The sequence below is a fragment of the Chaetodon auriga genome, chromosome 8 (assembly GCF_051107435.1).
Source record: "Chaetodon auriga isolate fChaAug3 chromosome 8, fChaAug3.hap1, whole genome shotgun sequence".
NCBI classification, from domain to species: domain Eukaryota; kingdom Metazoa; phylum Chordata; class Actinopteri; order Chaetodontiformes; family Chaetodontidae; genus Chaetodon; species Chaetodon auriga.
In genome coordinates this window covers 27,417,600-27,485,394 of record NC_135081.1, presented here as the reverse complement: position 1 = coordinate 27,485,394, position 67,795 = coordinate 27,417,600, and the positions used below count along the sequence as shown (strand labels likewise).

General features: G+C 43.8%; 8 protein-coding genes, 1 long non-coding RNA gene and 2 other non-coding genes across 12 annotated transcripts; 4 read left to right on the top strand and 7 right to left on the bottom strand.

Annotated features, from left to right (window-relative positions):
• The first annotated feature begins 1,704 nt into the window (after positions 1 to 1,704).
• LOC143325289 (uncharacterized) lies at positions 1,705 to 7,480 on the top strand. Its single transcript, XR_013077513.1, has 3 exons — positions 1,705 to 2,259; positions 3,857 to 4,121; positions 6,649 to 7,480. It is a non-coding gene; the product is annotated as an uncharacterized LOC143325289 (long non-coding RNA).
• Positions 3,424 to 8,490, bottom strand: wdr73 (WD repeat domain 73). The gene is made up of 8 exons (XM_076738264.1): positions 8,389 to 8,490; positions 7,635 to 7,702; positions 7,010 to 7,095; positions 6,829 to 6,917; positions 6,685 to 6,752; positions 5,564 to 5,728; positions 4,469 to 4,843; positions 3,424 to 4,109 (listed from the first exon to the last, which is right to left on the bottom strand). Exons 1-8 carry the CDS (start codon positions 8,454 to 8,456, stop codon positions 3,853 to 3,855), a joined length of 1,176 nt encoding a protein of 391 aa, XP_076594379.1. The 5' UTR covers positions 8,457 to 8,490; the 3' UTR covers positions 3,424 to 3,852.
• A 2,193-nt stretch (positions 8,491 to 10,683) lies between these two features.
• Positions 10,684 to 17,374, bottom strand: cfap418 (cilia and flagella associated protein 418). The gene is made up of 6 exons (XM_076736575.1): positions 17,156 to 17,374; positions 16,256 to 16,358; positions 15,313 to 15,377; positions 15,018 to 15,083; positions 14,739 to 14,834; positions 10,684 to 11,833 (listed from the first exon to the last, which is right to left on the bottom strand). The coding sequence occupies exons 1-6, from the start codon at positions 17,299 to 17,301 to the stop codon at positions 11,674 to 11,676; spliced, it is 636 nt and encodes a 211-aa protein (XP_076592690.1). The 5' UTR covers positions 17,302 to 17,374; the 3' UTR covers positions 10,684 to 11,673.
• Positions 17,375 to 18,283: 909 nt separating this feature from the next.
• On the bottom strand, positions 18,284 to 18,365 carry trnas-aga (transfer RNA serine (anticodon AGA)). The gene has a single exon. It is a non-coding gene; the product is annotated as a tRNA-Ser (tRNA).
• A 965-nt stretch (positions 18,366 to 19,330) lies between these two features.
• Positions 19,331 to 21,774, top strand: LOC143324239 (tripartite motif-containing protein 16-like). The gene has a single exon (XM_076736571.1). It carries the CDS (start codon positions 19,462 to 19,464, stop codon positions 21,133 to 21,135), a length of 1,674 nt encoding a protein of 557 aa, XP_076592686.1. The 5' UTR covers positions 19,331 to 19,461; the 3' UTR covers positions 21,136 to 21,774.
• Positions 21,775 to 24,592: 2,818 nt separating this feature from the next.
• cd83 (CD83 molecule) lies at positions 24,593 to 29,609 on the bottom strand. Its single transcript, XM_076736574.1, has 5 exons — positions 29,526 to 29,609; positions 29,234 to 29,370; positions 28,010 to 28,238; positions 27,258 to 27,361; positions 24,593 to 27,051 (listed from the first exon to the last, which is right to left on the bottom strand). The coding sequence occupies exons 1-5, from the start codon at positions 29,566 to 29,568 to the stop codon at positions 26,887 to 26,889; spliced, it is 678 nt and encodes a 225-aa protein (XP_076592689.1). The 5' UTR covers positions 29,569 to 29,609; the 3' UTR covers positions 24,593 to 26,886.
• A 104-nt stretch (positions 29,610 to 29,713) lies between these two features.
• Positions 29,714 to 37,469, top strand: LOC143324245 (uncharacterized). The gene is made up of 5 exons (XM_076736579.1): positions 29,714 to 29,856; positions 31,107 to 31,225; positions 32,404 to 32,523; positions 33,406 to 33,496; positions 33,899 to 37,469. The coding sequence occupies exons 1-5, from the start codon at positions 29,802 to 29,804 to the stop codon at positions 33,952 to 33,954; spliced, it is 441 nt and encodes a 146-aa protein (XP_076592694.1). The 5' UTR covers positions 29,714 to 29,801; the 3' UTR covers positions 33,955 to 37,469.
• Positions 37,470 to 38,366: 897 nt separating this feature from the next.
• LOC143324238 (uncharacterized) lies at positions 38,367 to 56,872 on the bottom strand. 2 transcript variants are annotated; one of them, XM_076736569.1, is made up of 26 exons: positions 56,727 to 56,872; positions 54,363 to 54,444; positions 53,837 to 53,902; positions 53,502 to 53,668; positions 52,555 to 52,698; positions 52,162 to 52,215; positions 51,988 to 52,041; positions 51,606 to 51,659; positions 51,290 to 51,343; positions 50,914 to 50,967; positions 49,376 to 49,429; positions 48,952 to 49,005; positions 48,780 to 48,833; positions 48,479 to 48,523; positions 46,395 to 46,448; positions 46,262 to 46,315; positions 45,340 to 45,393; positions 42,782 to 42,853; positions 42,416 to 42,451; positions 41,515 to 41,559; positions 41,374 to 41,406; positions 40,873 to 41,019; positions 40,226 to 40,402; positions 39,479 to 39,569; positions 39,150 to 39,227; positions 38,367 to 39,063 (listed from the first exon to the last, which is right to left on the bottom strand). In XM_076736569.1, exons 1-26 carry the CDS (start codon positions 56,745 to 56,747, stop codon positions 38,858 to 38,860), a joined length of 2,004 nt encoding a protein of 667 aa, XP_076592684.1. In that variant the 5' UTR covers positions 56,748 to 56,872; the 3' UTR covers positions 38,367 to 38,857. The 2 variants fall into 2 exon arrangements, with proteins under 2 accessions (XP_076592684.1, XP_076592685.1); XM_076736570.1 differs by lacking the exons at positions 53,837 to 53,902; positions 54,363 to 54,444; positions 56,727 to 56,872 and having other exon boundaries at positions 51,316 to 51,343; positions 53,502 to 53,637.
• Positions 53,967 to 54,038, top strand: trnap-cgg (transfer RNA proline (anticodon CGG)). Its single transcript has one exon. It is a non-coding gene; the product is annotated as a tRNA-Pro (tRNA).
• Positions 56,873 to 58,331: 1,459 nt separating the features above from the next.
• snrnp48 (small nuclear ribonucleoprotein 48 (U11/U12)) lies at positions 58,332 to 63,497 on the bottom strand. Its single transcript, XM_076736572.1, has 9 exons — positions 63,216 to 63,497; positions 62,102 to 62,215; positions 61,819 to 61,879; positions 61,274 to 61,354; positions 59,798 to 59,980; positions 59,383 to 59,504; positions 59,051 to 59,154; positions 58,788 to 58,910; positions 58,332 to 58,571 (listed from the first exon to the last, which is right to left on the bottom strand). The coding sequence occupies exons 1-9, from the start codon at positions 63,360 to 63,362 to the stop codon at positions 58,490 to 58,492; spliced, it is 1,017 nt and encodes a 338-aa protein (XP_076592687.1). The 5' UTR covers positions 63,363 to 63,497; the 3' UTR covers positions 58,332 to 58,489.
• A 140-nt stretch (positions 63,498 to 63,637) lies between these two features.
• On the bottom strand, positions 63,638 to 66,589 carry LOC143324243 (uncharacterized). Its single transcript, XM_076736576.1, has 4 exons — positions 66,345 to 66,589; positions 64,361 to 64,660; positions 63,986 to 64,055; positions 63,638 to 63,837 (listed from the first exon to the last, which is right to left on the bottom strand). Exons 1-4 carry the CDS (start codon positions 66,514 to 66,516, stop codon positions 63,765 to 63,767), a joined length of 615 nt encoding a protein of 204 aa, XP_076592691.1. The 5' UTR covers positions 66,517 to 66,589; the 3' UTR covers positions 63,638 to 63,764.
• Positions 66,590 to 67,795: the final 1,206 nt, after the last annotated feature.

The window sequence follows — 67,795 nt, the reverse complement described above, 5'->3', positions numbered from 1 at the left end:
CATGAAACTTGTCTGATGTTTGGTTTGTGCTCTCCGCTTGACCACAGATCATTTCCAAATGTGGTGTTTTTGCTTGATAAAAGACAAACACATGTTATTAAGACTGTCGGCTCTTCACTGCAGACTGTGAAGGACAACTGAAATCATCCTTCGCTGCTGCCGTTCATCTCCGTATCTCCATCCTCTGACACCTCAGCGCTCACTGATTCTTCACTGGAGGCTGAGACAGACATTGATGTCGTTATCTTAAGAGAACAGATAGAGATGCAGAGGAAAACTCCCAGCATGCCTTTGCTCCAGTGGCTTTGAAACTGTGATGAGAGCAGGTGAAAGCCGACACTGGCAGAGCGACAGAAACACTGCAGTTTCCTCACAGGTCGAAATCTTGGAAAGGAAACATCAGCAGTCTCCTTGTCTTTGTGTCTGAAGGGAGTGTCTCCGCTGCATGGAGACATGGCAGCAGTGTGGACACAAAGAGGACAGTCTGATATGGACTCAGGTTCCAGTTCAGAGACGCAAACTGCAGAAGCTGATATTTGGCACTGAGGGGTGAAGTCGAGGCTTCGTGGTCGCAGCAATCTGTGATTTTAGCAGCAGTGTGTGTGAACGAAGGCTGTTTGCTCAGCTGGGACAGAGATCTGAACAACAAAGTGAAGGAAAAGCAGCTCATTCACCAGGCAGAGCTGCTCTTTGTCATTATGTGGTGATGCTGGACTTCACAGGGAGTCTGATGACGCCTTCAAGAGGCTGATGGGAACGCCATTAGCTTTGCAGTTATTTAGTTATGAACCATAGCATCAAGTCAAAAGTCTGACCTGATGATGATGTGAGAGGTTTGTGAAAGCTTTTACAGTTCATCCTGAGAGGAACATGAATGTCAACCTGATGGTGGCGCTAGAGGAGAAGTCAGCAGGATCTGAGCACCATGAGTGAAATTATAGTCAAAAAGGTGAATTATGAGTTCAGAATATGATTTCTTGAATGCGTCACGTTTTCTACCCTTTACTACCTGAAGTGCATCAATCATTAATCAATCCTGGACCTCCCATAGCTGCATGTGAAGTAACAAAAGAAAACAAGCTTTTTTTGTTTATTTCTTCCAGGTAAGCAGTGTTGTTAAAGAAGTCCTCTTTCAAAGCAAACACACTGAAAAACTGAACTCTAACCGCTTCAGCCACATTCAGAAGAAACTGAAACACAGTGTTTTTGTTGTCAAATCCAGAGAAAGAAAAACATTAAAACACATGAAGACAGAGCTGCTTTTGGGATTTTCACGTTTGATCAGGTGTCTGACAAGAAGGCAGGTTTGAGTCAGACGGACTGAACACCAGCCACGAAAGGACGCTTTTATTTTGAAAGAGTAGTGACAGAAAACACAGAGGATCCTTAAAATGAGAGCACCATGGATGGTTGTTTGCCGTCTGTCCCCCTTCAGGAGAAGGTCCTTGAGCCAGTTTTCTGCTTTGTGTACGCTGTGAATTGTCTTTTAAGGAGAGCAGTGAAGCTTTCACTGACCTCGGTTCAGACAAAGAATTCACAGAGTAGAAACACTCAAGGAGAGCGTTCAGGCTTTGCAGCAGCTCACACACGGTGAGCTGAATGCAAGGAAAACGGCATCTTCAGAATATAGAAAGAAATCAGAAGACGGTCAGAGGTCAAAGTCGCAGTGCTGTTACTTAACAAGAACTGTTGTAATGGGCGAAACCTCAAGGAGGAAGAAAGTAAGTTTTTTTTTTTTTTCCAGGGAAAGCTTCAGAAAGTGCAGCTGAATGCAGTCTGATGGCGTTTTGATCATTAAGTTTGTGTTCGTGTTCGTCCGGTCAGTGTCTGGAGGCTGAAAGAGGCCACGAAGTCACGAATGGTCAGGATGCCACTAAATCCTTCACACTGGTCCTTTGTCTGTTCTGTACGCGCCGAAGTGATGTCTTCAGTGAAATGCTTCGGATTTGTTGCCTAAAAATGACGGTTGAATGGAAATGCTGTTGAAAGCTTGTGGTTTAATGGCAGGTCAGTGTTGTAACACTGACTTGACTTTTCATGGCTTTTTCCTGATAATAAGTAGCAGCGGCGAACGAGGTTTTTCCTGAACTGTAAAGATTCACGGGGCTTTCTTTTCCTTCCTTACTGTGACGATGCTGTGACTGCAGAGTGACTCCAGGACCGTTACATCCCTGCTGGGGGGCGACAGGTGAACAAAGCACCGGAAAACGTTCCACCAGAGGCGGCTGCAGGGGTGGAGGAAGTACTCAGATCTTTTATGTAAGTACAAGTATCAATACCACAATATAAAAATACATTAATGGAAAAAACCTTCATTTGAAATCCTCCTTGAGTAAAAGTACAGTATTCTCAGCAGTGTATGCAGTTTCAGGTAGAAGTATTCATAATACTGTCGCATAAGCAGCATCTCAGAACTTTTGGAGCCAGTAGTCGCAGCTCTTTAACTACTTCACACAGTTTAGTCCAGTGGTTCCCAACCTCGGAGCCGGGCCCTTCGGACGGTCACCAGGGAAATCTGAAGATTAGTGACTAATATGGTAGAAAAGAAGAAAAACAGAGTTTTGACCCACAATCATTAAAAACACGTATGTTCAGGGTGGAAATGTCTCATTTTACACAAACTGGCTGACAGTGAACGTGAATTAGAGACCTCTGACCTATAACCACAGAGAGACGTTAGCCTCTGATCGAAGTGAACAGTGACGTTCTTGATAAATCAATGTCTACGTTTACTGACTAATGTGCAACACTCCAAATGTTCATGTCTGTTTTGTTTCTTGATCACACGCTCAAATTGTCCGATTTGTTCAAATTAGTCATCTGTGCCACTAAATTTAATAGGTTGTTTGCAGTCATGTGACATTAAATCCAGATGGAGGGCAGGAAGTGAAAACTGCAGTGGATGAGGTGAAGGAGAGTTTTTACTGTGCTCGTTAAGATGAAATTATGAGAGAAATGAACAAACAGAAAATCAGATCGTAAGTTTTGCTGCTATTGCTGTTGAAGTTTACGTTAAGGTTGTTAGCTAGATTAACCACCAGCAAAGGACGGTGAAACGCCACTAAAGACGTCGCAAATCAAGACAGGGTTCGTTATTCGTGTTCAGCTGTCGTATGTGAAGCTGTTAACGCTGATTTACGAGGTAGTCGTGTCTCGTAGTTGTTACTTTAAATCTATCACCACAGATTTAAAACTATAGCTAATGTTACATCATTTCCACCGTTAGCCGACTCGGCTCCTCCCGACCGGTTAACGTTTTTCACCCTTATGAACTTTTGGTTCTTGATAAAAGCTCCTCGTGGTTTCTTGGTTTTGAGTGTTTGTTAAAGTGCTTCCTGTGCAGAAAATCACTTCCTGCCCTCCATCTGCAGCTCACTTGTTTTGTGAACACACCCCGAGAAACCAAACCAGCAGCCAGAAAACCACGTTTGGAACGTTTTATTTCTGTGAACTAAAACATGTGACAGTCATGATTAAATCTCCTAAAAACACCTCAGACCTGAACCTGAACTGTCGTCCATATTCACACCAACAAGTAAGAACTGGCTGCAGGCTGTTAGCGCTGCATCGTGGTCCCGCACAGATGTTGGATGTGTTCAGGATTTGGATTTTGAAGTTCCCCCCATTCCAAACCCATTTCTTCACTTCTGTCCATCATCCACCCATGCAGCCACTTTGGGTGGAGATATTTGTCCTGGAGAAGAAGTAGAAATCTCAGTCGTCTCAGCACGTGGTCTAAAATGTGGCCTGAGTCACTGCAAAGTCTCAAATTTGACCAGTGACCAGTGGACTTTGCTGAACCACATTCAGTCCACTGAGCCGAACATCAGAGGTAACGCCATCCTCCTGTCCTCAGGTGAACTGGACCGTCGGACTGTAAGCAGCTGGTTGGTCGACCCAGTCCCACAGGTGGACGGAGCCGTCTGAAGCGGCGGACAGCAGTGTCCGCGGCCGCTCGGGATGCCAGACGTGGGAGGTGGTGAAAAGGGGGACGCCATCATCGGACTGCGATGAAACCACGTGGCCGCGATGGTCGAACAGCGGGCGAGTTTCCTGCAGCTCCGCCGTCCAGATGGAGGTGTTGTAGATCTGCACCGCTCCACTGAAGCCTGCAGAGCGAGGTGAGAAACAAATCTGTTAGTTCTTCATCTTTAAGCTCTGGAAGGGAAACTCCAGTTCATCACTGGCCATCGTTTCATGAGTCAGGGTGTGACCCGCCCACGCCGGGTGGAGCTGTGATCCTGCAAGAGGACAAATGTCTGAGACTCCCCACCAGTCAGTCAGAACTGAAGAAGCCTTTTGGATAAGAGTCTAAACGTCTTCTAGAACCACAAAACAAGTCCAGCTGCCTTTGGACGCACTTAGAGAAACCAAGACCTGGACGAATGAGAGTCCCTGTGGGGAGCAGAACATCTGCACACAGTGAGGCGATGGATGCCACTCTAACGTCATATTAAACTAAACTAACCTGACACGGCGATACAGTCCCGCAGCGCCGGAGCCCACGACACTCTGACATCATCCAGGTTGCAGCGAGCCGATTGGACGTCCAGCTGAGCCCGACACACGGCTCCTCCGGGGTTCCTCAGGTCCGAAATCACCGACTGTCCTGACGAGGAGAGTCTGACGATCCTGCAGCCGGGCGGATCCGAACAGGACGGACCTGCGGAGGCGTCTGTCCACCAGAGGACAGACTCACCTGAAGACGCGGGTGGAGGTGAAAGCTGAGGAGCGGCGGACGTCCGAGTGTCGGCGATGTAAACGTTCCCATTACAGCAGCTGGCGAGGACGACCGTTTCACTCACAAAATGCAGAGAACTGAGAGGATCTGCTGAGTCCGTCTCTGCCGGGACAAACAGAAGACATCACGTCATAAATGTCCAACTGTAGGACGTGTTGCTAACAGATCCCTCTGAATCCAACACACCTGTAACATGAAGGTCGGGCTGCAGCGAACGATCTTCATTATCGATTAATCTGCTGATTATTTCATTGATTGATCGTTCAGTCTGTCAACTGAAGGTTTCTTCTTCATGTGTCTTGTTTAGTTCCACCAAAAATATTCTGTGTCAAAGATATTTCACAAAGAAAAGCAGCAAAGCTTCTCACGCGACAGGCTGGAATCTGAATGTTTGGCACATGAAAAATAACAAACGATTCATCAATAATCAGTTCTTTTTCCGCCCATAAACTCGTCGACTCGATATCATGTGACACGTGTGTCACGAGTTGAACTTCAAAGAGTTCAATTTGTTCTACTCTTCCTCCTCTGCACCTCCTCTGCACCTCCTCCACCTGCTTCCTGCTCAGCTCCGTCTACAACCTGTTTGCATTACATGTATGAATTTACTGCATTACTGCACAAGCTGTTTACAGCACAGTACCACAGTAGTACCACAGTATTACTTTTAATTCAGACTTGATTTGTGTATTTCAGCTGCCGCTTTAACGTCTGATACTTCAGTAAAGTCAGCCCACTGCTACAGACATGATGAGCACCGAGGAGCTTCCCACAAAAACAAAAACATGTTCTAGAAGCGTACTTCCACATGATCTGAGTTACCGAGCTTGAACAGGGGCTGTCCTGAGGTCAGCTGACTCAGCCGGACGTCGTCGCTCTGAGCTCCGTGAAGAACTTGAGGCTGAGACGAGAGTCGAGCCGCGATCCTGCTGCCTCTCTGTGACACGCTCCTCCCGCCCTCCACGCTTCCTGTTCTTCTGATCACATCTGTCATTGGACGATGAGACACGGCAGACAACCAATCGCGTTGTGAGAAAACACACCAAACATGGTGGTTTGCAGTCACGTTAAATTCAGATGGAGGGTAGGAAGTGAAAACTGGGATGACTGTTTGGTTTTTTTTTAAGCTGCGTAGTTTTTACTGTCCTGTGGATTAACCGTGCGACAGCTGAATGACGATGTTTACGTTAGGGTTGTTTGTGAAGTTAACCAATCACGCTATCGATTGTCTCTAAACAAGACAGAGTACGTTATTTACGTTCAGCTGTCTGATGTGAAACTGTTAACGCTGATTTAACAAGTGTTGGTCGTGTTGTTCGTAGCTGTTCCTTTAAATCTATCAGATTTAAGACAACAGCTAACGTTACACCATTTCCACCGTTAGCACACTCCAAGACACTTCTAAAACTGCGTTCTAGTGTTCGTGTTAGTGTGTGTTATAGAGCTCCCTGTGCAGAAAATCACTTCCTGCCCTCCATCTGCAGTTCACACCACAACAAACGGGTGACTGCAAACAACCTGTTTTAGAATTTACTTCAGTTACAACACGAAAGAAAAAGAAGATTTTGTCACTTTCACTAAATCAGTCACTCTTTCTGAAATCCTTTTCATTATTTTGTCCTAAAAGAACGAGTTTGGCCTCAGCACACAAACACGGGAGCTCGTTAAACTCACTGTGTTACTCGCAGTGTAATTCATTACATGTATGTTTTGTTGTTTCAAAATATAGAAAATGGACAAAAGACAACACCACAAACAAATCCCTGCTGCTCTGAACAACACACAGAGCACAAAGTCAATTAGTTTAAACGCCATTTGTTTTCTTATGTGACCATTATTACATAAAGCACTACGTTTATTTGACTGGAAACTATGAGACTTAACTGAGAGACTGAGTTTGTTTTCAGGTGATGTGAGAAATGAGCATCTGGCCTCAAACTCACCGCCGTCGTCTCCTCCGAGGTCCCACACCTGAAGGTCTGAGCTCAGGCCGTCATTGGTGACGACACACCTGCCGGAAAAACAGCTGTCTGAAACCAACGACGTTCAGTTCACACTGATTTTAAAGAAATGTTTCGGAGACTCACCTCGTTCCTGGGACGTGTCTGAGGCAGCGAACAGGACCGTCTGTGAAGCCCCCGTGGACCACTCTGAAGTCCCGTTCTGCGCAGAGACCCTGAACACAGCACACACACAAACACTGTAGCGGAGACTAAAAGTGACGTTTGGATGTTGTGTTTTGTTTTCAGCTGCTTTGGTGTTTGTTACCTTGTTTTCACCGGCAAAGAGTTTCGGAGGCAAACGCAGCTCCAGAATTTCATTTTTAGACGAGCTGTCTCCTGCGACGCACACGGCTGTGAACAGATGAAGAAGAGCTGGAACATAAAACCTGGTTCATATCTGCCTGGAGGTTCAGGTTTTGTTGAGCCAGCTCAGGCAGAGAAAGTCTGACTGTGAATCTGCCCAAAGACGAGTCTGTTGGGGGTCTGCATCTTCCTAAATCTGTCTTATTTGTGTTGTTTGAGATCATAAATAAGTTGTAAGTCATGATTTGTCTTCTTTGCTCCATCCACTATATAAATGATCAAATAACAGATTTGCAGTCTGACTAATGTGGAAAATACAAACCTGTTTCAAAAACCATCTGGACTCTGTGTGAAACGTGTTGCTGCATCAGATTCACAATAAGCAGATATTTACAGAAATCAGTGAAGCTGACGAGGAAAAACATGAAAGATATTGACTTTGAGCTGATTTCAGGTCAGTTCATGTCAGAGAGGATCAGCACATTATCACATTTCCTTTTATCACAGCGTCACAACTTGTTTAGAATCAGGGTTTGATATTTACAGATATGGTGTGATGATTATTATAATGAAACATATCGACTCACTCCTCCCTGATGTCCACTCGATGACCTGGGTGGGACTTTCCAGCTGATACACATAAAGATCTTTGTACCTGAAGAAAGAAGCCAGCCAGGTGTTAATGACTGAACACAGACACACTCCAGGAATGTTTCGGTAAAATAAACCGTAAACGCTGCAGCAGGGAAGCCTGACAGCTGAGCCTCAGACAGCCACGTGCTGATAAGTAAATCTGTAGGTAGGATTTTTTTTTTTTTTTTTTTCTTCAAACCATTTTTACTTTAACACCAGCTTCCCTTCAAAAATATGAATATTTAATATTCCCTAGGACAAGGCTGAACATGGGTGCCTTAATTTTACAATATGACTTTATGTTTTTACTCAATAGAGTCCACTGTTCAATTCGGCTCGGACGTCGTTGACCAAGGTTACATTTCTGAGACAGAATTCACATCCTGCTGCAATAGAGTTGCGTTGTATGCAGCAAAGAGAAACCAGTGGAGTCAAGTAAAAATCACTTCTTATAATGATTGCTGAGCGAATTACGTGCAGTAAGTGCAAGCCGAATTTAAAAATGGCTGAATCAGATGCAGGAAAAGTCTTGTGATTTTATATAAAAGCAATGCAAACCGACGGGTTATTAAGTGGAAATAAAACTAGTGGACGTTTAAGCGGAGATCCGTTTGTAAAGCTAACTGTTAGCGCTGCGGAATGAGTGAAGCTGCTAGCTAGCTGCTAACATAAACCTTCAACGTTTAAACAAAAGCGAACATTTCTCACGTTTTCAGGGACTCTATGAACCAATCATCCAAAATATCTTCAAACTCTGTTTCTTCCATGTCTGCCATCACCTCACGTCACTTGTTGTGACTTTACGTCCTTATTTCTTCTTCTTGAGGTCTTTTTGAGTCTTTCGACGAATGACGTAGTTGCACCGCCCCCTGCTGGACAGACGGTCCCACTGGTTTCCGGTCAGGATCAGCGGACACACGGATCTCACAGGGACCACAGAGTAGAAATACTCTGTACTATTAGTACTTGTAGTAACGTAAAACTACTTCAGAATGATGATGATGATGATGATGATGATGTATTTACTTATTACTAATATTGCTGGATCATAATTATGGACACCTTAATATGTAAGCGTCAGCTGGTAAAGGTGGAGCGAAGGGAAACGTGACTCGTCTGCTTCACCTGACGCTGATTTTCTCAGCGTGATGAAATGAAGGGAATGACACCTGTGAAGGATCACAGCTCCTCCTCTTCCTCCCGGACACAAAGGTCGACTCTTCATCCTTTCCACCATGTGCACAGCTCCATCACTCCGGCTGTTGTTTTCCTCCTCCTCCTCCTCCTCCTCCTCCTCCTCCTCCTCCTCAGGCCTGTCGTTCTGCTCTCCCTGCTGTCTGACAGCACAGACTGAGTCATGTCTGTCCTCTCCGTCCATCACTCTTCCTCTCACAGACGCTCTGAGCTGTGCTTCAGATTTAGAAACTGACGCTCCGTTAAAACACTGATGAACATGATGATGTACATCATCCTCTCTGAAGGACCTTTGTACACAACAAACACTTTAATACTTTGCTGCTTTAACTTCAGTGAATGCAGGACTTTTACTCCTAACAGAGTATTTTTACAGTGTTAATGATACTTTTACTCAACAGCCGTACGTACTTCCTCAGCTGATAAAGGTGGGACTAATCTGAACTGTTTTAAATGCTGCCGGGTAGTTTAAGATATATTAATACTTCATAATGTATTATCAGGGTTTATATTTTGAATTAATAATCTCACTCTGCAAAGTAATGCAGTATAAAGTAGTAGTATTTGTATTATACTACATTACGTTCTCAGGTATTTCTAATTAGACATATGATGAAGATTATGATAATATGGGTAATATTTTGAGTAACAGTGAGTTTTTGTGATGTTTTGTTTTTGTGATGGAGATCATTTCTTCATCAGTCCCTGCCTTTGGTTTGAAGTCTGGACAGGTTTCACGGTGACAGTCACGTGCTCTGACGCAGCGATCGGCAGGTAAAAATGAAACCTGCCATCATTCAGGGTCATTAAAGGCCGTTCAACACGTCATCAGATGATTCGGGACCACTCGACCCTGCAGCGCGAAGAGTGTTTGAGAGCCGCCGTCGCTGCTGAGCTCATCTCATCAGAGATCTGACGTCATAGCAGGAAACCTGTCAGGGGCCACGCGGGCCATTTCTGCCAAAGAGCGCGAGGACGCCGTTCATGAGAGCTGCAGGTCTTCGATCAGGATCCATCCGGACGTGTAAACACTGAGTCTCTGCACGCTGCTGCTGTCGACACTGAGGACTTTCTGATAAATAAGACACTTCATTACTTTTCCAAAAGCCCAAACTACAACAGATTCACTCCTCCTGACCGATGAATCCCTCCGCGCGGGACTTTCTCTTCACGCCACGTTTGATGTGCGTCATAAAGACTGAGACGTCACGCAGGTGGATCAGTCGTGGCTCACGCGGTGATTCCAGCAGAAGTGAGCAGGTGATGCTCAGCGCTGCTCATATCAAACCAAATGAGGCTGCTGCAACCAAATTCAGCGGATTTTAAACACAAGAGCTCAACTTTTCAGTGCGAAGAGGAAGAAAATGATCGTTCTGCTTTTCAAAGCTGAAATATTCTCTTTAAAGCTGCAGCCACAGGTGGCATCAAAGTACACTGAAAAAGTAAAAGTACTCATCATGCAGACTGACTCACTTCAGATTTCTGTGTATTATATCACTGGATTATAATCTGACAGATTACTGTAGCGTCAGCTGGTGAAGGTGAAGCTCAGTATTTATACACTGCTGTGTATCCTAATCTAGAATAAATATATTTCTTGATAATATTTTGGATTAATAATCTAATAATTCTGATTATTCTGACTCACACTCTCAAACACTACACTACAGCACCAAATGGGGATTCATCCGCCGCTGAAAATAGTCCCAGACAGACGCTCTGTTTCCTCCTGTTGGCCTGTTTCACCTGCAGGGAGCAGCTGTAAACACCTGTGAGGTGTTTTCAAAGGAACAAAGAGGCTGCTGGTTTGAGTCTGCACTCGGGATTTATTGACAACAACAGAAATATAACACCAGGCGTCTCCTTCAGAATTTAGATTTAGGAAAGTTTTACATCCTGTGAACAAAGAAAAACGACTCGACGACCGGCGCTTCACCTCAAACCTTCACGTCTCTGCGGCGCTAAGAGGAAAACGAGTTCATGTGGTCAGTTCGCTGTCAAAGCAGCTAAATAATAAAAAGGTTTGTATGAGCTGATGAGAAAACGATCGACGGCGGAGATTTAAAATGTTTGTTTCAGGTCACGTCTCATCATTGACGCTGCTTTATTAATCAACGTCCTCGCGGCGTCTTTCCGCCTCTTGCTTTGGTTTCTTCACTTTGGTTCACTGGCAGCTGAGCAGGCCTCTCCTCAGCCTCCTTTTCCGAGCACATCGGAGAATCTAGGATGGCCACTCAAATGCAGCAGGTGCTCTCTAAAGCCGCTGTTTGGTTTGTCTCCTCTGGGCCACCGTAGAACATGGCGGCGGGACACGGCGGGACATTCTGAGGTAATGAAGACACAACAATTCTAGTGATGAAATGAAAACAGACTCCATGGGTTCACCTTCGTCTGATGTCCAGTCCGTGTGTCCTCGTCTTCTGATTGGTCTCCCTCAGTCGTGGTTGGAGCATGAAGGCCTGATTCACGCAGTCTTCTCTGGACTTCTGAGGCTGGAAGCTGAAATGAACTTGTCCTCTGCAGCTGAGGGACGTCCTGGCAATGCTTCGTAGATTCATTCCAGATCAAACGTGTATATTCGTTTAACACACCACTCTGATAATTTCGGGGTCTTGTGAGGCTGAAAAGTGATCCGTAAACACGCTCATTAAACCTACGCCCACCTGAACCCCTTTCACTGCAGCTGTGAGGACGAACCTCTCTGACAGGCTGCTGAAGCGATGGACGGAGACAGACAGATGAACGGACAGCAGAGGGTTCTGAGTGTTTGAGCAGCGCCCTGCAGCCGAGACGCCGTCGTCAGCTCCGGTGTCTCCCGCAGACCCATCTGAGCTGAGGCTGCTCTCCGAGGTCGGCGGGCTCTGAGGTGGAGAACCAGCTGCACTGGCAGGCGTACGCCCGACGCCCGCTCCTCCTCCTCAGCTTGGCTCTGAGCTTCTGGCGGTCCGGCATGTTGTTTCTACAGACACAGAAAGCTCCAATCAGCAGCTGCCTTTCACTAACCGGCCACTTCATTAGGTACACCGCAGTCTAATGTGATCCAACACATCGGCAGTCAACATGAAGCAAAGCACAACCTCAATAATAAACATGTAGTTAGACTAATACTGATCGTTATTAACTGTGTGAAGGCGGAGCTGCTGTACTGGATCCCATCAGACTGACTGAGTGACGGCGCGTCCATCAGCCTCAGCTGTGCTCTGATACTGATCATTCATTCGAACAAGGTAATGTTTTAAAATTAAATTAAATGGTCAGTTTGACTGAATGAGCTGCTGCTGAGCTCTGGATTCATCCACAGAGACGACTTTCATCTCTAGTAAATTAAACATAAAGGAGTCAGAGGAGGTCGGGGGCTGTTTGACTGTTTGTGCTTTCTGCTTTCTATAAACCCAACTTTCATAATGAATATGGGGAAAAAGCCTTTCTTGAGCACCAAACAACCACAATTTAATTAATGTCATTGCACCGACATCATCAACAATAATAAGAGCAATTAGAAATTCATTTGTAATTTCTTTTACGAGATCAAAAAGCACTTTCATCACACGAAAACACCTGAGCTTTTATTGACATTAGCGCCCTCCTTTCAGCCTCTTAATGAAAAAAATAACATACAATAATAAAAGAAAGGTGTGGGAGGCCTCGGTAACGGATGTTCAGAACAGACTGAAACCAAAAGAAGCCGTTTGCTTCGGGAGGAACGCTGAGAGGCTGTGACGGGAATATTAAATATCATATTCTTTAAGGAACACACGACGGACAAACGGCTCAATCAACGAGCAAAAACAGACAAAGTCGGTTAAAAGAAGTCAAACGTGAACCTTCAGTCAGACGTTTCAGAGAAAAACGGGACGTTCACACGTTAAAACAACGTTTAGATCCAGAACAGATGTGCAGGTCTGGAGTCTGGAGGCCGCAGCAGCATCTCGCAGCTGGTTGGTCAAAACTCAGAGGCTTCGTTCACAATGTGAAGGACAAACTCATCATCATGAGTGTTCCTGATTGTCCCTGAACGCCACTTCACACCACAACCAAGTCGCACTCTGGAGAGGGTCAACGGTTTGTAAAACGTGTTTTCAGCTGACTGACGCGGTTTTTAACACGATTACAGCCTCAGAAAGACTCTTACAAACTGCTTCCTGCACACAAATGTGACTTTTCAACATTTTCTTTTCTGTCTTTGTATTTTTCTTGATCTGGTGAACGTTGGCGCCACATTACGCCTCGCGGCCTCCGGCTCCAGCTGCATTACGTTCGATATGCCAGCATGTCTGCGATCGCTGTTTTAAAGGGGAACTCCACACATCACAGTGTGTTTACAGCTGATGGGAGTGCGACTGATTATGTGAACGAAGTGGTACGAAGCCTTTGGGGAGCTGTGTGAAGGCTGATAAATGGAGGATTTAGAAAGACCACGTCTCTGCTGCAGGCTACGTTAGCCGCTGCTAGCACAACACACCCAAATCCCTGCTGTGTGTCACGTGAAACCGGTCTTTAAATGAGACAAACGTGAAGAAACTTTCCTGGAACATTCAGCGAACCTTTCAAGAACGTTCTGAACACTCCGCCTGGTTTGCAAAGCTAATTTCTCACATTTGCTAAACTGGATGCAGACATGAAGCTGGGTGTTGTTTGGTTTCAGCAACTGGCCTAAAAATCCTGTCGACGGTCTGAAAAGGTGCGTTTTCTTGAATTCTAGTATTGATACCAAAACTCAGGTGTTGTGTTGGCACCTGGATCAAGATATCAAACACAAAATAAACTCAGAGTATTCTGCTTCCTTTGCCTTTGAGAGAAAAACAGATAAATAAGCAGCTCTGATCACGCTGACGACTTCATTGACGCCTTTCAGTTTGTTTACTGCACTTCCTGTTTTCTGGCTCCTCCACGCTGCACACACTGATACATTCTGTCCTGGAATAAACAGGAGAAGAAGAGCTGGGTCGTCTCCAGCAGCAGCGACAAACATCACAGCTGACACAGACGACAGGAAGGTTGGAGATAATGAGGAGTCAGTATTAATATGTGAGCAGATCAGCAGTCGGCTGCACAGCTCCTGGAGCGATTAAGGTGCTTCAGAGCTTCAGAGTGCAGAACAGAGCGTCAACATGGCTGCACATCTAAACAGTAGACTGTAAACATACATATTTACACCTCCTCGCTCGTTCAGATGCAACGTTTCACGTAACAGAAGAATTCAGAGGTTCAGGAGGTGCACTTCACAGCTCAACACTGCCACCTTCTGACCAACCTGAACAACCTAAAACCAACCTCCTCTGACAAACCTCACACACTGACTTCACTACAGGAAGAGAACGATGATTCTGGCACTGAGTCGCACCTTGATGTGGTGCGACAGGTTGTAAAAGGCTGCTACAGGTGCGTTCTGCACACTTTCTGCACCTTCTGTTCAGTGATCCAGATAGAGAAGGCCACATCAGACAGACTCATCGTGAAGCAGAGGAGGTCACACGTCGAGCTCAGAGGACGTTCAGACTGAAAACAGCTCTGCGTTCAAGCAGCTCCGCCATGCTGGAGGGGGCGTGTTGTTCCAGGTGTGAGTGAGACGATGGAATACGCTGCACGGCGGTTTATAGTGACAGTGTAAGTCCACATTTTACAGCTGGAAATTTTCTAAGCAGCAGTTCATCTGACAGCGACGAGGAGTTTCAGGCACACTCTGCTTCGTTTTGACTTGATCCGTCAAAACGGTCGATAACTGACTGAGGAGCACTTTTTCTACATGTGCAATAACAAAGAAGTAAGAACGTAACGACCTGATGAAGATGAAGGCGTAGTTAGGAAGTGACGGTGAAGTCTACGGTGAGGAGTTTCTGTGCAGTATTTGTCTGCAGACTCACCTGAGGAACAGGTAGTCACAGGACAAGTCCCACTCACAGTCATCAAACATCAGCACCCGGAAGTCACAGGACGTACATCGCAGCTGGTCACATGACCTGTTGATACAGTATTATTATATACAGAAGTGTATTCGAAAGGAAAAAAAAAACATTTCAGCAGTCGTATTTATTCATCAGTGTGACGTGAAAACAGCGAAAGAGACTCAAACCAATGTTAACTTCATCTTTACAAACCAACAACATGACAGACGCTGAAGGCACAGAAGTATTTTTTCACACCTCTTGGATGTCGCTGTTCCGACGCCATTAGTGACAGAGCTCCCACCAACGAAAACAGGGCAGCACCTGAATGCACCACAAACAGAGCAGATCATCATATGAACAGTATGTTAACTTAATTCCCACTTTCACCCATTGGAGCCTCTTTTATTTACTTGTCAGGTTTCTCCAGTCGGACCATCAGTCACAGGTTTTTGCTAAATGAACACATGAGTGCGTCTCCTCCCTGTTCTTACTCCCTGCACTCATTACTCCCACCTGTGTGTGTTTTTCATTGACAGTGAACTCCTCTTACTTTCTCCCTCCGGCCTGAGGGGACAGCTTCTTGTCCACTTGTGCTCCTTTAGGACACTGTTCAGCCTGAGATGAGAACAGAGAGCAGTCACTTCATTAACATCTGAACGAAACCGTCTTAAGTGAATTCAGGTGTCTGTCTGTGCTTTGAATTTGTTTTTCAAATACAGGTGTTTGGTAGAGACTCCAGAGGTGAGAAGTAATGTGCTCCTGTGCTGAATGTACTCTCAGCGCACTGGGATGGCAGAACTAGTTTCTCTGCAGAATTAGATTTTACATGCTGAATCCTCTGGAGCTGGAAACCTCCAGCTGTGCTATGAAGGTGGTTTGCCATTCATGGGGCCCACTTATGTTAATCCTGTGCAGGTGACACAATACAGATGTGCTGCAACGCTCAGGAAACAACAGGGAAGAAGACGGCATGATGGGAAACTTGAATGTGAATGATGCTGGATATAAACATCTCTAACCTGACAGACACAGACAAAGTGTTTTGGGGAGTAAGACTGAATGCAAATCAAAATTTTGTTTGTTTACCAGAAAACTCCACAGTGCACCTTTAATAAACAACGCTGGAGTTCAAACAAGTAACAGTATTGTATATTAGGAGTAGTTGTACCAAGTACAATGTTAAAATACTATCATTATTATGACTGCAGGTCAGGGCTTCTGGCAGTAAAGATAAAGAGGCTGCTCTATGTGAGTTTAGTGTTTCCAGTTTTTCAGTCGCTTCTCCAGCAGCAGCATCCAAACCAAATGTGCAACAAGTGAGATGTTTCTCTTCTTTTTTGAATACACTCAGGGAAGGTGCACGTCACAGGTGTAACAGGTGCACCTATGTATGTACACAGGTGTCCTGACACCCTGACCTTTCAGTGAGAAAGACCATTTGTGGATGAAAAGCTGTCACGTCCATGTAGAAAGACTGCGAACGCCAAGTTCACCTTCAGCTGAGGGGAATCGCTGTAGTCTTCCTCCAGTAATTCCTCCAGAAGGGCGTCGATGTCCTCAGTGACGCTGCTCATCGGCTGGTCAGGGCTTCTGGTGCTAAATCAGAGGAAAGACAATTACAGACTAGTGTCTTTTTGCCGTAGAAACTGTGCAGCCAGATAGTGACGAACATCAATTCAAGCTTCTGCCAGCAAACCGAGGAGTTGTTTACATTCACCCCTTTAAACTTTACACAAACTGCATATTTTATAAGCTGATTCCAGGACTTTTACACTCAATCTTTGCTTTTAGCTTAACAAATGAATTAGGGATTCAATATTTTTACACCACTTCAGCTCTTGTAGTTTGGAGAAGGCAGCATTTCGAGCCATGTGTAGGGAATTAAATGTGAAAAAATGGGAATAAGGAAACATTTATAGGAAACTATTTTGGTGCCTATTTAAGTTTTTTGAGGGGTGCGTTGGTGGACTTGTTCTGACCTCAGTATTTCTTTATACCTACACAAGATATAACCGAGAGGCTACTGTACTGTGTTAAATGATCAGTATATCACCACGATGTAAATACTGTACAATACCTCTGACAGATAGGAGGCATTTATAATACAGTAAAATGAGTACAAACGAGTGTTTTCCTTACAGTGACAGCAATCAAGATATCCAGAAGTAACCCAGACAGCTACTTTCAGAGTTCATGTCACTGGAGCTGCTGGTGTCTTAAACACAAGCTAACCTTACTGACTTCACTTCGCTTATAAGACAATTAGCTGCCATTTAACGGCCAGAACATTCAGCTCATAGACTTTATCAACAGAGACGCTTTGAAGCCACTTAACACACCCCTCTGTTACACGTTAGCTTATAGCATTAGCTAGCCGCCTTAGCACTGTTGACCTGTGTTTTCTCTGTCCTGCATCGTCTTTCCGGCACTTTCCAGCCTCGCTCGAGCTCACGCGAGCTGCGGAGGCGAGTGACACGTTTCTACAAAACTTCTTCTCGACTTCATCGAGCAGTTCGTCCAGGTCATCATCATCATCCATGTTCAGGTCGGCTCTTCTGTCTACCCTGCTAGCTTTAGCGACCCCAGCTAACTCACACGACCGCCGCCCGCGCGCTCACAGCGTTCTTCGTTGCTAAGTAACAGCGGTACAGAGCGACACCGCCTTCAAAATAAATGTCAAACATATTATGGAGCCCCGACAAATTTGACTTTTAGTTAAAAGTCTGAATTAATGTGTATTGATGTGCTGATCCTAATACAAAAGTAGCTAAATCGGAAAATAAGGTAGTTGAACTCAACCAGTGGTGGGAAGCACTGTACAAAAGAACAGATTTGAGGTGTACTTTACTTGAGTATTTCTGCTACTTGTACTCCACTGCAGCTCAGAGGCAAATTTAAGTTTTATTCCACTATTATTTGATAGCTTCAGTTTCCAAATTCAACATGTAATCAAAAAATAAATTCTATCATTATATCAATTGAACTTTCCCAGGAAGAAATTCACAAGCTGTCTGAAATATCATTTATATTAAACATATATTAAGTGAAATTAACCTCACCTTCACCAGCTGCAATATTAAAGTAATGCACACATTGATCAATCAATACTTATAATCAAATAACATATGTCATTCTGAAATGGGCCATTCTACAAAACGAGTACTTTAGTTTTTGTTACTTTAATAAATATATGTTGATATTACTTTTGTTCACTTAGGCAGAATTTGGCATGCCGGACTTTTACTTAAGTAAACGATCCAAGCACCTCTTCCACCACTAGACTGATAAGCATCACATCTCACATCATGGTGGTGCCTATTCCTCCTTAGTAAAGATCTTATTTTGAAAATTTCAACCGGAGTAAAGTTTTTTTTTTTTTTTTTTTTGCTTGTTCCGTTGTGCCTAGCATTAGCACAACGCTATACTTACCGCGATGTTTACATAATTCCACTCATGTACACACGCTAGTAGCTAAAGAGGAAGGTAAAACGACGTTTGTTGAAATACAGAAGACGAAAACTCGTTGTCGGCAGGATTCGAACCTGCGCGGGGAGACCCCAATGGATTTCTAGTCCATCGCCTTAACCACTCGGCCACGACAACTGGGTGACGTACAAACAGTAGTGGAACGCGTCCGCTCAGTGTTTACGGTGTAAGTCTATTACTGGATTGATAAGAGGCCACTGCTGCTTTCACGTGTATGTTGCATCTTACTACTCTTACTGACGTTTGATTACTTTATATACTGCATAATATTTATAAGAAAAAGATATACAGAACAATACAGTGTGAGCAAATAGTCCAACATTTGAAGACTGTTTCTGCAAGACATTTAGGGATTTCACCAAATAATCCATAATATCACCCGAAAAAAAAGAAAGAAAAGAAAATCAGGAGAATTATGTGTACAAAGGGAAAACACTGTCAGCAGAGACTCGATGATGGCGAAAGCCATGAATCAACAACCAATGTACCACACTCTGACGTGTCCACGTTTCAGAATGTTTACAGAACTCACGGACATCATGTCCTCTGGACTGAAGAGGACAAGGACCATTCAGATTGTTGCCGGCAAAAAGTTCAGCAGCCAGCATCTGTGATGGTATGATGGTGTCGTTACTGTCAGTAAAACACGACAACAGAGAGCCCGACCTGTTGAGGAAGAGCGTGAAAGGATTCACATCCAAACCTTCAAGCATCAGTGTCATCAGTTCTCAAACACTTACGGAGTGTTGTTGAGAGAAAAGAGAAACTCGGAGGTAAACATGTCCTGGTCTAACTTCTCTGGAACATGTAGCAGGTATCAAAGTCGGAATGAGTGTATATTTACGAAAAACAATAAAGTTAATCAGTTTGATGATGAAGTATGTTATCTTTGTACTGAACTCGGCTGAATATAGGTTGAATAGTATCAAATCACTGCATTGTTTCTAATCATGTTCTGCACGGCGTCCACACTTGTTTGGATAAAAGGTTGTAAGATGAGGACAGAACGACTGAAGAGCTGCTCCTCCTCCTGGACTGAATCACAGCTTGAGACCCCTCCCTCCTGTTCCCCTCTCGGACACTGCGAGCTCCACTCTGCCCTCCCCCACCCCCTTGTCCCCTCCCCCTCAGATCAACAGTTTGAATATGGGCGTTACTAGTTCCCCTTCTGAAGAACCGAAACTCAGACAGCCGTGAGCAGTGTGGGGTGAAAATGGCGCAGAAAGGAGTTCAGCTGGATCGGGAAACCTTCTCTTGTTCGATCTGTCTGGATCTACTGAGGGATCCGGTGACTATTCCCTGTGGACACAGCTACTGCATGAAGTGTATTGAAAGCTTCTGGGATGAAGAGGATCAGAAGCAAATCCACAGCTGCCCTCAGTGTAGGCAGACCTTCACACCGAGGCCTGTCCTGCTGAAAAACACCATGTTAGCAGCTTTAGTGGAGGAGCTGAAGAAGACTGGACTCCAAGCTGCTCCTGCTGATCACTGCTATGCTGGACCTGAAGATGTGGCCTGTGATTTCTGCACTGGGAGGAAACTGAAAGCCCTCAAGTCCTGTCTGGCCTGTCTGGTCTCCTACTGTGAGAAACACCTCCAGCCTCATTATGAAGTACTTCAGCTAAAGAAACACAAGCTGGTGGAGCCCTCCAAGAAGCTCCAGGAGAACATCTGCCCTCGTCACGATGAGGTGATGAAGATGTTCTGCCGCACTGATCAGCAGTGTATCTGTTATCTCTGCCCTGTGGATGAACATAAAGGCCACGACACAGTCTCAGCTGCAGCAGAAAGGACTGAGAGGCAGAGAGAGCTGGAGGTGAGACGGCAAGACATCCAGCAGAGAATCCAGGACAGACAGAAAGACGTGAAGGTGCTTCAGCAGGAGGTGGAGGCTATCAATCGCTCTGCTGATAAAGCAGTGGAGGACAGCGAGGAGATCTTCAGCGAGCTGATCCGTCTCATGGAGAACAGAAGCTCTGAAGTGAAGCGGCAGGTCAGATCCCAGCAGGAGGCTGAAGTGAGTCGAGTCCAAGAGCTTCAGGAGAAGCTGGAGCAGGAGATCACTGAGCTGGAGAGGAAAGATGCTGAGCTGAAGCAGCTCTCACACACAGAGGATCACAACCAGTTTCTACATGACTACCCCTCACTGTCACGACTCAGCGAATCTGCAGCCTCATCCAGCATCAATATCCGTCCTCTGACGTACTTTGAGGACGTGACAGCTGCTGTGTCAGCAGTCAGAGACAAACTACAGGACGTTCTGAGGGACAAATGGACAAACGTCTTACTGACAGTGACTGAAGTGGATGTTTTACTGTCAGCACCAGAGCCCAAGACCAGAGCTGGATTCTTAAAGTATTCACGTGAAATCACCCTGGATCCAAACACTGCACACACAGAGATGTCATTATCTGAGGGGAACAGAAAGGCGACATTAAAGACACAATATGAGCTCTTTCCTTATCACCCAGACAGATTCACCTACTGCTGTCAGGCTCTGAGCAGAGAGAGTCTGACGGGACGATGTTACTGGGAGGTGGAGAGGAAAGGCCGAGTTTATATAGCAGTCGCTTACAAGAACATCAGCAGGGCGGCGTGCGCCAATGAATGTGGATTTGGACTCAATGACAAATCTTGGGCGTTATGTTGTGAAAAAGGCACTTTTGAGTTTTACTACAACGGAATCCCAACTCCCATTTCAGGTCCTCGGTCCTGCAAGGTGGGAGTGTACCTGGATCACAGTGCAGGTATTCTGTCCTTCTACAGCATCACTGAAACCATGACGCTCCTCCACAGAGTCCAGACCACGTTCACTCAGCCTCTCTATGCTGGACTCCGGCTGTATAATAATTACGGAGACATCGCAGCGTTCCGCAAACTCAAATAACCAGAAGTCATTTCAGGGACGGTGGATCAAATTCTTTGTTTTAACTCTGACACTTACTTTTTCTTCATGTTTGTTGCTAATTATCTTATCTTGCCTGCACACAGTCACCTGTCAATCAAACATTACCGGTGGTACTTTGCCTTCTCTTCAGTAGCTCTATAAATATTTTAGTGTCTTTACGTGGAGCTCAAGGTTCATTGTGTCTGTTCAGCCATGCTTTGTTCACCTGAGCTGATGTTTCTCTGTGTAAACATGTAACCCTGCCTGTGCTCTAAATGCTTGTTGAATACTGATGTCTCTGTCTGTTGCTGTCTTAAGAGAGAGAGCTTCCTTTAATGTAGACACTGTTCTCATCACATCATAAACAATAATCACATTTATTTGTTTGGCAGACCAAATGTTGTTTTTGTTGTTGTCCATGTCAACCTATAAATGACAAACCGAGGTTTTATAAAATTGTAATGATCATGATCATAATCACAAAGCACATCGTTCACTTTCTTCTTTAACACAGCTGAGATTCTGATCGTGTGGATGAAATCAATCTGTACATGAAACCACTGAACACGAGTCATTTAACAGACTTTCTGATTTGATATGTGAACAAACTGAAGGTTTAAATCACGAATAAACAAACATGAACTGTACATTTTCTTCTTGTCTTCATTCCAGGGTATCATACAAAGCTCATGGAGAAAATGTGAAAGCAGTATGACACCACAACTGAGGCAGCTTTCCTCCTGAAACACCACAAACTACAGAGTTCATACAGCTTTCTGTCACTTGTTGCTCGTTACAACATTTTCTGTATGCGATCAGTCAACAATGATAATTTATTACAAAGATTTCACAAAAAGTGGACAAATAATAAGAATTACTTTATCATGACGCGTGTTAAGAGGTTTTGTTGACTCCTGACACACGAGAGCACAGACTGTTTGGTTGTGGATATGAAGTCACTTCATGTACTGCTGTGCTGATTTTCATTAAGATGAAACTTCATGGAGCAAAGAGGCCGAGGTGCGTTCACTGACCTGGTTCAGTGTTAGAGCGTGTAAATAATGTCTGTGTGTGTGTGTGTGTGTGTGTGTGTGTGTGTGTGGCTCCACCTGCTGTTTCTTATTTGAATCACAGAGGACTATCTACATTGAAAAGCCTCTGCACACTTTTTAATGTATTACCTTCACAACAATGGGTCTGTGCTGTGTGACATCTTCTGCAGCATATCCCACCGAAAGATGGTCAGACGCTTTACAGATGATTTCAGATTCACTGAAAACCCCAAAACCACAGTAAGAGCTTGTTACAAAGACACAAAACACAAATACATTAGCTAGCTTACACTATACGGTACTATGATGCAGGATCAGGGGCAAATTTTAGGAGTACTGAGAGGTCAATGGAAGCTATATCCTAACCGGACTCAGCCACTGACGATAAGCCTGCGGTGGTAACTGAGAGGCCAGCGGTGGGAAATGAGAAGCCAACTATTCATTCAACCAAAGTGGTAACTCGCGCGTCCAACCTGGATATCCCCTGGAGCGGCATCAGGCTTGGCTGGTCATTAGATTCCAGGCTGGGAACGAACACACCAAGGCTAACCAAGTGGATTGACTACTGGCTTGGCTAATAACTAGCATGACAAAGCTGGTCACAAGCACACTAAGGCTAGCAATCCACTTTATTGATTACTGGCTACGCTGGTCATTAGCTTCCGAAGCTAGCAGCATCCTTGTTGGATGTTGTGTAGTATTCCTCATATCACTGCATCCAGAAGACCTTAAAACTTCTTCAACATAATTTTTTTCCAGAGTTGATGATGGAAGTAGCTAATGAGTGAGCATTTTGCCTCCTTCACGGCTCTGCTAAGAGACGCGCATGCGCAGTGCTAATCGGGTGGGCCCTATGGATCGGATACCAACATGCTGCTAGCATTGGAAGCTAATGATTAGCCAAGCCAGAAGCTGCTCCAGTGGATAGCTAAGTTAGACGCCAGAGTTAGCACCTTGGTTTATTTCCCACCACTAGCCTCTCAGTTACCAACAACAGCTTATCATTGGCCAGATCAGTGGCTAGCTTCGGCTGGGATGTAGCCTCTGCCGACTCCTCAGTAGTCTTAATTTTATCGGCTTAACCGTAGCCTAGCGCTAGCATACAATAAGCTAATGTTAACTTCATCAAATTAACAGAGAAAGATTTATTATATTTCAAAACTACTTTAAGACACAAACTAATGCTTAATATCACAGATTTGCAACAAATACGAACCTTTCCCTCTTCAAAGGGTGTTAGTAAATTAACGACTACCCGCCTATGTCCCCATGTTGTCCGTTTCTCTTACGTCCCTCACGTTACAACCGCGTCTTAACAGGAACTAGGTGCTTGATTACCTTCAAAATAAAAGCCGAGAAAATGAAAACAGGAAATAAGTTAATATAAACTTAGAAACAGGTAGAAAGACGTAGAAAAGTATTACAAAAGCAATATTTGGCAAAATTGTCCGATTACAGCTTTCCTCTGTCATAAATGAGTCATGTTTTCCTCCACGTTTGTAATTTAAACATATAAATTTAGTGATGACCACTTTAATTGATTTTTATTGGGTTTATTTACACTTCATGCATCTGCGGCGTTCTCAGACAATATAGAAATATAGAAAATTTAACGATTGAGGCAGTTTCATGTTCAACCAGCAGATGGAAACCCTCCCCTTTCACTTCAGTTTTCAGGAAGTGACGCTGTAGTTTCTCATCATTACTGTCACTAAGTGCAGATTATTTATGTTTTTGTCTTTCTCTTTTGGAAGAAATTTTCGTACCACTTTCCTGTTTTTGTTGTTTTTGCTTTATTCTCCATTTTCAGAATAGAGTTCTGACTAGAAGAATCATTTTTGCAGAATTTCCGTGTAAACATCAAAACATATTGCCGACATGCTTCCTTTTGTAACCACAAACCTAAAAAACACAGAAATACTGTTGATTCAGTCATATCTTATTCATAAATGAAAGAAATCTGAGATGCATGAGCCAAAGAGCGACGGAGCATCTATGAAACATGTCCAGAACATTTCTACCAAAAAAACCCTGAAAATTTTTACACTCCTTTAAATTGAGACTGTTACACAAACGAAGAAGAAGAAGAAGAAGAAGGAGAAGAAGAAGAAGAAGAAGAAGAAGAAATGGATAAATGTTTGAATTAGAAGCTTTTAAAAGTTCATTTTGTCTTCATGTATTTATTTATTTATGTGTATGTAGTTATTTACTGACCCAACCTGAACAAAAACAGCTACTGTAAAACTAAAGTTCAACCTACAACAAAATACAGACTGACTGAAAACTCTGAACTATGATAACCTTGGTGTGAAGTTCATTAGTTTATCTGCTGCCTGTGTTTCTGCAGAGTGTGAATGAACCAAAAATCAGAAGCAGAAAAATGTCCCAAACACAAACCAAACTTTTATCAAAACTACACTTTAATAACAGAGAAAACAGCTGTGCACATTCACATTGTTTACATTGTCAAGACTGAAAACATGTTAAAAAATAAAAAATCTACACAGAAACTGAAACAGTGGGAGATCAGACGTGAAACATCAGCTTTTATCTTCATTCAGGTCATCTCATCTCCGCCCCTTCTGAAGGGATTTGATTGATTGATTGATTGATTGATTGATTGATTGCACTTCAATAATCCCCAAGGGGGAAATCCATTTGCCACCAAGTCACATCACACAACAACATACAATCAACAGGACAGACAGACACATCATGACAGGGCACAGTACAACACACAGTACAGCAACACACAAACATGTGTTCCACATAGACACTGACAGGACACAACAATCACAGCAATACCAATAAGTAATTCAGGACATCATGAATTAGTCAACAGCTCTTATTAAAGAGTCTGATTGCTGCCTAAATCTCTCAGTGGAGCATCTGGGTAGAAGGAGTCTTTGGCTCCTATCACTCACAGTGAAGACGCTGTGCAAAGGATGATCATCCCTTGACAACACACTCCTCATCTTCCTCATCACCCTCGTAAAAGAAAAGCAGAAGCTCGACATCATAAACAGCCCAGACAGTCCTGACGTGGCGGTCTATGGGGAATTCCTCAGAGGCAGCGTAAAGGTTAGACAGACGTGTGAACAGCACAGAGCAGAGGTGTGTGGGCGTCATTCGTTTCACTTCTCCTTCTGAAAGGGCACTCGGGCTCAGTTCTCACTGAAAGTGGTCCACCTCCACATGTGATGAAAGCAAAGTGTTTTCCACATGAGCTCACCTGTCTGCCACAGTGTTAACCATTACATGCCTGTAATTTAGCCTCGACATCATTTCATGTCTCATCTTATCTAATCTATAGACTCGTACTTCAGAGCACTGCTGGACGAGCCTGAGATCTACGAGCTTCACCGCCAGCGTCAGCGTCGGGCACCTGAAGACCCTGAACACGTCTCAGCGGGCTCTTAATGAATGCACTGCATTTAATAAACAGACTTCACAGTTTAGTCAAAACACACAGGAGGCTTAACAAAGAAGAAATCACACATTCTGTCCATTAAAAAAGAAATCATGAGCGATCAAGGGCAAAAAAAATGCTGACTCAGCTGTTCTGTTGCTACAGTCCGTGTTGGTCTGCTGTGACCTTTAGCTTGTGGCGGCTAACTTTGGTTCCTGCTGACACAGATTCCAGATTTGATGACTCTTGATGGCTTCACATTCTTGACCCTGGAAACGATGGTTTGACCGACTCAGTCAGTGTTTTCAGCCGCGACTCGCTGGATGGATCTTAGCCTTTCAGTGTATCTGGTATTCCTGACACCTTTGCACAGCTGCACTTCTTCTAAATGTTCTACAAACTCTATTTTGAACTTTATTTTTATATCTATTATTCAATGGTTTTATTTCTATCTTGTGTTATGTATTCTATCTATTCTAATGTCATCCTTAGTTTTCTATTATTATGAAGAATGTTTTACTTTCCATCTTATTTTACATTCATATTGGCACTCTAGCCCTATTTTTATGAATCTTTATCCTTTTATCTTTCACAGTTATTATCAGCTGGGTCTTATTTTAAATGAATGTTCTGTTCATTCTGTCTCCTCTTTTTAAGGTGAGACCCTCGGTGCTTGTTATCTCTCTGTTGCAAAACACCGTCAAGCTACATTTCTTGTATAAAAGGTGTCTACAAATAAAGTCTAGCATTATTTTCTCCTATTACTATTCTGTCCCTCCAGAGCTAAGGCCTGCGATGACATGACAGGGGTTGGTGTCCGTCTCCGCGTCCGGCTCAGCGTCCGGCTCAGCGTCCGGCTCGGCGTCCGGCTCTCTGTGCTGCCGGACGATCCGGGGAGGAAGATCCTGCTCTGTCCACATTCGTTTTAGCTCCTGAAGGGTTTTCTTCCGGCTGGTCCTCGTCCTCAGCTGACGGTTTCAGGGTCGGGGCATCAGTTCATACAAGTCTGTGATTGTGATGAAAGGTTTCTTGGTGTCCGCAGGCTTGTTTTCATCAGAGTTGTTGCTCATTGGACAGTTTATAAAGCTGAAGATGAAAGTCCTCCTGCTCATGCAGCCCAAGCTGATTTTTACTCTTCCTCTTCTTTTTACTAAACCAATCATGCACTAAATTACAGGTGGCGCCCTTTGAGGACAAGTGACAGATGTTACAGAAGCTGTTTTGTGGATTCCCGGTCGTCAGGTAGCCAGTCTTCCAATGCAGCAGGATTTTCCAGCACCATTTTAATCTTTAAACACAGACATGCTTCATCGTGGGAGTTTTAGACAATTTTGGACCCAAAGTATATATCAACATTAAGTCCTTCTTTGCAAGCGGTTTGAGCGGTGCATTCAAGTAAATCTCTTTCCTTGTTCTCTTTCTGTTTCTGTCTCTGAGGATGTTCTTCAAACTGACCTGAGGTGGAAACAGGAAAATACTTTTAGTATCCGGTGGCTTTGTGACGTGACTCAGAGTCAAGAAGATGAAGCGAAGCCACATGAAGAGGGCTGTTCAAGAAGCTTTGTCACATTAAAATATGTAAATGCTGCTGTGGAAACTGTGTGTGTGTGTGTGTGTGTGTGTGTGTGTGTGTGTGTGTGTAAGTGGATTCCATGACTTACATAGCTCAAAAGGAATATTACAAGTGCAAACATCAGCACTGCGATGGCAGCAATGACCATGTAGGAGTCTGTCATCAGATCTTCTGTGGGACTGTCGGGACAATCTGGAAATGAAAACAGAAATGAAAGTCACTCAGGGGTGAACCTGCATGACCTGCATCACATGACCCACTCAGGTCATGATGGCAGCGGTGCTCACATCTCATTCACATTCTGCTAAAGGCCTTAATATCGGATGAGTTGAAGCACATTCGGCTTTGCAAAACCAGCAAAAATCTTGAGACATCGGACTCTAGTCTGGAAAAAATCCAGTGAGAATTAACCGAGCCCATCATCTTAAAAACAAACCAATCAGCAAGCTAGATTATGACCAGATGGCATGAGTGTTCATCCTGAGCGCTGACTCACAAACCTCAAGAACAACTCCTTAAACGAGGCGTCGTACATCCAACACGATGCACAGACGACTCCTCACCTCAAACTTGGCTTTTTTTGGACGGATAAAGACTCATTTCACTATTCCTGAACAGCTGTAACGCCTGTTTTGAGTGTGAAGACACAGTTCCTCTGATGGTAACTAGTAAACTTCAAACATCCTTCAGGAAAATGATGAATCTTAAAGAGGTGAGGTTCACATTTGAAAGCAACATTCATGTTCCCCTCAGGATGAACCATGATAACTTCAGAGATTCTCTGACTGAGCACCATCATCAGGTCAATATTTTGGTTCACGACCAAACTTTGACTTTTACCTGTCACAGTGAGGAGGACGTGCCCCTCCCGGTTCTGCTCTCCCACAGGTGCGGCCAGGTGACAGGTGTACACGCCGCTGTCCCCGCACGTCACGCTGGGCAGGAAGACGCTGTGGGACTCCCCCAGCAGCTGCACCTCTCGCTCCACGCCGGTGTACCATTGCGTGGTGCCGTTGGGGAGGTCTTTGGTCAAAAGGCCGCTGAGACGAGGCGACGGAGGCTCTCCGACCTGTGACATCATCAGAGTGACATCATCAGAACCACAAAACAGCTGAATGGGAAACTGATGTCAATCTTATCAATACTTCTACTACTTCTGCCACTGCACCACAAGAATCTCTACTTCCATTGGTGGTATTATTACTACTACAACCTCATGTCAGGATTATTTTATCACACTATCATATTACTGCGAGAGTACTTTAAGACTGAAGTACATACATCTCAGTGAAGGTCTTTTACTTGTAACTGTGTTTATACAGTGTTTTATTTTTAACTCAAAGGAAATGAATACTTCCTCCAGTACAGTTACTTCAGCATAGTTGTGTAAAGTACATTTCGTAGGTACTGTACTTACATACAATTTTGAAGTACTTATACTTCACTTGAGTATTTCTATGTTATGTTACTTTGGTTCTACTCCACAGCATTTCAGGGGGGAATACTGTACTTTTTACTCCCCTACATGTACTTAGCTTTTGACATAAAAACACATATAATGCGTGATGCAGTATTATGCTAGTAATCTACCCAGAAGTATATAACGTAGTAGAGTATAAAGTATCAAAGATTGACTTCAAAGTGAAGAACTACAACATTAAAATGCTCTGAGTGTGTTCTGATGATATGTGATATGACAGTGAACGCAGTCATTCTGCATAATAAGTACTCTGAGACTATGGTATTTCTACTTTTACTTTAGTAAAAGATCTGAGTGCTTCTTGCTCTGCTGTTAAGTGATACCACTGAAAGTACTTCCTCTACTGCTGTTAGTTGAACGTCAGCTCAGAGTTATTAAAGTTATTCAGTTTAAGTCCTCCACTTGAAAGAAAACGAAAGAGAAAGTGTTTAGATTCAAATGAGCCAATGAGAAATGTACATGTACGACGTCTCCATCCTGAAGCTTTATGAAGTGAAAGTATTCTTTGTCAGTATTCATGGCTTGATTCTGTCAATGTTGTTATGTCCCAACGTGCAAAAACGCGCCATGAGCGTCTGACTCACCTTGTACCACCTCACAGCTATGTACCGGACCCCCGGCTTGGACTCAGCCGTGCACTGAAGGGTACAATCAGCTCCAAACGATGACTGAACCTCCAGCACGCGCTCGAGGACAGGTGTGCCCAGAGCAAGTCTCACACCTGAGGAACACAAGAACGAATACATTAGGTTTATTGTGAATGAAATAGAGAAGCTTTTCCTCATTACCCTGAACAGTGACTAAACACTGGAAGCACGGTCGCTCAGAGAAAGACGCATTGTGTCTCATGATAAGATGAATTTTTGAAACACTCACACAGAGACAGCAGCAGAGCAGCGTTCAGAGATCCCGGACTCATGATGCTCAGGTGGAGAGGAGAGCTGAGGAGCTGTAGCAAACGATCACAGTGACAGTGAGATCGAGCTTATATTGTATCTCCGCGCGGGCGGCGTCAAGCAAAACCGAAAGTTAAGACCCGGCTCACTCTGGCTGCTCGGCTCATTACGCAGAGAAAATTAGAGGACAGGCTGCGCAGCTTCTCCTTTGTACTTCACCGTTTTTCTGCCTCTGGTCTCTGGGTAAATCGGCGCCATGCTGTGCAGTAATAGGATGCAAGCAGCCGTTCTCTGCTCATTTATCATTTCTGGTGAGTATGTTAGCTGTCTTATGATAAGCCGGTTGTTGTCTTGATCTTTGTGGTCGGCGGGTCATGTTACATGTTGCGAGAGGTGACAGTTACGCACGCCAAACTCCATCTAAAAAATGGCGATTACATGTCCCATCGGTGATAACTACGCACACATTCCCCAGAGGACACACTTTCAGGGATTTTATTATCAAATTTCGTGTCTAGGAAAAGTCGGCGGAACAGCAATGCCGACAGGTGGGTCGATAGCGTGGGTATTCCCCGTTACCTGCTCAAATCCGTCGTGACTCAACTACACCAGAGTCAATTTAAAAAAAAAAGAAAAAGACATGAGCCGAATCGAAGGTCGGATCCTATAGACTTACAGATTCGTTGAGCCGTCTTGCTTTACTCACTTTAGACAAGTATTGAAATAAAACAAGTAAAATTGACACATTTTTGAATGAAGTTTGGCATGGTTTCGTGGGAGCGCGCGGATGGATTGACGTTTTTATTGTGTGAATTAGAGAATAAAGGTAAAGCGCCTGTGTACACAGATTATTTGCGTTTTGTTTACTGTTTGGTGATGTATGTTTATGCTGTGTGACCACTGTTGTGACCGCCTTCCGTTTGGCCAATTGTAGTATTGAATTGCATCAGCCGCATACTTCGCTTCAAAACAGCATTAATTATTTAATACTTTAAAACTCCAGTGACATTTTGCATTTGTGGTGCCTCAAACTAATGGTCACAATTTAAAGCATATACTAATATGTTATTCGGACACCATAATGTAGAGTATAAATAAAACTGTTAACCGTCCACAGAAAGTGAAAGCGTCCGCAGGATTTCCCCGTGCTTTCCCTGCAGGTAGTTTCCAGTGTAAAAGAGAAACGAGATAATATTTGTTCAGTCAGCTCTGGAAATTCCTACAATGAGTGATGTAAATTTAAGTACTTTGTTTGGTTACTGTTATTAAACACAGGCTGGCCAAAAAGCACAGAATGAGCCAACAAGCTCTCTAATGAAGTCTAAAACAACACGACTTGAAGGTTTTGTCTTCACACGCAACTAATGTCAATATAATAATAATAATTATAATTATACAGCTCTCTTCAACATTAAGCACAACGTGTTCTCAACATTAAAGACATGATCATCAGATTTAAATCCACCATGTGGATTTAAATCTGATGTTTTCAGAGACAGAAGAGGGAAGAGCATGATGACAGGACTTCTACGTTCACTAATGGATTAGGATTTCGTTGCAGAGGTTGTCATGGTCAATGCAGAGGTGACGGAGATCAGCTCGCCTTATTCCTGCTGTGGAAAACAACCTGCAATTGAATTCAGGCAGGAGTGTGAAAACACCTGGGATATCAACAACAAGGTAGAAAACACCCTGCACACACAACGCTGCTAGTCTCCCACGCAAAGAGCGACTCGCAGTTTATTTTCAATCTGTGACGTTTCTCTGCTTTAACTTTCACTCAAGCTGATACAAACAAGCTCAAAGAAAAGCTGAACAGGTGAAGACAAAACACCTGCCGCTGCAAACTGCCATTTCAATTCATATGAGCCAAAAGGGTTCAAATGCAAACATGAAGTCACATTAATTTCAATGATAATTTTGCTCGAGAGTTCCCTGTGAGTGCTCGAGGCCCATCAGTCCAGACTGAAATATCTCAACAAATACTGGATGGATCGTCATGAATTGTGGCTCAGACGTGCAAGTTTCCCCTCAGGATGGCTTGTGATAACTTTACGATGCTCTGATTTGACATCTATCAACATGTTACTGTTCACTTTGAGCAAACAGACAATAAAACTGACATTCCCATGAGCCTCAGCTGGACTTTCGTGCTGATTAGCAAATGTTAGCATGTCAACGTGCAAAACTAAAATGATGAACGTGGTAAACATTTTACCTGCTGAACTTCAGTGTGTTAGCATTGCCATGCTAGTGTTGGCTCAAGCGCAGCCTTAGCACAGCCTCACGGAGCTGCTAGCATGGCTGTCGACCTTTGTGCTCCCTGTTGACTGTGAAGTTCACTGCATTTACTGTCTTTTATTTGAGTGTCTGAGTGAGAAATGACTGCTCTGTATACAGCAGTACCTTAAAAAGATGACAGTGAAAACAAAGAGTGGTGTTCATGGCGCGCACGCTACTCTCTGCTAATGAATGATGCAGTCGTGAAACTGTGCACTTGTTGTGTGCATCTTTGAGTTGTAATGAGTGCAGTTTCTTCCTCATAACGTGAGCATTTTAAATCCAGCAGTGTTTCCTTCCATTCTTACTTGCGAGCAGGCTTCTTCTTCTTCTTCTTCGCTGCCTTTGTTGGCACCTTGCAGCATTTCCTGGCACGTTACCGCCACCTGCAGATAAGCAGAATAGTGTGAAACACTGGCAGGATCGTGCACAAGAGAAGCAGAAGAGGAACTGAGGGGTCAAAACCTCCCTCAAAACGTGTCACGTCTAAGCTTAGGATGACGTATTTGTACCTGCAGATTCAACCTGTTTTCACTGTTCATGAAGTGATTTTTGTTTGTGGGGTTTCGTTCTTGCAGAACATCGCCCGCTCCAAGGGTTCGTCCACGCAGTGCATTTCTCCATGCAAGAAGATTGAAGGTGGAGTGATGACGCTGGACGAATGCGTGGATGTAAACGTTACCGTGGTGTGCCGCAACGTAGGTTCACCCACTTTAATATAGAAGGTTGACTTTATGTGGTCGGTGTTTCCAAACCCAGCACTCAGATAACAGTACATGATGTCTTAATTTGGCCCAGTGGGTGCACCCCAACGCCTGACACCAGCCAATCACATGTTACCAGCAGCATAGATGCTACTGAATGATCATAAGAACGGTACAGCCACAGTGTGTCTACATGATCGTCTCACTCTGCCATGACTATATGGTGCTACTTCACTTTACCCATGAAGGAGTCGCTACCCTAATGAGTGTACAGGCCACAATTTAGCATATAATTGAATACTTATAGAATGTAGCTCAGAGAATATTAATAATAATATTATAAATCCAAGATGAAACTGAGCGAAGGGACTGGGAGAGAAAGGAACAATGACAAATCCATCTGATTCTTCAGCACCGTGGATTCGTCAGTGGACACAGTTAGATGGCTGATATTTCAGAGTCGTGGTCGTAGATTCTAACTTCAAACCTGAGAGTCAGAAAAGGATCAATGACTCAGGAAGACTGGACGAATGTATTCACCTAAACGGCCTCTCTGCTGGGGATGGAGATGGGGGGATTCATCCCTCCTCACCTCCATGGCTGCGTAGTGACTGCAGCTGCTAGTCTTCCCACACACGCACTGTATGGTACGATGCTAACGCCTGCACATTTATCATTGAATTCTTAGTCAGGAAAACATGCTTAAAGTCGGTTGAGTTTAAAAAAATCAAGTGGCTGGCGGGTGTAGTTCGGTAGAAAGAAAATAGTTCCTATGTGAAATTGCTCAAAAGCAGGTCTGTGGATTATCTGAGTCAGCAGGTCGTGATTTCTGGGAGGAGATGTTGGATGTGAAGGATCTCATTTCACTCTTTACAGGAAATGAATGTTACGGTGGAGAAACGGATCTACCACTACAGCCAACCCTGCTCTGGTTCCCAGTCAAACAAGATGGCGCCAGGAATTCAGGGTGAGTCTCCGTTCACGCCGACAGGCTGATTCCTGACTGTTTGTTTAGATTACAGTTTAGTTTCCAATCACATTCTTTCATCGAGAGATTTTCTACAACTGTTAATGTCACCTGAAGATTTGAAACAGAAACAGAGGAGGATTTTTTTGCCAGCATTTTGGTGTTATGGCAACCTCAGGGATCAGGGTACCTCATCATAACGTTAGTATGCTGCTATAGTGTTAATACACTCGCAGCTATCAGCTAACATGCAGATTAATTACCGTGAGCATTAAATCATGGACACGTTTGATAAGGAAGCATTTAGCCGTAGTGTAACGCGTACTTTGAGATGCTAAATGAATCAGCTTTGTGTGATGGAGGTAAATTCTCACCTGTGTTTGGTTGTTCTCCTGGCTGCAGGGTTCGCTGGTCTGTCGCTGCTGGCTGTGCTGATCGCTGGATTGTTCGTGATGTAGATCAATCCCACTGAGACCAGCTGGATTCTCCATTCAATGCTGCTGTTTATGGTATAGATCTCAGGGCTTTTCCTCTCTTATTTGTGCCTTGCTTGCTGCTGCTTTCTTCAGAAAGGCTTTGAAACGCAGCTTGCTCCTATATTACTTTTAGATTTTATTGTGAAGGGAATATATTTCTAGACATATTTATCAAATCCCTTTTCTAAAAGTCTTAAATTGCGCACATCAGTTTTTGTCCCTTATTGTTGGTCCTCTCCACAATGATGAAAATGATGTCGACTGAAAGCCTTCACATTCTGCGCTGACTGAGGTTTATGCCAACATTTCAAAAATTATAAATTCACTTCTTTTACTGCCACCTTTACGTCACCGGTACCTCTCTGTGGGCTGCATTGTCTAAGAAACTGACTGAAAACAGTGTTTTCAAGTGTCATGAATTGGGCACGTCCATCTGTTGCCTTCTTTTGTTTGATATTCCAGGATTTAAAACAGTAACAAAATGATACTCTAATTGAAGTACTGTTATAGTTTTCTTGCTTTGCTGTGTCACAGAGCGACACAAACAATGTTAGAAAATGATGGAAAGCTTCGAGCCTGTGGACAAAAAAAAAGATTTTACCGAATGAAGAGTTTCTGATCAATTGGAGTTACACAGGATTTAGAAGTTTACATGCAGCCGAAAGACTGAAATCACACGTTCATGTTTGCATTCATCACTTTGCCAAATTGATGTTTACGAGACAGTCATGTTTGGTACTCAGGACTTCTGGTAGCTACAAACCAAATGTAAACCCAGAAATAAGCTGATTGATTGATTCCAGTCATGGCTGCCACAGGAGGCTGGTTTCTCAGCTTCAGCTTCACCTCTCTGTGTTTCTGTACTTGAAGGAGATGAAGTGAAACAGAGTGCACTGACGACGCTATCAATCACTGTGATCGTTGTTACTAAAAATCAGCAGGTGTTTCAGCTTCCTGGAAAGAAGGTCAGAGAGCGTCGCAGCAGGAAAGAGCGTCTGATTGTGTGTAAATGAAGGCTGATAAAAGCACAACAGGTTGTTTGCAGACGACGTCACGTCACTCTTTTGTTGTGGCACGAACTGCAGATGGAGGGCAGGAAGTGATTTTCTGCGTATCAAACTCTTTAATATCCAGAGGAGTCGAGTCCGATAGCGGTGGAAATGGTGTAATGTTAGCTGTTGTTTTAAATCTGTGGCGATGATTTAAAGTCACAGCTACAAGCAACACGACCAACACTTGTTAAATCAGCGTTAACGGTTTCACATCAGACAGCTGAACAAAAAAAAGTACCCTGTCTTGTTTCGAGATGATCCTCATCTTTAGTGCCGTTTCATTGGACCTTAGCGAGTGGTTAACCTCGCCAACAACCGTAAGGTCAACATCAACGTTCAGCACCGCGGCGCTGAACGTTTGCTGCTCGTTAATCCACAGGACACTAGAAGCTTGAAAAAAACAAACAGTCATCTTGGAGCACCTTGGTATCGAGGTCGTGGACCAACCGCTAACAAGAAAGTTGTTTGCCTCCAAACTTTTGTCTGCTTTCACTTGTTTTCTAGAGCAGAACGACGTCTGAATGAGCAGATGGTTGTTTTATCTGCAAAACTTTCAGTTTAGTTGAAAAATCGCTCCTCTTCATAACTTAAAGGTCACATCCAACATGTGATCTGATTTTGTTTTACCTACCTCATAATTTCATTATAACTAGCACAGTAAGAACTTTCCTCCATCTCGTCCACCCTCCACCGTTTTCACTTCCTGCCCTCCGCCTGAATTTAATGTCACATGACTGCTCCATTCACGTTTATCAAGAAGCGTTAGCCTCTATTTTTAAACCACTTTGTGCCCACCTGACTTTACCTGAGCTGCTGAGGGAACTTAAACCGCTCATGATGATGTCTATTATATTTAGATGTCTGTTCCATTATTATGTGAAACACTGTTTATGCACTTTCAAGAGACCCAAAGTAAATATAAGCTATTTCCTTCCTTAAGATAAACCATGTGTAAAGATGTAGCTTTACCTGCACTTTAATAACACTCTTCTTTCTAGAACACGACGGTTATCTGTCACAGTTGATCTCAGCCTTTATTTTCTCTCCTGTAAAGCTGCAGTGTGTCAGACGCGGCCAGAAATTTAGTCTAAAACATTCAGAAAATGAATATTCAGCAGAACGTGAAGAAGTCAAAGACGTCTGTGTATTGTGTTGTTGCAGAGATATCTACTGACGTTAGCATGCTAACCAGCTAGCTGCAGCCCGTCATGTCCGTAATACCAGTTTACCCCACAGGAGGCGACAGTCTGATATTACAGCCCACTTTAGCTTCAGTTTTAGTTGAATTAATGTCTTAATTCACTGAATTAAATGTGAGGACATTCTGGTTCTGCACGCCGCTGATGCTCGCCCACTTCGCTCGGGACAGTTTTCCTAAAACCGGCCTCAGTTGGTCTGGGACGTGTTCGGTCCTGATCAGACTGTGTTCACGGGGAGCCTGCTGAACCTGGATCAGTTCTCTGCGGTTTAAATACCAACAATCCGGTCAGCTGATAGAGCCACTAGCTGCACGGCCAACTGAGCCAAACGGCTAATGGCAGCTAGGAGCTACAGCAAGAGTGAGCAGCAGTTAGCGAACACGCTGGCAGAACGCTGCCCCCTGTCTGTTTGGAGTGACCCTGACAGGTGGTCAGTTCTGACACACTGCACCTTTAAATCAGGCTCATTTGAAATTAATGTGTTAGCTTTGTAGCTAATTAACATTGAATGTGAACAGCTGCAATATCCAATAAGTGAAGTAAACTTTTAGCTTTTTTTTTTTTTTTTTTAATGTGAAAATATTTAAGTTTCTCCCTCTGTGATGATGGAAGATGTCAGACATTTTTAAGTGGTTTAATTTACCCTTCAGCTGCTCTTAGTCCCTCAAATCAACGAGTCTGGCTCATAGATTGGACCTTGAAGCTCTCACGATGCTCTTTCCTGCTTCACGACTGCCGCAGACCTTGTTGATCACATCGCTGAAGTCGGGCATTAAGCGTCCTGTTTGCTGACAGATGCTTTGCTGCTGTCGTTGGGGAAACACTTTCAGGTCATAAACAGTGATGCTCCATCAAAAGCAGTCAGTTAAGAACACAGATCTGCAGTATTACTATGCAAGCTTTGGGGAAATAAGGTTCTTGTTCTTTACTTGTTTTTTAAACACTGAAAATATTATTTTTTTACTAAAAAATTTTCAAACTCTGAGCTGAATGAAAAAATCAGCACCTTATGTACTTCTCTGTACTGTATTTTCTACTCGTATTCATGTATTTGTAATCATGTGTTTTTTGTTTTTATTGCTTACATATCAGAACTACTGACGGACAGACAGACTGCACTGACTCATGTCTGTTTGTCCTCTGATGTGTTATTTTATACTGCATAGACCAACATTTGTGTGCAGTTCTTCTTGCATTGTTGCTGTTGGGGATAAAATAAAATCCAGCAATAAAATCCATTTTCTGTAATCTGTCTCAGAATTTATTAACAGATTCTGACGTGTAGTTTATTTCCACAGTACGTTTATATATGATATTTATTGAGATATTTATATTTATCTTGTATTACTGAATGTGGTCTAGAGGATAAAGTGGACAAATTATGTGACTTTAGAGTAACACCAAATATGTGTAAACAGCAGAATTCTCCATTTAAAAGTTCCTTAAAGGTTTTTCTCTTTTGAGAAGTTTTAAAATTGCTCGTTAAAATTCACTTTTGTGTCATTTTGAGCTTAATTGTATCAGCAAGAAATATTTGGTCAGTATTTAATAATCAGCAGTGCTGTCAGCTTCATGCAGTAAAAGTACCGCAGTGCTGTCAGCTTCATGCAGTAAAAGTACTGTGTGTGCAGTAAAATGTCTCCTGTGTCTGGTCTCTGATTCTCTGTGACTTTATTAGTTTGTTCGTACTGAAGCTTCAGTGTCAGAGCAGCATTTGACTGTAGGAGCTGCTGCAGGTGGAGCTACTTTAAACACTTCATATGGGTTCAACCTCAGGGTCTGGCCCCTCCAAAGGGTCAGCAGATCGATCTGAGGGGCCGTCAGATGATTAATGGGAAAAGAAAGAAAAAGAAACTAATTTGATTCTTTTCTCTAGTTTTTCTGTGAAATATTGGATAATTTGAAGTTATTTAAATGAAACCATTTGAGTTTGGAGGAAAATCTGAAAGGTGATAAGTAATCAGATTACTGCCCGATCGTCTCACAGACCTGTCACTGAGTTTTTGGTCAGCAGAGTCAGAGGTCTGGAATCAGCTCGCTCTGAGATGGAATCTTTCTGGGATATTTCTGAATTTTTCTTTCAGACGTGACGAGCGACAAACTGAAGACTCAGCGTAAAAAACATCAGACAGTTTATCTGAAACACATTTCAGAGCACAGTACATGTATTTGAGATATTTTACAGAATATTTACATAAAAGATTTTTTTTTATTTTTTTCTTGATTTACCGGAAAAAACAAAAACTAAACTGAAGGAACTATTTCGTGTTTTTATCAAACTGCATCCTGATCAGAACTGTTTGGACCTTTATGAGGTTAAAACGTCAAAGCTTCACCTGCGTCCTCGTCCGGCTCTTCATGCACAGTTTCCGCATTTGTTTCCAAACCCGCCGCCGGGTGGGGCCCCTCTCGGTGCTCCGCCCGGTGCTCCACCCGGCCCACTGACATTTTCAACAACAGTCGATGAAGGATTGAATCGTTCGCAGCTTTTAAACAAACGATTGTCATAAATGTAAAAAACCACGTTCGGCTCATTTCTGAACCCAGTTCTGGCGTCAGCTGGAGTTCGATGAGAGGAACCAGGACGTGAACCTTCTAGAACCTCACGATGGTTCTCGTCGCTCGTGTTCGGGTTCACATCTTTGAGCTGACGGGTCCTTTGACCAGACCCTGCTCTTTGCGCATCACCGGCGCGTGAATGCTGCAGTCCCGCGCCTCGCAGAATCCCGGCACGCCGGCGATACCGACCGCGCCGAGCTGACCGACCGCACCGGGGAAGCCGCGGGGACCTCGGGGACCCTCCATTCCGTTTCTGGGTTCTGCTGGGTCACCTGGAAAACCTGCGGAGAGGAAATGATGTAATGTATAAAGTGCCTGATTTGTGGAGTGTAATAAGTGATGGAAAAGCAGAAGAACTGCGTCGCACCTCTCGGGCCTTGTGGTCCGTCAGGTCCTGGCAGGCCTTTACCTGGATCACCTGCGAGGCCTTTAGGTCCCTTTTCACCTGTTGAGAGAAACATAAAGAGCTTCTGGGAGAAGCTACAAAACTACAGAAGTCAGGTCAGGTCAGGAGCTGCGAGGGAAAACTTCTGGTCGATTGTTTCCTCACTTCACTCCACGAATGTCAGGAGACAAATCACGAACGTCTGGAGTCTGAATGTGAATTATTCGACTGAAAAGAAGTAAACTGAGCCTGAAAATGAGAAGATTTACAGGATCTATTAAAATGAAGATTGTACAAAGATCTGATCTGACCTCTGCTTCCCGGCGGACCTTCCTGTCCCTCCAGTCCTCGGTCACCTTGAACACCTCTGGCTCCCTTGGCTCCGGCTTTTCCTGCTTTACCCTGACAGGTGGAGGCGGAGGTGGTGTTTAACATTAGACCTTAATTCATAGAGCAGGGAGTCACACAGTAACTTCTGATAAGGTTGTCTCAGGATTCTTCTTTGTGTTTTACTGCAGGATGATGAAAAAAGCAGGAATTCATTTATTGGCTGTATCATAATGTGTTCATGTTGTATTTTTTATACTATAACTTACATATTACATGACTTTGCACATATTATACAGAGTTTTCTTTTATCGTATTTTCCTGTATCGTATGACGGCTGTTAACCTGAACCTTGAACCTGCACTTCTGCCACCAAATGTGATAAGGCAGCTCTAAATCTTTCATCTCAACGTTTCGGAGACTTGTTTACTTCAAACTGTGGTGAGCAGTGTCTTCCTGCAGCAGGAAACCAGCTCGCAAAGCTCACAAGCTCATGAAATCCAAACGTTAAATCCTCTTTCTGAAAAAATATTAATGTTATGTTTTGAAAAATGGATGAGAAAGTGATCTGTAGTCATGTGTCCTGCTTCTCTGGGTTTTACTGACATTTCTGGTCATTATAAAATATCATGTGAAGAAGATGAACCTTCATATGTTTCCTCTTGAAGTCTGGAGACCTGAACTAAGAACCACCTCCACCATCGTAGCTGTGAGGCTGGAGCGGGACTTACAGGCTTGCCTGGAGATCCCGACATCCCTCGGGGTCCCGGGGGCCCGATGAGCGTGCGGTTGTTGATGGGGCAGCCCTGGGAGCACTTGGCCCGGATGGAGGCGGCGTACTGGGAGATCTGGGCTGTGACCACGCCCCTGCAGAGCTGCAGGACCTGCTCGTCAGTCAGACCAGGACCCTGCGGGACAGAGAGCGCTCAGGTCATCTTCTGCTACACAACACCAACTTCAACACGTCAGTTCATCTGAAAACCAGGTTTAAACCCTCTGGAAAGTGAACTGCATGAAAACTAAAGCATCATGATGTACACGTGGACCTTTCTGATGCTTTATTTGTATTATTTAAAGATGTTATATTAACATGCGTCACTTCTGAGCTGTGTGACGGCTGACAAAGACTGAAGACCGACAGAGAAAGACCTTCACAGGAGGGAAGCTTGATCTGAGCTGCACTCTGAACAGTGTTTGTGGGTGTGTGGTGAAAAAAGCAGGTGAGATCAGTCCTGAAACACTTGAGGTGATTTCTCGAAAAAGCTTTTAAACCCTTTGACGGCTCTTCAGATCAGGCAGGAGATCAAATTCAGGATCATCTCCGGTTTTAACATCCTGATGACATGAACAGTCCTTCAGGTTTGCAGCTGTCACTCACAGAGGGACCCTGGACTCCTTTGGGTCCCGCTCGGCCTTTGACGCCCCCGTCGCCGATCGGACCGCGCTCTCCTCTGGTACCCGGGATGCCGGGCGGTCCCGCGGGGCCGGGGTCGCCGTTACGGCCGACGGCGCCTTTTGGTCCACGCTGTCCCAAAGAAGGAATGACAGGAAGGACGAAGAAGCAAAGATTAAGAGTTTGATGACTAAATGAGACTTTCAGAAGAATGTACAAAGGAAAGTTTGTGGTGTTTTTGTCCCATTCAGGTACATTAAAGTACACTCAAGGTTGAAGTTTAATTCAACCTCGAAACTGTAAAGAGCTCCTGCTGTTATTTTTAAAGCAGCAACTTTTGTTTCGAGCATTTCTTTTGTACTTTGTATTACACATTACTGAGTAACACCAGGCGTCAGATGGAGCCCGGAGCGCCTGGAGCACTCTTCCACTGCATCAGACGTGTTGTGTTTCTGTGACGTCAGAGCACAAACAGTGAGTGAACACCTGTCCTTTGTCTCCACGGCCACCGCTGCTTCCCTGAAAGGAAAGAGGAAGGAAGAAACCGATCAGCCGGTAAATCCCAGCGGGGGGGGGAAACAGGAAGTGAAAGAGTTTCATCATCAGAGTGTAAAGAGGTAAAATTACCTTTTGTCCTTTAACTCCTTTCAGAGCCTTCCTCCCTGCGGCGCCCTGCAGGAAGCAGAAAAAACACCCACAAAATGTGACTGAGGTCACAAAACAACAGCGGCAGCATGTGAGCGATTCTTTGAGTTTCATCAAAGGTTGTCTGATAGTAAACACCTGCTCGTCAAACAGGAAAGACGACGTAGAAAAGAAGAAGTCAACAGACGAGGGAAACTCCCGCCTGGGTTTAATTTAGGTCACGACGGCAAAGAAGACGAGATGTTTTCATCTGATTTAACTTTGATGAACAGACGATAAATGTCTGCTCTGGTCCTCAGGATGAATCTGATCTATCTATCTATCAGCTTCAGACAACATGAAACTATGGAGTCTACCTTTACTTAAGTAAAGGTACAAATACTGTGGTGCAGAAATACTCTGTTACAACAAAAGACTTAAAAGTACAGAAGTATTAGCATCAAAGTATACCAATACATAAAAAAACCAAAAGTAAAGTCCTCATTATGCAGAACGATCTATTTCAGAGTCGTGTGTTTCATCGTGGGATTGTGTTGATGCATGAATGTTCATCACTTTAAGGACTTTATATTTCGCTGTAGCCGGTGAACTGATCAATCAATCAACCAATAAAATCATATCGTACCTTAACCTACAATAATACATGAATAATCATGTTTTCTTATCTTCTTTTGTATTTCTACTCTGCAAAGTCACAAGTTCTGTAACTAAAGTTAAGTAGTCGAGTAAAAAATACAATTACTTTACAAAATTGAGTTCTTTGTACTCAGATTTGCTCTTTACTCTGTGACTCTTCATCACTCGTGAATCTCCACAGTCATCGCTGCAGTTTTAAGCTCGTTCTCTCAGACGGTTTGTTTGATGTGGGATCTTCGGCGCTCACCTGTTCACCCTGACGTCCCGTCTCACCTTTGGACCCCTGGAAGAGAAACAAACTCATCACATCAACTGAACACACAACCTGAAGACACACCTTCACTCCGAAAAGGCTTGTGACTTTGACTTTAAGATAAGATAAGATAAGAATAATATTAGTGAGCTCCTTTAGATTTCCCACCGTTTTAAACGTCACGGTTGTGTCAACTGATTCCAGATTGTGCTGAAGTTGTTCGGACCTCAGTGATGTCTGATATCTAATAAATGTAATTTCCCTGCCGTGGGATCAATAAAGTTTTATCTTATCTTATCTTATCTTAAAAGGTGGGCTGGGTTGTTACTGTGTTGTGGTCTGAGAGTTGTGTGAACCCACAGTCTGCCCCTGCAGGCCCTTTGGTCCTTGTTTTCCTGGCACTCCGGCATCTCCTCGCTCCCCCTGAGCTCCCTGTTGAGCAAACGGACAGAGAAATAATCAATCAATCAACCTGATCGATCCATGATGAGGACATTAAGTGTGTGCATGTTGGTTTCATTGTCTTTATTGTTTCTTTTTTCACCTTTTATAAACACCTGAGAAATTAATTCTGACAGTTACAAGAAATATTTATTCACGTTCTTCTCCTTCTCTGCAGGAAAGGAAACAGAACCAACACGACAACGAAAGTTCAATAAAATATCCCCCCCCAAAAAAAGGAAATAAAGACAAGATAAAAATTATTAAGACAGAAGTTGGCAAAGAGAGAAAAGTTCAAAAGAGGAAGTAAAAGAGCTTCAGTGTTAAAACCCCTCGGGGGACTTCACCGTCATGTCTCTAAATGTCAAACTGTCAAACATGAAGAGCCGCGTTGTTTTCAGGTCAGACAGTCTGGACTTCTCTCGCTGCTCCGGTTATCTGTCTGAGTTACGAATGACTAGACTGTAACTTGTGACTTAACGTCGATGAGACACTGAAATGATGGTGAGAGACAGTGAATGTCACAGATCTGCTCGGTGTGAAAGAGGTTCGGGGTTTTTTAGGGGTTTGACTCTGAACTGATAGAAAACTTTAAACCACTGACAAACGTCTCTTTGACACCTCCACATTAAAACGTGTGTCGGCCTCATCCTCTGTGCCCATCTCCTCTGGAGTACCACGAGGCTCCACTGTGCTTTTCTTAAATATGCTTCATTCGAGATCTTTTTTGACAACAGAACGTCCCCAGGTGAACCAGGTGGTCCTCGCTGCTTCACTGCAACTCTCTGCTGAGCTGCTTTGAGGACAGAAAGGTCTGGATTGGACAAGCCTCTGAGGAAAAACTGATCAGTGAATAATCACCCGTTCTCTTCACTTGTACTTCTCCCGGTGCTGACTTCTCTACGAAACACTGGATTGATTTCAAGCTCTGCACTGACTGGAACCAGGTTATTTATCCCCTGCTGACCAATCACTGCTCTTCATTCCAGCTACACATTGTAATCTTTACGACTCTGCATCCAAAGCTACTGATTCTCATGCTTTTACGCATTGATGGACGGTTAGTGTTAGAGGTTAAATGTTGTCTGTAAATAAACTGACTGACGTGTAATTAAATGCTGACAGATGTTTCATCCTCTCCAGATGTGCCGTCTGGTCATTCAGTGAAACTCTGGATTAAAACACTTCCCGGTTTTTTTTTTCTTTCCCATGTCGATGTCAAAATAACTAACGAGCCTCCTCAGAACTGAACTCTGGGAAATTTCTCCAGAGATTTAGTAGAACTGAAGATGGTTTTATTTGCATGATGTGATACTTAAAGGTCATCAGAAATTTACAACCACAACTGACCTCATTAGAAATCAATCTGCGTGTAACGATCGTGTTTATTTTCAGCAGATCTTCCTTGCTGACCTGTGATTGGCCGACCTGTGTGACAGTATCAGGTTTGATTACTCATGTCTGAGGCACAGTGTTGCCAGATCGGCCAGTCTCGGGCATCTGATTGTGGACAGGCTTAAAAATCATCGCGCAGGTGTCCTGAAGTGAGTATTTAAAAGAAAATGAGTCACAGCTTCCACTTTCATTCTGTGAGTACAATCAGCCCTGAGCTGAGTAAACATCCTGAGCTGAGGAGATGAAATGATTCACTTTCACTTCACTTTCACACTCTTCTTCAGATAGAGTGTGTCGATTTCTTTTCGCTGTTCTTCAATCTATCTTCATTTTCTGGGGTGACACAAACCTCTCACATTCAGTGAAGGTGATGTTAATATATCTGTGCTCAGTCAGACTGCAGAGAGATGTGACTTCCTCCTGGAAAACTCCAATACCATAAATCCCAGGAGGCTAACTTTGGATTTGAGAGGGCAGTGCTGCACACAGAGTGCTGTCTTTGTTTTACGGACACCCTTCAGCTGTACGGTGCAGAGTGTACAGAGCTCCTTCTCTCAGGATGCGACCCGTGAATAAAACAAAGTCTGCTTTCTCTGTTCTCCCAGAACATGTTGTAATCGCAGGAAAGCCCTTCCATTCAACAGAAACTGCACAGATTACTGCCTCCTTCCTTCATTCTCCTTCTAACTTCTCCTTTCAGGTCAGCAGGGACAATGACAACACGCACAAAAACCCAAAGTGACGCAGCAGAGGTGAAGATATCCAAAGAATGACTGTAACACAGGCTCTCTGTTAAAACCTGCTGTCTCCAGGTGGGGATGACTCGGTTAGAGCCACAGAGGACACTTCACATCTGTTTTCACATGTAAAATCTGCAGACGGTCTGGAGAGCAGTGGTTCACAGCCTCTCTGTGTGAAGCCACGTCTCCTCAGACTCCCTGTTTCAAGCTGCACATGATGTCTCAGACAGTTTCTACAACCATTACCCATCTCTTCACAATGATGACTCAGGAACCGAACCTGCGACTTTAGAGGAACAGGACAGTTCTTTTAACCACTGGACCGCCCTGCCGCACACTCACCACAACGCCCACTCTGCCTCGAGGTCCTCGCACACCACGATCCCCTTTGCTGCCCTGCAGACAGACAACAGGCGTTAAGACACTGAGGTGAAGTTCAGCAGTTTGTTCATCCAACAGGTTTATTTCACAGGAGACATTTTGACTCTGACAGAAGGAAAATCTCACGTGTTACCAACAAATTAAAGACCAGGACCCTGAAACTAAATGGAATTCAGCCATTGTTCAGTTTATGAAAGCAGCAGTGAGAGACCATCACATGCTGTGGGTGTGTGCTTTGACATTCAGACTATCTGGTGACTGAATCCTGGTGTCATGAGTCATAATCTATGAAGAATAACACAGTCAGACAGCGAGGCGGGTGAGGTCTTATCAGCTGTCCACAGACTCTGCTGACATTAAATTCTTCTGGCTGAATCACCGGCTCAAACAAAAACAACAAAAAAAACCCAAAATCAAAACAGCCCCGGAGTGGATCCCAGCAAGGAACATCCAATCAGAGAGCTTCTGCTTTGTGGCTCATTGCAGAAATGAGTGAATTTCTCTGAAAAAACACGAATATTTCAAACTAATGGATACAACACAGCTGTACAGCACAGACTTATATATACAGTATACTTACTGTGTACTTATACTTATGCATACAGACTCGGCTTCATGACACACAAACTGAGCTGATAAACTAAAACTGAAGAAAGTCTGAGGTGAAATAAGCTTAAAGTGAACGTGGCCTTGGTCATGACAGACGACCGCGATGTGTATTTGTAGTGTCCACTGATTATTTCAGGGCCAATCTGAGCTAAACTAAAAGTTTCTGTAAACAACTACAATGTAAATCCCACTGGGGTGAATGGAGCAGTTCTGCATCGATACGTCTGTACATCCATCTCCGCTGTGTCGATGCAGGAGCCATCATGTTCGTTACCTTGGCACCAAACAGTCCGGGCTCTCCCATCACACCCCGGACTCCCACAGCGCCCTGAAGACACAAACAGCAGCGGTAAGCAACGAGGAAGCAAAGAGGACGGACGCTTTGTTGAGATCTGTGACCAACTCACATCTTCCCCGGGGTCGCCGTCACTGCCGGGCAGGCCGTCCTGACCTTGAGAGCCCTGAGAGAGAAAAGGAGAGGAGGGAACTTAATCTGAGAGAAAACACTGTTTATCGTCAGCAACACGTTTCACAGACTGAAAGATGTGGAACGCTCCAAAAACACCTGTTTGGATCGTTCCACAGGTAAACAGGCTCATGATTATGAAAGGGGCATCCTGGAAAGGCTCAGTCGACCACAGAGGATGGAGCGAGTTCACCACTTTGTGAACACATGAAGAAGCATTCTGAGGAAATATTCACCTTTACCTCCTTTTCTTTTCTTTGGCTTTAAGCAGCCTTCATCCCGCTGCGGCTGAACTTTTGCTTTCAGCCGTGAGCTTTCACGCTCTGCACTAACCACAACACATTTTCCTCTTTTCGTGTGTTTTGGTGTTGATGTGCAACATGAGGGGAAATGCAGAGACTGAATTCTTCTTGACTCCCACAAAGCTCCAAGCAGCAGAGAGATCTTTGGGAAATTTCAGAGACTCAACCCTGTGCTGTAGTCATCTCATCTGTGTCAGCGGTGCTGTCCACAGCACACGATACCATCAACAACGGCACAGTGATCATCGTTTGGTATCCGCTCACTTCCAGTTTCTACTTTACTCTGATTACATCACAAATCAGTCATCGAAGGCTCAACTGTCCCGACCGAGCAAAGAAAAGTAAAAGTACAAGAGCTCTTTGAGCTGTTGTGGTATTTTTCTCACTCAAAGTGAAAGTTTCAGGGGCAGAGAGAAAACATCATGTCAAAGATGCTAGAAATCTCATGTGAAATGAACAGTATCTGTCCAACCACTGAATGTATCCTCATGATAAAGGACAATGAATAACATGGACCTGCGTTTCGTCCCCATGAGGAGGGAGAGTCCCCACAATGTGACTGTGTAAACAGATGTATGTCCCCACGATGTGGGGAATACATGGCCACACACACGCACACCCACACAGTCACACATACAAACAAACACGCACACACGCACACACACACCCACACAGTTACACATACAAACACACACACACACACAAACACACACACGCACACCCACACAGTTACACATACAAACACAGAGACACACACACACACAAACATGCACACACACACCCACACAGTTACACATACAAACACAGACACACACAGACACACACACAGACACACACACACACACAGTTACACATACAAACACAGACACACACACACACACACACACACACGCACACCCACACAGTTACACATACAAACACAGACACACACACACACACACACACACACACACACACGCACACCCACACAGTTAGACATACAAACACACACAACCACACATACATTCAGTCACACACGCACACACACACCCACACAGCTACACATACAAACACACATACAAACAAACACACACACACACACACACACACCCACACAGTTACACATACAAACACAGACACACACACACACACACACACACACACACACGCACATGCACATGCACACCCACACAGTTACACATACAAACACAGACACACACACACACACACACGCACACGCACATGCACACCCACACAGTTACACATACAAACACAGACACACACACACACAGTTACACATACAAACACAGACACACACACACACACACACACACAGTTACACATACAAACACAGACACACACACACACACGCACATGCACACCCACACAGTTACACATACAAACACAGACACACACACACACACACACACACATGCACATGCACACCCACACAGTTACACATACAAACACAGACACACACACACACACACACACACACACACACACACGCACACCCACACAGTTACACATACAAACACACACAACCACACATACATTCAGTCACACACGCACACGCACACGCACACACACACCCACACAGCTACACGTACAAACACACATACAAACACACACACACACACACACACACACACACACACACACACACACACACACACACACTCACTCAGTGATATTTCATACTAAACTGCAGTAATACGGTGAAAACGTGTTTGTGTGTTTGTACCTTCGGTCCAGCGGGTCCGGTGGCTCCCGGCTGTCCAGGATAACCCTGAGGAGGACAGACAGGAAAGACTTTGTCCAGATTATCACACACTTGACGTGTCCTAAATGTCCCATGATATGAAATCCAGATACGAAGGGATTCTGTCCTCAGAGGAATCACCTCTGAAGACCTTTTTAATGAAGTGCAATCCTTTGGATAAAACACAGTTACACCTGTAGAGTTTGTGAAAATGCTCAGAGGAACGTTCACAGGTTCAGATTGTCTCACGGAGGACAGACGACGGCCGAGGATCGTTTCTTACTGTGTATCCTCTGTCGCCGACGTCCCCTGGAAACCCGGGAGCTCCAGTCTGACCCTGCAGGAGAAGACGGGACGTTAAAGAGGCGTTCAGCTCTGACCTCTGTCGACCTCTGCTGGTGAGCAGGAGGACTACCGACAGCTCTCTTCCACGTCTCCACCTTTTATCTCCATACCTTCAGTCCATCTCGTCCACGAGGACCCTCTCTGCCTTCGCTGCCATGAGACCCCTGAGCACAGAGGCAGTCGAGTGAGAGGAGAGGGAACGGTTCGAAACAGATGGTAAAAACAGAAACAAATAAATAAAAACAGCAGAAATGTACGATGATTCGTCAAAATAACACAACAAATATTTCTGATGGAAAGCAGAAGAAAGACTCGACCCCAGCTCGAGGGACATCTGCCTGCCCTCGTTAACTTATACCAACACAACCTGTATTTACTCATATTAACTGGCTGATTTTCTGTATTTGATCATAAAACATCTGCAGACCTTTTCGTATCAGGAACAGCTGACAGTCAAGCATTTTACCTTCGCTGCTTCAAACTGAAATATGAGTAAACTACAACTAAAAATGTCTAAATGTGTGTTTTCCTCACCTTGATACCTTTACCTCCCCTCCGTCCTGGAGGTCCAGTATCACCATGAGGGCCCTGAAACCGAACAAACACCTGACGATGAAAAATGTGTGTGTGTGTGTGTGTGTGTGTGTGAGACTTTATAATTAAAGGAATAAGAACAATAATATATACAGTATGTTTTCCCATATTAAATGACAAACCTGTGTTTGCACTCCTGTTAGTTATGCTCACATCCGTCTTACATCTTTTTACTTTGTTTACTTTTCCACTGTGTACTAGTACACACACAGTATTTATCATCCATACTGATGACAGTATTTTTACAATCTGTACACAATGTACACAATGTATACACACAGTTTTTAGTTTTTATCCTTTGATCCTCATGTGCCACTGTGTCTTCGTGTTTGTGTCTTCATGTTTGTGTCTTCATGTTTGTGTCTTCGTGTTTGTGTCTTCATGTTTGTGTCTTCGTGTTTGTGTCTTCATGTTTGTGTCTTCGTGTTTGTGTCTTCGTGTTTGTGTCTTCGTGTTTGTGTCTTCGTGTTTGTGTCTTCGTGTTTTTGTCTTCTTTTAATACTTTGCCGACTTTCCCCAGCCTGGCTCGATAAAGCTTTACCTTACCTTATCTTATCTTATCTTATCTTATCTAATAAAAGCTTCAGACAGACGCTGCAGGAGTGCTTACGGTGCTGCAAACCGCTGCATATTTAAAGTTCATACAGTCAGTTTCATCTTGACTTCACCTGTTCTGACATAAATTCTGTTTGTGGTCGATGCTGAAGTGGGAAATAAAATTGAGACCAGTTTGGAAAAGAGTGAACTGGAATTAAAAACTGGCTGTCGGCTGGTAAACCCCCAATTCACCGGCAGCCTCTGTTGCTGCGCCTGGTTGCTGCTGAGGTGAAGGCCGGTCGACGGCAGGAGGAGGAAGCAAAAGTCTGGGTGATTTCCGACGTGTGGAGGGACAAACGCTGGACCAACAGATGAAGGTCACCTGGATCTTTACACAAACCGACAGGTGTTTCCCCGACACGACATCAGCTGCCTTACCGGCCTCGTTTTTAATCTCTGTCTCTGCTGCAGACACAAAGTGACCCTGTGGCTGGAATTTTTTCATTTGATCACGTTTTCTCGGTACAGTTTTGTCTTTTGGAGACAATCATTCTATATATGAACAGAGCTCTGCTGAAGTCTGGACTCCAGATTATCGTTGAATTATCGTTCTCGTCTGTAACTGAGGCCCAGTTTAATCCTTTCAGGTGGTTTTAAGGAGAACTGATCATCAAACTTTATTCACAAAACATCAAAGAGGTCTTCAAATATTCAAATATTAACATTAAAATTAGGAATAAAATTCATTCTTTTCCTTCCTCCTCTGTCTGGTAATTAACTGGTCTTTACAGTTTCCATTTTGTCTTTAAGGAGGACTGTGTGTGTGTGTGTGTGTGTGTGTGTGTGTGTGTGTGTGTGTGTGTGTGTGTGTGTGTGTTAGCACATTTTAGCAACAAAATAGGAAGAAATGGAGACGGATGAATGTTGTTCTGTTTCCTTACAGTCTCACCAAGACCTCCGACTCCTCCGCGGGGTCCCTCCATCCCGAAGTCACCCTGCCGACAGGAAGACGTCAGATTTTAATAAAACATCTGCTGCAGCTGTTCGTGATGCCGGTGAACCGGGTGACGATTAAAAAAGGGTCGAGCGAGAGAATCAGGTCTGACCAGGACGGTGTTTTATATTCGTGAGTACAGTTAAATGCTGTGATTTGGGACATTCGCATTGATGAATTTAATTCATTTAAAACGAATAGAATTCATTTGGAAAAGCATTTGACACCTGCATTCATATTAAAGGTGTGTCCCTGGTGAGTGCATCAATCTAAAGGAGCATAACTCTGTGTGTGTGAGCGTGTGTGTGTGTGTGTGTGTTTACCTTCAGACCTGCCTCTCCGCGCTCACCTGGGTCTCCTGGAAGTCCAGGTTCTCCCTGTTGACGACATGAGATTCGGACTCAGCACGTGTTCATTTATCATCTTGTATTTAAAACACTGACGGGATCATTTCATTAGAATAATCGAGAAATAATATGAACGTTTTTTTTATATATTTTATTTTTATCGTAAATTTCCTGAACAGCAACATTTATCTTTCATGTTTCAAAACCTGAAGCTTCACAGTGTTCACGTGATCTGTCTCTGATATTAAAGACAGTCAGCGGACCCCCGCTGTGGGCCGGTCAGTGAACTCACCATGGCTCCAGAGAAACCTGAAGCTCCGTCATCTCCTTCAGGCCCGGCGTCGCCCTGCAGGACGAGAGGTCAGAGGTCAAAACCACAAATAAACAAACAGCACCACAAAACATGAACTGTGTGAGTTTTGAGGACTTTGCTGTTTATCACAATTTAGCTTTAAATGAAGTTTAGTGTTTATTTTTTAATCTGTTTTTACTTTCACTTTTATTTCCTTGTTGGCTTTAGTCTCATTTTCACTTTCCTTCAGTTTGTTCCTTCAGCCAGTTTCACTTTTCCTTTTTTCCTTTGTGTTTCCTGTTGTCACAACAGGCTTTTGGAGCGTAAACCACCATGAGTGGTGGAGTTAAGTCTCAGTGTCGCTGTAACGTGACTGACTTACCACTGGTCCAGTGTCTCCTCTTCTTCCCTGAACTCCTTTGGTTCCTTTATAACCCTAAAAAACAACAAAACGAATGAAATGTGAGATGAAGCTCCAGAGAGCTCTGCACGCAGCTGTGCACTGACTCTTACAGTATTCAGGTTTCTGTGCTGGAGTAATGTTTCAGACTCTCACCTCTCTGCCTTGAGCTCCTGGCTCACTGGTTTTACCCTGCAGACCTCTGGATCCCTGACAGGAAACAGAAGAAGAAGAAATCAAGTCAAACGTATGCGTCGATTCCTGGTGTGTACATGCAGACAAACTGTGAAAACTTCTCAGACAGAAACACGAATCTCCTGAATGATCTGACGCCTATGAATGCAACATAACGTACCGACAGTGTAAATACACAGAGGGACACATGCACTGCAGCGCTGCTGCAGAGCAGGACGTTAACGTCCCACCAGGGCAGGACACGAGTCTTTGTCTCGTCGGTCGAGACATTAAACGTCATCTTTCTTTGTCGCGGTCAGCGGCGCTTCAGTGCTGGGAATAAAATGACCAGGACGTGTGGAAATGAGTCGGTACCTTCGGTCCTGCGAAGCCAGCGAATCCAGGCTCTCCGGGTTCACAGTCACACTCTGTCGGCCCCTCCTCCCCCAGAGCTGCGTCGCCCCCAGACTCCTCCGAGGAGTCGGTGTCTGGTCCTGCAGGAGGATACTCATACGGGACCTGAAACACAAGGTCACACCAAGGGGGGCATGAAAACGCTCACTGCGGACTGTCTGCAGGTGAAATCTGCATCTTTTCTGACACAAAACCAATAAAAGTCAGAGACGAAGAATTTCACTTTACGTTCACAAAACCCACCAATTAAAACTCTCCTTCATGGTTAGATGTCGAAATTAAGCATGAAATGTGTCTGGAAAAGAAAAACGCATGAATCGAAACGTTGCCTCTGCCTGCACTTTGGTTTTATTATCTTCTGTCCCTTCATCATATGAAGACAAACTGACTTAAGTTCAGAATGTGAGGGACCACACAGGCAGCCCGATGAGACATCTGAAGGTTTTCATGGTGTGTTTTTCTGCTATTGATCACGTTTCTCTGATCGTGTTCCACCTAAAATGCTCTTTGCCACCATTTCTCGTATTTCCCAGCACGGCTTGAGCTCATCCTGTTTTATTGTGCTGGTTGAAGTTCATGCCAGCTGAAAAAAGCTCTTCAGCCACTTTGTTCTCTTCTGCAGAACAACAACACAACTAAAACTGTGACAGTCCTGTCTCTCCACTTGAACACACCTTATTTCCACTGAATAATTCAACGATGACAGCTCTGCGTCTGCTTTGTGTAAAGACTTCAACAAACTTTAAAAGGTCAGAATTTGTTCATGTGTTCAAACTTCAGCTTCATTCACACGAGGTTCAAAGGGAAACTCCTTTTAACCTCGACACACTCTGAAGGTCATGTGGATGATCGAAAGCTCCTGGAGCTGCTCTGACCCCCGTAAAGACCTCCAGCCTCAGCGCTCATACCTGCATGGACTCTGTGTCCTCCTTGGCGTAGTGGGACTCGGCGGTGGTGGCGTAGGGGAAGGCGTCCTCTGTGATCATGGTGACCCGCGTGGGGCCGGGACCGTAGGGGTCGTAGTCCCCCTCCTCGGGCCTCTGGTCGTAGCTGTGAGTCGGCTCAGGTGGGTACTCTGATGGAGACGAGGGGACAACATTGAGACTTGTGGCCCTTGGACTGAGGGTCAGTGGTCCATGCTCTGACTTTGGGGGTCTACCAACAGTCACTTTAATCACAGTTCAGACATAAACAGAAGCTGCAGGTCATAGAAGATCGGGTCAGAAGGATCCGTAAAGATCACCTGGATGAGGAGGGGCCCGGTTGTCATAGCGGTCTACCACGGAGCCTTCATAGGTGTGTTCCTCACCTGGACACACACATGTTGAACACAGCTGGTCAGACCTGGTTCTGTGATTGGCCCACACGTGAGCAGCTCGTTGGTCTAGGGGTATGATTCTCGCTTCGGGTGCGAGAGGTCCCGGGTTCAAATCCCGGACGAGCCCTCGAGACAAATAATCTCTCAAATATTACTTCTAAAAACTACAACGTGCAGTGAAAACTTGATGAATACACAAAACTGCCTTTACAGGAAGTGAACTTCACGTCAGAACAGCAGGTTTTAATCTTGATGAGTGATTTACGAACTGGACCACATGAAATATCATCTCACTGTTTTCAAACATAATTTCCAGAAATAACTTTCACCATCTGACAGCCAATGAGGTTATTCTGTAGATCCATTAACAATTTAAAAAGACAAATGAAAGTGCATCTGTGAGCTCGGACTATCGTTACTGTCCATCACAGCGGCGTGTGGCGGCTCTGACCCGAGTGGTATCCAGAATATTCCTCCTGGCCCAGAGACGAGACGACACACATGAGCAGCAGCAGGCCTGAGAGCGGAGACGCCTGCAGGGGACAGAAGACACACAGCAGAGTTCATTCAGTCCTGATCCAGCACCAAGACCAGCACAGGCCGCATCGGTCTGACACCAGCTTCTCAAATCTGGATCGATCACAACGATCAGCTGATTAATCAACAAGACAATCGACAAAACATTTATTGGCAACTACGTTGATAATTGATTAATTATCATCCATTTTTAAGGCAGAAATGCCAAAAATTCACTGGTTCCCACTTCTGAGATATGAGGATTTTAAAACAAGAACTCTGGTTTGATGGGCATTTTCACAGTAAATGTTATCAATTAATCTGCGTATTGATCAATTTGGGTGTATTCTCTTCTCATGGAGACGACTCTGATCAGGTGACCTGACGGGTTTGGATGGGTTTAAGCATTTCTAACATTTTCTTTGCAGCAAGGTCGTTCATAGACAAACAAACAAAACTACATAAAAAAATCAATCAGCGTGCACTGAAGGACAACGCGTCCTGGCTGCAGATTATTATCATGAAAAAAAAAAAGAATTTCTAATTAAAATACACAGTCTAAGTCTTGCTCGAGCTAAAAGAAACACATCAAAAGAAAAATCCATCCAGAGACCACACAAAAACACGAAACACAAACACAACTTTTTGGAGTTTTGCTAGATGAAAAACTTTGCAGATCCTGTTGAAGTCAAATAAATGACATCTGTTTGTCATACTGGAGATGGAGGATTGTTCAGGGTCACTTCACTGTTAACTGCTAACCTGAACCAAGATTAATGATCATCTCCTCTGAGCGTCCTCTGAGGCCGCGGACGACCACAGCTGTTCCTGGTGGGGGTATAAGGGATTAAAAGGTCTGGACTGCTTTAAAAAAACAAGTAATACTACTTTAAAGTGCATCGTAAAGGTGACAGGGAGGGAGTGGACGGAGGTAAATGGGGGGGAAATACTCCCGCCTATGGGAACCAATCAAAAACTTACTGATGCTGCTGTATTCTGGAATTTCCCCTCGCGGGACAAATAAAGGAATATTGATCTTGAAAACCTCTATAGGGGTCCCAACAGTCGAGGCGAGGGCGAATAAAAACCTGATTTATCTTTTCAGAATCGTGAAAGAACAGTTTTACTTATGCTGGTGAGTGTTTTTTAATACCCAAACTAACCTGAAGTGGGCACAAACACCCACATCAGTGTAAATCCGACGCCGTGGAGACGACAAACCAATGACCTGACCTGCAGGACCTCCGGGGCAGTGAGGTGAGACGTCTGCTCTCTTTCATGTTTAACATGCTCTCATGGATATTTGGGGTTTGGTACACAAAAATCTTCACCCTGTATGATGAAAACTCCACCTGCATTATTTTCACCAGGATCATAGTTAACCTTTCTGAGGAAAAGTCGCTCAGCTGAGTCCACATCATTCGTTATACAAATCAACACCAAGTGGCTGTAAGATCAGGCGTCACTATGACGAGTCCTTCAAGTGATGAAATAACACCTCTGCTGTGCACTGAAGAGCCACACAGATTAAAATCTGCTTTTTCATTAACCGCAGTGGGAAACGGTCCTCAGAAACGTCCCCTCAGCACAGCTCCGAAGAAGAGACTGGATGACGTGTTCACTGTCGAACAAGCTGAGCAGTTCTCGGTTCCTCTCTGCACTGAGGGTTTCTGCTCCAGGACGAATGCAGGCCGCAGAAAGTTCCATCTCATACTTTGAAAGACCAATTTGAGACCAAATATAAAGACATTACCAAAGGCTTTGGGGCTAATAACGTAGTCGGGCTTCAGCTAGACTCCAGGTGAATGTGAAGGTTCAGGAGTTTTCCAGGCTATAAAACCTCTACAGTGCTGCTGATTGACCGGCTAAGCTAACAAAGAGAGAGAAGGTCTGCTAACATTTTAATGAGGAAATGAACACGTCTTATTTCCACATTTCAGGTGACAATGACCTTTTAAGGCCTGCCGATGCCCTGAAAAACACTTAAAACCCGACAGTACCACCAAATCCCTGCTGGGTCACTTCTGCTTTCTGAACCTGTAAAGAGCCAAAAAAACAGAAGTCCATCACAGTCTGTTCCATTTGACAGCTAAACCCGAACACCTGAGCGGTGTCACGCTAACTGAAACCAGCCCACATTGAAACTGCTCGACTTTCTCTCTCCAGCACAAAAACATATTTCAATTTAATTCCAGTTGATCCAGATCAAATAAACTTCCACCCCTGGTCCCATCAGGGGTCCAGAAACAGACACTGAACCTGCAGGGGCCCTGGCCGAACTCAGACCGTCCCCCCTTACCTTGTCGCTGGAGGCTCCCATGGTGCTGCAGAGTCCCCAGACCAGAACCAGAACGAGACACTTTCAGGATACAGATGAGGACAAAAACGAGCTGAGCTTTCCCTGAGCGGCTCTCCTCACAGCATGATCACCCCAACGGTTCACCCTGTCCTGTCTCTGTCCTGTCTCTGCAGGATCCCTCAGGTTCCCGGGCACTGACGGGATCCTCTGAGTCTTTTTTTTGTTCTTCTATCTCTGCGTCTCAACAGGGTGAGAAATACCTGAACGAGGATCCAGGAGCAGCAGAGAAGAGAGAGAGAGAGATGAGATGAGATTTCAGCCCAGCAAAGTCTGTACTTCAAGCTTACGCGTTATTATCTTAAAGAAGAGCAGGTTAAGAAATCGTTCATAAGAAATCTGCAACACTCACTGCTGAATTTTCACCACATTTAACCGACAGTTTAAAGGTTTCTGACATTCTGCTGCCAACAAAACACACAGAAAGTACTGAAGACAACCTGCAATGTGACAAAACTTTGTACTTTGCACGAGGCTGCAAATACTTTATTTCTCCGCAGCTCCAAATGGATCCTACAGCTTCGCTTCTGCAGCTCGGCCCAATTCCCACAATGAACAATAAATTTCACCTTCTTAAAATAACTTTCATTCTATCAAGAGAACAAATTTGCAGCAACATCCTGCAGCAGAACGGTTTTGTTCTATTATCTGTGTTCACAGCACACTGAAATATAGATTTATTAAATCAATCAGAAAATAGAGAGCACTCAAACTCCATGATGAAAACTCTTCTCCTTTAGAAGCACAGGCTGAACTTTGCACTGATCTGAAGTCGAGCTGCAGCGATGAGATGACTGACAGACAATTAAGATGTAACTATTCCAATAATCTGTTAATCTTTCAGGTCATTTTCAAAGAGAACATCTGATGGTTCCTCACGTGTGAACTTGAACTCATCTTTACATGACTGTAAACACACAAGACATTTAATGAGCTCTGGAGGGAAACGTGTTGGACGTTTTTTAGTTTAGTTTTCTGACCAAACAATCAGTTGAGAAAGAAACCGGCAGATTAATCGATCATGAAAATGATAATTAGCTGAGGCCTAATATGAACTGTAAAGAATCTTAATAAGAATTTATCCTGAGAAAATCTAACAGACAAACTGAGATCAGGACACAGAGAACAGTTTAAGCCTTTAATGTTCACTCAAAGGATCCTAAACGTTTTCCTTCACGTCTCTGGTGTTAAATCCATTCAGCAAAGTCGGATCATATCTGGATCTAAAATCTTTCTTTCTGAAAACAATTTCAGAATTAAACATTTTGTTATTTTGCCAAAAATTTCAAGACACTGACTGCAGATCTCTCGTATAAACACAGAACTCAGTGACCTTTGACCCCGTGATACACACTGCCAGCTATGACACCCCTGTCCCAAATTCCATGTAGGCTGTGTCTGAAAACACTCCCAGCCAATCAGGCAAAGGTGGGAGGAGCCTGTCCAATGTCAGCAAGGTGTGAAACAGTTGTATTAAAACATGATGGAAAAAAGATTTTAGGTTTTAAAATGTTGTTTGTGAAGCACAAAAAGCTCAAAATGTGACTGTTGTTGATTCCCAAAACTTTATTCCCATTAATTTCTTTCAAAATCTCCACGTTTATGAACTTAAATCATGATGACACCTGATGTGTTTTGACCTGTAGAGGCCTCAGTGACCCTTGACCTCATCTGATCTGACTTCTGCTGTCGCTGATCCGGCACTATCACTTCTTCTCCTTCTCCTCTTTCTTCTTCTTTTTCTTCTTCTTTCGGTCGTGGTGGTGGTCATCAGGGGAGCGGGAGTCCCTGCCAACATCCAGAGAGCAGTGAGAGTGTATTTGGGAACAGAAACATAAACATGTTAAATGCCTGATCAATGGCTGCTTTGTACGACGACAAACATATCAGTCGGAAAAGATGTTTGACAGCAAAACATACAAATAAAATCTGTGTCACGTCAAGCATCAAGTACTGATGCAAACAGAACTCAACACAAAGATGCTTTGTGTTTTTCTTCCTCACCTCTCCCTCTTCTTCTTCTTCCTCTTGCTCTCTCGGTCTTGACTTTGTTCTCGGCTGCGATGGCGTCTGCTGTGGGAGTGACGAGACTCTGATGACGCTGACCGCCTTTCATCCGGCCGACGCCTAACAGAAGAATAAAATCAGCCGTTAGACCTTAAACGCAGCACTCTCACACGTTATTCACTTCAGCATGTTTTTCTCACCATCAACAGCAACACAGAAATGTATCACCGGGGGGTCAGAGGTCACAGAGTTCGTTGTACCTGTGGGACGAGGGTTGAGATCTCGTTGACGACTCCTCGTCCTCCTCCTCTCTCCACTGTCTGGCGAGCTCGTCTGAGTGGACGCTGATCACCTCTCTGATCACCTGCAGGGTGATGACAGCGATGCCAGATTATCAATTTGTTTCTTAATCTTTTAGTTTAGAGTTTTACTGAAGACCCGGGCTCTGCGGCTTCAAGGCCTTCTGAACTCTGACGACGTAAAATGACGCCTGAGTCGACCCACAGGTGAGCGGTGGACCAGTGTTTCTGCAGCAACAACACACAGACGGGATTATGGGTAAAGAAGCCGCTGAACGTTCGCTCACTCGTACCTCGGTGTACGACTTCTTGGTGATGTGAACGTTCTTGGCTCGATAAGACTGACGCCGCCTCTTGTAGTCCCTCATCTCTGCCATCAGCTCCAGGTGAGTCTTTGGCTCATTCTGTTCTTCATCTACGAGCACACGCACAGACACAGACACACAGACAGCAGATCTTTCTTTGTTGACCAAAATAAAAGCAAAAAGCATTTCTTTCAAAAAGCCAAACAGGAAGTATTTTAACAGAACTATCAGTGTACGAACAGCTAACATGGAGGGTTTTGATAGAAAACTGGACCTCTACAACCCAAATTTTAAAATTAAAAAAACAAAAAAAACAAAAAACGTCTTTCATGTGCCGGTGATCTGATCTGGATTCTATCATTGTGACCTTTTGGAGGTCGTCACATTAATGTGCCAGTCTTACCCTTCTGGAGTTTGGACACCAGATCTACGTAAAGGTCATCGTTGCTGGTGGATGCAGCTTCCTTCTGCTGGCTGAGGCTGCTGATCACATGATCGTAAAGAGCCAATCGGTCAGCCACAGTGAGGTCACACACCGCGCGCTGGTGGTTCTGCGGCACGTCGACGGGCTGGCTGGAGTACTGACCTGATGGAGGACCAGACAGGCTTTACACACAAACACTCATCATCTCAGTGTGGTCAACACAAACGCAAGAGCTCATCTCCACGAATCTGCTGTCACTGATCGTCTCTACAAGCTGTTCATCGGCGCCGAGTGTGAAACCCAGAAAAGGTCTGTTTTGTATTTTGGGGGAAATGAAATGACTCCAACTGAGTGACATTACCACTTGACTTGCTGGAGCAGAGACGCTATTGACTCAGCACACGGAGGGAAAAAGAATATAGCACAACTAACGCTGAACAAAAACCAGCGAGCAGACCCTCGATATTTACGCTTTGATTTACAGAATTCAATTAGCAGAACTCTATAATTTATGTGCAACAAATGAGCCAAATTGATGCTCTTACAGTTTTTTAATTTTAATTCTATGCTACATTCAGGGTCTCAGAAAGTTTGTAACGTCTCTGATGTTTACAGTTTACAGTCAGATGCTCCTGCTCAGTTTCTTGTCAGCTGTTGTAAAATAAACAAAATATTAAGAGTTTCTAAGCTCATTTCTAACTCAGCTTTGCCTTTTCATCTGTTGTATATCCCACACTTTGTGATAGACAATGATCAAATGAGTGCAATGAATTTCTGACTGGAATTGTTTTAGCAGTCACTGAATATTTTGAGTGAATCTTTGAAAGGTGCTAAAAATGTTCCAGAGACAATAACAAAGTTTATTTTTATACACATTAATATTAACTGACAAGTCTGAATGTATGAAAGCTTTCCCCAACACGTAAAGGGAAAAGAGTGTGTGTTTAAGTACTTTATGTCTAGTGCATGTGTGTGTGTGTGTGTGTGTGTGTGTGTGTCCCAGCCCAGCCCTGTGGTTTGAAAGGATATGATGTTAAAGGATACTACACGTAATCAGACAAGCCTGATCCCGAGCAGCAGAACTTTCTAGAGCCCAGCTCCTCTAATACTCACCCCTGTCGCTGCAAACAGAACACACAACACACGGATCACGTCAGCTCAAACATGACATTAAATAAAGGTGACAATCCCAGTTTCTTCAAATTACAGCTGCTTCTTATTGACTGGAGATAATATCTGTGGGGAACGGAGGCAGATGTGGGGCGAGAAGGACCAAACAGCTGAGTGAGGAGTTCCTGACGTTAGCACAAGATAATGCTCTAGTGACATCTAGTGGTCTGTCATTGCGTCTGGAGTGTGAAATCTGTGGGGCTTTGCTTCTATAGAATTGACCCGTCTCTTCAGCACATCAGAGGAAACTCTTTGGCTGTGAACTGTCACAAGTTAAGATCACACCTTGCCAGAAGACTCCTTCCATCCTCATCAGTGGTGCAGCAGACCTCGCCTTCAGGATCACCTGGTGCTGGGTGGATTTGTCTACATGAAGGAAATGAAAGGATGAAAAATGAAAATGTCTCAGAAAATGTGTTTTTCAGGCAGGATAGCTCAAGCCAGAAAAACACATTTCACTTCTATCTTTAAATAAATGTGATTTAATCTGATTTTCCTCATCATCAGGAGGAGTTTCATCCTGTAATAAAAGCTTAATCAACAGAGCTGGACAGTTGAGGGAGTGTGGTTACACTTCTTAATGAAAACAATACAAAAGGACATTTATAAATCACAACAATACTTGATAACGTCTTGAGGTTCATTAGGATTCTTTTTGTCTGTCCTTTAACAGTATCTTTAGATACAGTTAACACAAAAACATTCAACAAGAACAACTAAAACGTATATTTGTTTTAAAGGTTTTCTTATTTTCCTCTTTAAATACATGTTCATCAACAGCAATTACCAAAAAAAGAGCTTTCAAAGCATCTTTGTCATCAGTGACTCACCCATCGTGAAGCTTCTGACGCTGCTGTCCTCATAACACACAGAAGTGTCGGCCATTTCTGCCTGCAGAAGGAGTTATCAAACGTTTGACTGCTCTCACTAAGTACCTCACAGCTGTTTGTGGTGGTCACATGATGGAGAGAAGCTTTATTTACTCTCCTGCCTTTTTCACTGGTGTTACTGCTACTGCTCTTCCTGTAAAACCTATCAGCTGTGAATTTTACTGCAGAAGTGTAACGTGTTTGTTGTGTGCGTGAGCTTCCATTAGAGCCGTGTGTGTGTTACCTGCTCCTCAGCTGAGTAGCCCATCTTTCGGAGCCTACAGGAGTTTTTGTGTTTCTCCATGCTCCTGACTGGGACTCTGTGGCTGGGGTCATAGGGACACTGCTCCATTGCTTCCTGGAAAAACACCATAAATGTCAGAGGAACATTAGCTGAGAATTACACAGATATGATGGGCTGATCCTTTTAATGTTTGCTCAACACACCCACACACTCTCGCTCTTTGTTCTGCTTGGCAGGCAAATACATGTTTGACCTGATATTTTGGTTTTCAAAGATATCAGTGCCAGACAAGGGTTGCCTGTATGTTGAGAATATCTGTGGGGAGGTCAACCTGTGCAGGGAAACTTCTTCCATACCAACACACTCCTGCAGACTTGAAATTACTAGACTGGAAATCTGCACAAGCCTTTAAGGTGGGGGCAAACAAACGTGGACTCCTCAAAAAAATGTACGCAGGAAACACTGCTATCATCCAAAAGAAACGTGCATTTGAATGCACATCATGAAGTTTAGCATTTCGCAGCCAAAAAGAAAAAAGAAAACAGGTGTATGATACAAACTAATCGATTAGTACAAATACAATAACCAGTCTGCTGTTTTATGAAAGAAAACCGAACGATGAAAGGCCATTGTTAAGCTACATTACAGCGTCTTTACAATGATAAATTAGGTTAATGAAAGCTAGCGTTAGCAAACAAACCAGCTAAACTAACGGACTTTGAAAGAAAAATATTAACGTTACTGAACATGGGCTGCTAGAGTTACAGATACATCTAGAATTTAAAAAACACACGATGGTCAGGTTAGCTAGTTAACAGTTACACTGTCAGAAAAACAGAGTTAACCGATCTCACTTCAACCGTTAAGACGTTCGATGATGCTAACATTACCGTTAAAATAATGTTAACCCTCCAACTCGGTGGTTGGTCGGCAATAACTGAAAAACGATGCTTTCATTCCATTTACTTGTCCGACTTTTTCTTATCTGAATAAGATACCACTGCTAAGCTTCCACAAGACCGATATTAACATTCAGACTGATATTTATTTAGACTGAGGGCTAAACTCTGATGCTAGCTTATCTAACGCTGGCTAACGTTAACGGTTAACTTACCTGGCTGGAGCCCTTGTAGTCCCGCGACCATCCCAGCGTTTCAAATATGTCGTCTAGCTGTTTTTTACAGTTTTCGGTGAACTCTGTCAGCTCCTGAAGACGGTCCAGCCGATCCTTAACAGTTTCTGTTTTTGACGAGTCCGACATTTTAAGGCTTTACATGGAGAACGAAACAAGAATTTGCCACGAAATCATCGGTGCTCTGTTTTGGTCGCTGTATTTGTTTGTGGCCGCCATCGTTGGCGCAATGTTATGACGTGTCCCAGTGTTGGCGGGAGAACGGAAGCGATGCATGCTGGTTGTTGAAGTCCATTATATTATATTATATTATATTATATTATATTATATTATATTATATTATATTATATTATATTATATTATATTATATTCATTGTTTATATAAAATTAAAAACAATCACAACAACAGGTCATAATTTTATTGTTTTGGTTTCTGATGTAAATCTTAATCATACAACAGTGATAGGCTGAATATATATATAAAAAAAAAAGACAAATATGTGAATAAAATCGCTGAAAGTTACTCGGCGCTCATGTGGGGTACAGGGGGGTGTTTTGCAGCAACTCAGGACCCAGGAGATCATCTGAATACACCTCCTCTGTTCTGAGGAGAGAAAAGGCAGCTGTTCCAAACAAATATGCATGTATGATTGTGTTGCTGAGAATAACACTGTAATTCTGTGTCAGGCAAAAAAGGTTACAAAGATGCAGAATTGATAAAAGTGAGATATACTACAAAATCCAGTACTTACATTAATTCTAGAGTGTCTTCAACAGCCACCTCCTCCACTACCTCCACTGCAACCACCAGGTTCCTCCTCACTGCATGAAGCAAACACAAGAATTTTGTTATTGGCATTTTCTCTGAACCCCTGTGATACTGGTTCTCTGTAATGAAAACACACTAGACCCACATATTGTTGTGTAAAGTAAATGCTAATAGATGGTGGTGATCAGTCCATTTTATTCTATGTATTCTTTGCCTCAAACACAGCTGAGGAATCCTTAAAGTACCCCAATGAAGAAGAGATGTCGAACAAGTGGAACTGGTCTGCCTGCATACGTATTGATGGATGGACGATGGAATGATGGTGCATGTTAATCCTCTTCTCCCCTGAAGAACTCACCTCCATAATAGACATATGGAGATCCAGGCCAGCAAGGACCCAAACCTTGTGGTTCCCTCTGCCCATAAACACACACACATCCCTGGGTTTCAGTCCCCGGACCCTCCCAACAACGACCACCAATAAAACACTGCAATACGTCTCCCCCATCGGCATCGATCACTGTTTTTGGCTGCTGTGAGGAAGGAGCACCAGGACCTCGTCCAGCCAGGCCAGAGCTGCTGGGGATCCCTGAGTGGACGGCAGGCTCGGCGGTGGACCACTGAGCATCAGCAGACTGATGGATGATGTCATCACAACCTGCAGAATCAGGTGAGAAGAGTCACCTTATTGGTTACTGAAAACTAACAAAATTAAGGACATTCATATCCAGCTTATTCATAGATTTTAACCATCTTAGATTTATTTTGAAGCGTTAAGAGAAGATATTGATATAAGTTGCACATTTTGTGTTACTTCCTCTGAGACTGCTATTGTTAATTAGTTAATTAGTTTGGTTCCTTTTGTGAGACTTTTTTTGGAATAACTTTTGGGTTTTTACCAATGGCCATTAGATGAAAATTGTATATTATTTTGGAAACATGTAAATGGACTGAATTCCTGTGTTCCTTTAACTCAAGCCGTTGTATGACTCATGCTGATGGCCGTGAGCTCCCATGTGAGGCGCTGGCCTGACGATCGGGAGCCGTTTGGGGTTGCCCAAGGACACTTCGACACGTGAACAGGAGGAGCCGCCAACTCCGCGATGAGTGGACGACCCTGCTGAGTGGAGCAGCACTGTTTGGCATGTAACACAAATTAGAGTTCTCAACTGTTTGTGATCAATCAGTCTTTTCATTGTATTGGCTAATTTTCATATTCATACATGTACATTTACATGTAGAAAGCCAAATTTCTTGGTTTACATAGGAAGTTAAACAGTTTATGCTTATACAGTAGGCTGACAGTTTTTTTTTCTTTGTTGTTTTTAGCCTCTGTGAGGCACTTTGTGTTGCTTTTTAAGTATGAAAAGTGCCATATAAATAAATAAAGTTTGAGTTTAAGTTTGAGTTTACAGTCTACTAACACAATAAACTGACAGTAATAGTAGACAGTAGATTGATTTGATTCATTTGTAAAAACTAATACTATTATGTTTTTAGTTCAAAATCTTTCTACAAGCTTAGATCTGTTGCTTTTCTACATGCATGAAAAATAAAATTAGCATTGCCAGGCAGCATAAGTCGACCTGGACTCACTGTGCTTTTATTCTTCTCCAGAATTTGGAAAAACATCATCTTTCGCCACAGAAATGCATTTTATTTGCATATAAAAGACACAAAGACAGTCCAAACGTATGCATGGCTGGTTAACGCGGGGCCTTGGCTTAGAGCTGCACATCATGGCTGAATCATATGCCTGATCCGTCTGTTTCCTATCCCTGCTGATGAGACCTGCTGGGTCTGGACAAGGAATGTAGTCACCAGTCATCTGCATATACTGGCACACGCACACAACATGCACATGTAGTGAGGAGTGTGAGGTTTTCCATACAAATGAAAACATGCACTCACTGATGGACCTAAAGCCAAATGAAGGCTGCGATGTGTTTGGGCAGTCGGCTGAGAGCAGCTGACACTGGTGGCTTTATGAAGCTCACTTTTAATAACCTTTACTGAATCTGGTTGTCTCTTTGAGATCAGGATCTCTTTTGAATTTACGTCTGCAGTGGAAAACTTCATAAAGTTGTTTTACGGTGGAATGAGCTGCATGAGAGTACAAGATGTCTTCCTCATGGTCGATGAAAAGAGTGATTGGATGGGCAAAACGGGTTGGACAAGATGTCATATCTGACTTTTTGTTTCTCGTTTGTTTTAGAATTTTTATTGCCTTACCTTGTTTGCCACCTGCATAATAACACCTAGTTTATTCATATATTTTCCTGCTTGCTTTTACTCCTACAACAACTTAAATCAACAAAATTTTCATCTCATCTTAAACCCACCTGTAGTGTAGCAGCAAACTGCAGGATGCTCTCCTGCCTCTTCCTCCTCCTCCTCCTCCTCCTCCTCTTGGTGGCTCAGCATGGCTGAAGTGAGACTCCTTGGATGTTCAGGAAGGAGACCCAGAGGAGGTCTGGGCCACCAAACCCAGCAGTCAGGATTCAGTCTGTACATCCCAGCTCGAGCTCGGTCTTCAGCGCCCTCCTCGTCTCCCTTTCAGCTCTGCCGCTGAAACCAAAGATGGAGCATCAGATGGGTTTTCTCTGGACCGGAGGTGGACGCAGCAGGACCGCAGGAGTCACTCAATCTGATTGGCCAGCTCGTGTCCGCTACTGATGTAACGCATTCCTTTACCAGATCATGCCTGTGTTTTGCATGCATTCAAGTCTTTACAGCACACAATGAATGTGTCTCATGATATTTCAGAACAGGCTCGACTGTTGCAGGTTTATGAATGTGGTGTGCTCGCTTCATTTTATAGCTGCATCGTTATCTTAAGGGAAGGACGTGTTTCACTCACAAAATACGTCTGGGTTTCTATATTATTGTCTAAAGCTTGAAATCTGGAATAAGTAAGTTTTTGCGCTGGTTTCATTCTGCTGTTATGGTTTTAAACTTATTTGAAAACTACTATCTATAACATTTATGAAGCAGTACAGTACAGTACAGTTTCACAACGTTATGGCAATTGTTGGAACAACAACGGAGACTAAAAAAATGAAATTTGCTCGTATTTCTCATCTACTGGAACTGGGAAAATATCCGACTTTTTCAACAGTCCGTCAAATTATTGTAAACAAACTCGTAGCAGCATCACGTTATTAATAATTTGTGTGAAAGAATTGTTTACCCTCACATTTACATTCGCGTCATACATTGTGCAATATTGTGTGATTTGTATTCTGTGTGTGAGTCATTAATAGCCAGACATGCATTTGGTGAGTCACTCAGTCTGACAGCTGATTTGGAGAGCCACAGGCTGCTGGCATCAGCAGGGCTTTCCCTGATCGCCACACCTGGAGACGCAGAGATGTAAGAGACGCAGAGATGTCTCCGTCAAGAATCGCAGACTTTTCCAGCATGCTGGGAAACACTATTGCGAGTATTGGGGACTCCTTTTTACATTTGAGAGCATTTGTTATCAGAAGGACAGCAGCGATAGTACATCCAGTTTTACTGAATCTTTATTTTGCTCGGTTTATTTGTGTTTCTGACCCTGATCCTCGGAATAACTGCGGCTGCTTTTACTTCAGCTTCAGATGAGCAGTTTGAGGACGTTATCCACTGGACTTCTTCCCTTGAGTCGGAGACGAGGCCGCCTCTAGTACAGGTGTTTGGCTTAATAATAATAATTTAAAAAAAAAAGCTGAAAAATACAAGTGTTTATTTACGTGTCATTTAAAAAATATTTCAGATGAATTGTTAGAGTTGATTAGCGCCACACACACTTAGG

What these genes read in the sequence shown, in the direction of transcription:
- LOC143324238 (XM_076736569.1), bottom strand. Translation starts at nt 56,747, where the DNA reads ATGGGAGCCTCCAGCGACAAG. An exon ending in CTGGCTTCGCAGGACCGAAG is followed by an intron (nt 52,216 to 52,554) that starts GTACCGACTCAT and finishes GTTTCCTGTCAG; the next exon opens with GGATCCAGAGGTCTGCAGGG. An exon ending in AAGGAGTTAAAGGACAAAAG is followed by an intron (nt 41,407 to 41,514) that starts GTAATTTTACCT and finishes CTTTCCTTTCAG; the next exon opens with GGAAGCAGCGGTGGCCGTGG.
- snrnp48 (XM_076736572.1), bottom strand. Translation starts at nt 63,362, where the DNA reads ATGTCGGACTCGTCAAAAACAGAAACTGTTAAGGATCGGCTGGACCGT. An exon ending in GGAAGGAGTCTTCTGGCAAG is followed by an intron (nt 59,981 to 61,273) that starts GTGTGATCTTAA and finishes GTCCTCCATCAG; the next exon opens with GTCAGTACTCCAGCCAGCCC. An exon ending in AAGAAGAAGAAGAGGGAGAG is followed by an intron (nt 58,572 to 58,787) that starts GTGAGGAAGAAA and finishes GGATGTTGGCAG; the next exon opens with GGACTCCCGCTCCCCTGATG.
- LOC143324239 (XM_076736571.1), top strand. Translation starts at nt 19,462, where the DNA reads ATGGCGCAGAAAGGAGTTCAGCTGGATCGGGAAACCTTCTCTTGTTCG.
- LOC143324245 (XM_076736579.1), top strand. Translation starts at nt 29,802, where the DNA reads ATGCTGTGCAGTAATAGGATGCAAGCAGCCGTTCTCTGCTCATTTATC. An exon ending in CCTGGGATATCAACAACAAG is followed by an intron (nt 31,226 to 32,403) that starts GTAGAAAACACC and finishes TCGTTCTTGCAG; the next exon opens with AACATCGCCCGCTCCAAGGG. An exon ending in GATGGCGCCAGGAATTCAGG is followed by an intron (nt 33,497 to 33,898) that starts GTGAGTCTCCGT and finishes TCCTGGCTGCAG; the next exon opens with GGTTCGCTGGTCTGTCGCTG.
- LOC143324243 (XM_076736576.1), bottom strand. Translation starts at nt 66,516, where the DNA reads ATGTACAGACTGAATCCTGACTGCTGGGTTTGGTGGCCCAGACCTCCT. An exon ending in TCCATATGTCTATTATGGAG is followed by an intron (nt 64,056 to 64,360) that starts GTGAGTTCTTCA and finishes TGCTTCATGCAG; the next exon opens with TGAGGAGGAACCTGGTGGTT. An exon ending in GAAGACACTCTAGAATTAAT is followed by an intron (nt 63,838 to 63,985) that starts GTAAGTACTGGA and finishes TTCTCTCCTCAG; the next exon opens with AACAGAGGAGGTGTATTCAG.
- cfap418 (XM_076736575.1), bottom strand. Translation starts at nt 17,301, where the DNA reads ATGGATGATGATGATGACCTGGACGAACTGCTCGATGAAGTCGAGAAG. An exon ending in GCAGGACAGAGAAAACACAG is followed by an intron (nt 16,359 to 17,155) that starts GTCAACAGTGCT and finishes CCTCTGATTTAG; the next exon opens with CACCAGAAGCCCTGACCAGC. An exon ending in TGTGACTACCTGTTCCTCAG is followed by an intron (nt 11,834 to 14,738) that starts GTGAGTCTGCAG and finishes CTGTGTCTGTAG; the next exon opens with AAACAACATGCCGGACCGCC.
- cd83 (XM_076736574.1), bottom strand. Translation starts at nt 29,568, where the DNA reads ATGAGTCCGGGATCTCTGAACGCTGCTCTGCTGCTGTCTCTGT. An exon ending in TGCTCTGCTGCTGTCTCTGT is followed by an intron (nt 29,371 to 29,525) that starts GTGAGTGTTTCA and finishes TGTGTTCCTCAG; the next exon opens with GTGTGAGACTTGCTCTGGGC. An exon ending in CGTCCTCCTCACTGTGACAG is followed by an intron (nt 27,362 to 28,009) that starts GTAAAAGTCAAA and finishes TTTCATTTCCAG; the next exon opens with ATTGTCCCGACAGTCCCACA.
- wdr73 (XM_076738264.1), bottom strand. Translation starts at nt 8,456, where the DNA reads ATGGCAGACATGGAAGAAACAGAGTTTGAAGATATTTTGGATGATTGG. An exon ending in CCTCGGAGGAGACGACGGCG is followed by an intron (nt 5,729 to 6,684) that starts GTGAGTTTGAGG and finishes GTCCAATGACAG; the next exon opens with ATGTGATCAGAAGAACAGGA. An exon ending in GGACTGTATCGCCGTGTCAG is followed by an intron (nt 4,110 to 4,468) that starts GTTAGTTTAGTT and finishes CTCGCTCTGCAG; the next exon opens with GCTTCAGTGGAGCGGTGCAG.